The sequence below is a fragment of the Carassius gibelio genome, chromosome A17 (assembly GCF_023724105.1).
Source record: "Carassius gibelio isolate Cgi1373 ecotype wild population from Czech Republic chromosome A17, carGib1.2-hapl.c, whole genome shotgun sequence".
NCBI classification, from domain to species: Eukaryota; Metazoa; Chordata; class Actinopteri; order Cypriniformes; family Cyprinidae; genus Carassius; species Carassius gibelio.
This window is the reverse complement of record NC_068387.1, coordinates 18,255,185-18,327,273: the sequence shown is the minus strand read 5'-3', so window position 1 is coordinate 18,327,273 and position 72,089 is coordinate 18,255,185. Positions and strand designations below refer to the sequence as shown.

At 37.2% G+C, this 72,089-nt stretch overlaps 2 protein-coding genes across 2 annotated transcripts in view; one reads left to right on the top strand and one right to left on the bottom strand.

Annotated features, from left to right (window-relative positions):
• The first annotated feature begins 12,412 nt into the window (after nt 1-12,412).
• LOC128031654 (carbohydrate sulfotransferase 15) lies at nt 12,413-39,904 on the top strand. Its single transcript, XM_052619974.1, has 8 exons — nt 12,413-12,578; nt 32,930-33,795; nt 35,067-35,406; nt 35,669-35,812; nt 36,516-36,672; nt 36,811-36,967; nt 38,631-38,778; nt 38,939-39,904. Exons 2-8 carry the CDS (start codon nt 33,301-33,303, stop codon nt 39,121-39,123), a joined length of 1,626 nt encoding a protein of 541 aa, XP_052475934.1. The 5' UTR covers nt 12,413-12,578; nt 32,930-33,300; the 3' UTR covers nt 39,124-39,904.
• A 25,018-nt stretch (nt 39,905-64,922) lies between these two features.
• LOC128031568 (G-protein coupled receptor 26-like) overlaps nt 64,923-72,089 on the bottom strand; it is an 8,329-nt gene continuing 1,162 nt past the window's right edge. Inside the window, exons 1-3 of the mRNA XM_052619885.1 lie at nt 70,669-72,089; nt 67,546-67,659; nt 64,923-66,470 (exon numbers count right to left, since the gene is read on the bottom strand). The exon at nt 70,669-72,089 is cut by the window's right edge and continues 1,162 nt beyond it. Of these exons, the coding sequence (XP_052475845.1) occupies nt 66,206-66,470; nt 67,546-67,659; nt 70,669-71,339 (1,050 nt within the window). The 5' untranslated portion in view covers nt 71,340-72,089 and the 3' untranslated portion in view covers nt 64,923-66,205. The remainder of the gene's footprint in view (nt 66,471-67,545; nt 67,660-70,668) is intronic.

Sequence of the window (72,089 nt, the reverse complement as noted above, 5' to 3'; positions counted from 1 at the left end):
TTCTGGTGATATGGTCCTTGGATAATTCATCTCAAAGTGCACCACAATGCAGTATATGATTAAAGACAAAAACAAAGTGTATAAAGACATTTTACAACCTTTTTATAACTATATAGAACCTGTTATCTACTAAATGTATCATTTTGGGGCAAAAAAAATGTAAATAAAAATAGAGAGATTAAGAATCTTTATATTCCAGTTCATGTGTGTATTAAAAAACATTCAGCTTTCGCTTTATTAAAAAGGTTTTTTTTTTTTTTTTTTTTTTTTTTTTTTTTTTTTTTTTATGATTGAGCAAACGATTAGGAATGACACAGATCTCTGTCCATGATTCTGATAAAATGCGGTTACTTAAAACGACTTCCTTTTACACAGAAATGCTTTCCGTTTACACTGAAAATTCACGCACATCCACATATGAAATCACTTGTATATGTGTGTGTGCATGTTTTTCTCATCTGAACTGTATACGTTAGCAAATGTTATTTTTTTATTTATGCGCGAGTGTGTCATGGATGTGTATGAGCGCATCGAGTTTATATGTATGTGCTAGTGTTTAAGGCGTGTATGCATGGATCAAGTTTATATGTATGTGTGAGAGTCTGTAGGTGTACAGTATGTATTATTTCATATTAGTGTTCACGTGTACCTATTTAATGTATGTATTTTTGAACATCCAGTAGTATGCATGTATATGTGAGTAATTTATATGTGTATATGCAAGTGTTTTATGTATGTATTGAAATATATATACTTACTAACCCCAAACTTGAACAGTAGTGTAAGCTGATGTAGATGAACATTGAAGGTTCATGCTATGCTTGCTTACACTTTTGCCCTGCACTAGATGGACCTTATGTCTCAGACCTGGCTGTCTCCATTGGTTCACTTAAGACCAGCACTTCCTCCAATGTCAATGACTGTTGTGCTATTGCAAGCAGCCCCCCCCCCCCCTCCTGGTTTTAACACTCCTCTGTTTTCTTTGACTGGAATTATGAGAGTCTCTCAGGACATTGCCGTTATCTGTCACGATTTGCTCAAAAGGAGTGACATTGACACACAATATGGATAAAAAGACATGTTTTATTAATCACCAATGGGAAAAGCACCTCTGTGTGCTGTTTTGTTACATAAATTCCATAAATATAGACGTGAAATTTTTTTTTTGTACAAATATCAGTGAACTCTTGAAGTCTTGCCTCAGTTTGAACCGTAGACATTATATTGAATAAATACATTTAATATAAAATTTAACTTTTTATATTTCACTATTCATAAAGATTTTTAGGCTAAATTGTTCTCTTTGGAGTTGAAAAATGAGACCAAAAGCAACTGAAATTGTGCTCACAACAGGCAATGCACTTTCTCACACATCATTAGTATAAAGGTTTCAGGTTTCCATTACACATATTCTGACTCATGCTGAGATTCATTCTCTGACTCTGTGCATGTGTGTTGCTGCAACGCATTTTGCAAAAAAATAAGAATAAGAGAAAATAATTCTGACATCATATCAAGTCAGACTGATGATGCAGGGTGTAAATATGACTCTTCATCATTGTTTAACTCATACGGCTTTACACTCAGAGCTGAGATATTGTTTTTACATCTTTCATATAAACATCCACCACAGAAGAGTGTTGTGATATGTTTAATATTACACTTTCTAAACAAACACTAAAGCTGTGATCTAATTGAGCTATGAGACTAGTAAAATGTATTTTAATGCTAAAATAATTAAATTAAAGAAAAACAATACAAAAGGCAAAGTTTAAGCAAATAGCAGAGGACAAAAAACAACAACACTACAAAAAAAAAAAAAAAAAAGAAAGAAAAAAAAAAAACATTCTAAGCCATGAGATTTGTTTATTTATTTCCTGTGGGAAAATTATGATCACAAAGAAGCTTTGATTGAACAGATCTTGAAAATCTCACAGATGTCCAAGTTTGTTTTATGTTTCGATTAAAAGGAAATAGCAGACTATTTTCCCAAAAGCAATTTGTGATGATAAAAAACAAACAAACAAATAACTCTTCACTAGTTGATCAAAACAACTTTATCTAAATCAGAACCATGTGAGAACTGAATGGATTTGAATTTGAGTTGAAGCATCATCTGAGTTTTGTGTTTGGAAACAGCAGTGGTGTTGCTATAAATTGCAGCAATCCAGCTTCATTACAAAAAAAATATTTAGTTTAGTTTTCAGCATTTTTGCCTTGTATTTTAATAATATTCTCCCACTTTTAAAATGGCATAAGACATTAAAAATTGTTTTCAGAGAACATATCTTGAACTCTTAGTTTTTTAATTCACACGAGCAATGTTTTCTTTCTTCGTGACAAGACAAAACCAATAAAACCCATTACAAACGAGGCATTTTTTGGATCCAGTGGGGTCATAATTACTGATTATAATGACTTATACTGTCTTTTTATGCATTGTGTTGCGTATCGTGCCACATAAACATAAAATCATGTCTGCATTTGTGATCTGAGAAATTACAAACAAGATACTCTACACTCGAGGTTGAATCATCAGTGGCAAACTCATTAAATATATAAACGTACTTACAGACTGTACGTCAGAAGCGCCAGACTGTCCTTGCAAAGTTGGAATTGCCCCACTTTATAGAAACAGCCTTTGCACAGAAGTCTTGTAGGCTTCTGGTTCAGGAAACAGTGTTTTGAAAAGTGTTGTAAATACAATTTAGCCACTGATTTCTAGTTGTGTCCTCTTTTGGAAGGCCAAACAAAGTAGCTTTGCTTTCACAATGAAACACACAGCGTCTCCACGACATGACGGCGGCGGCAGCAACAATACTACAGCCAGAATCAAAGTTACTCCTCCTTTCTTTGCGTGAACATTTTGGGGGTGTTATGCAAATCCTTCCACATCGTGACATAGATGTGGGGGCGTGTCCAAACGAGCCATTTTAGGAGGGAATGGACGACTCTTAACTTTTATAAAGAATATCTCCTTGGATTTGAGACTTTAGTCTTTGCAACTTTACAGATATTCTTTATGGTCCAAAAGCTTGTAACACTCCGAAGAGACAGGACAAATTGAAATCACATTATATGAGCCCTTAAATTAAACTACTGGAAATTAATTTACTGGCAAACAAAGTGAACAAGCTGATTAAAATAATGACTGTTCCTTGCTGTTGACTTGCATGACAATAATGAACATCCATTCATGACTTCACTCAGGTTCCTGGATACATTATGGAAATGCATGCATGCATAATATTTTAAACAGCAGGGTTACCGTGCTCTGATAGTGATAATCAAGCATTTAATTGAATGTATAGGACCGAATAATTATACCATTATTAACCCATGACCCAGTTTTGTGGTTCCCTTTCAAGAGAGTTCAGAATTACACTGAGGTCAGTAAAGCTGATTTTTACATAAAAGGCGACAAAAAGAAAGAGTCTGAACAGAGGAAAGTATTGTGAAGTCATAAAATGCTGTGGATTTCTGACCCATGAACGGGGGTTCATTTTCTTTTCCACAACTCATCACTCTTCCACAGCGGTGGCGTTTTGTGTGGACAGGAAAAAGTGATTTTGGTTTGAGATGAGCATTTGGCCTCCTGGCCTTCTGGTTTGATGGAAAACTGCAGCAGTTCTGATGACTGGGGAAACGAAAGCTAAGTGTCATCTTAGGATGGAACTACAAAAATGAAGAAAGAATGGAAATTAAGACGAGACTAATGAGGTGGTGGATGTGGGGTTGGGTGAGAGAAATGAGGGTAGTGGGATGCTAAACAAGTATTTTTAAAAAAGGAAGATGGGAAAGGGAATGGAGGGTCAAAAGATAATTTAAAGCTTATCAGTTTCTGAACTGACAGTCAAAGTCAGAGGGGTTATTACTCTCTAGAACATAGACATCTCTGTGACCTTTCAACTTCTCATTGCTCATTGAACTGTTCTTTCATATTTTCCCCAAATATGGACATTTCATGCTTAGCAGAAATGTGGTATCTGACATCTCACAGATGGGATGCATCCTGGTATAGCCTGTGTTTATCAAAATGTGAGACTAAAAATCCAATTAGCTGTGTTAAAGACGATAGATTGTTTTGTGTTTTTACTAACTGATAATTTAATGTCCCCTCTCTGTCTTTCTCTGAAAGGAAATTATTGTTTACCTTTCTGAAACAAAAGGTTTTGTGCCAACTCTTTGCTCTTCCCATAGGCAAATATAAACATACATTACATTTCTAAATTGGCGTACGGTATGTAGGCTTGGGCGACATGAGGAAACACCCAAGGCTGCATCTTGCTGGTGGCGGCACAGAATTGTCCTCAAAATTGACTTTGCTGACTCTATCCACTTTAAACAGGTGTAGCACAGTCTTTTTTTGGTCGATTCCAACAAATCACACATCATTTAGAATTTTTCTTTTTCTTTTATTTTTATATAAAACTCATTTTTGGAAAATGTGCTCGTTGCGACTCATTTTGACAGCACAGGTCTCATATAAACATACAGATTTATTGTGTATATTGATAAATAATGTGCAAAGCAGTTTCTATTCTTGCTATTGCTGAGTGCATCTATTTTAGAAATCTTATTACGCTCATCCTTTATCCACTGCATACTTAAGATCTCCTTATAGATTCCCAATAATAGTGCCACTGTTATGATCTTTCATTTTGTGAGGTACTTCATTGGAGTATATGTTTTGGATTTTTGTCTTATTTCTTGCTTATCAGTCTCTGAATATGTTGATGGAGAATCCATTCATTCTTTCCTCCTCTCATATCCAGAAGCTACCATATAACTCCAAAGCATAACCAACCTTCCCCCATTCTTAGTTTATTGGCATTTGGTTTTCATCACATTCTTTTCCTTTTGATAAACCCCTAAACCTTCCAGCATATCCTTTGTATTGATGTGAGGATTACACAGTCCTGTTCTTGATAAGAATTTCTACTTCCTCTGCCATATTTTATGTGGACATGAAAACTTCCCTTTTAAAAAACCTTACTGTAATTACATTACAAACCGTAAAAGCTGCAGGCAGGAAGCATATAGATGGGCTTTCTCTGCTTTATACAAGTCTGTTTTTCTCATCCTCTGCCAGCTCCTTGGAGGAGCCCATGGTTGTAAAGCATATCCGAAACACCCGAAGGGACTCATACTTGCAGTATTCATTAAGCTCTGGAATTGTCATCAGCTGACTTAGATTAAGGACAAAAAAAAGTCAATTAAGTTCTGAGACCTTGCAAAAAAAAAAAAAAAAAAAAGAAAAGAAAAAGAATGGCCGACTTTTAACACATATATAATATAAATATACTGTTTACTGAATAATATAAAATGTATAAAGTTTTTATTTTAAGTTTGTCATTTGAAGAAGTTAACAGTTTCACCTAAAACACAAACACACACATATATATATATATATGTGTGTGTGTGTGTGTGTGTGTGATTCATTTCATATTAATTAACCACTGATGAAGTATAGTATGACTGAAGTTATATTCTTGCTTTATGTAGTGCTTATATAGTGTATTTGCCTGCATATTGGTCCTTGCAACATTTATAACCCTTACCTTTTCTTTACTCCTCCGTAGTGACAGCACACAGGAATGTTTTCTGGAATATCGATGAACTGTTCCACTCCAGCTGTGCATACATTCTCAGCTCTTTGTCTTCACCATGCCCTGAAAAATGAAGAGAGGATGGTGCAGGGTTATCTTTAAAAACACATTTTTGCTAATGTCCTATGGCATCTGTCACTGCTGTGACCAAAAAAAAACAAAACTATTTTCTCAAAAGGAAAGAAAGTATAATTGTTGTATGGAAGAACATATAATTTTTGCATTTTATTATATGGCTCTCTGGAATAGTTGACTCTGATTAATCAGATGCAGCATTGAGTGGTTAAATATTTCCTAATCTGTCATCCACAGCAAAGTATACAGACAATCAGTTACTAGAGAGAAGTGAAACAGTATTTTCAACACTAGACTGAGATTTTACGAAATGCTGTAATATGCTTTATAGTTTTTGAAACAAAGAGCTTTCTGCTTTTCAAGCCCCCAGACAAATCTCCCAGCTGACATTTGTAAGAGCTTGACAAGAGACTCACCAGAAACAATGGACGAATGATAAATAAAACACTTTTGTATATATAAACAGTGATTTGGTAAGGAAATGGTATGGTTAACTTAACTGAATGTACAGTATACAGTATATTGCAGTCTTTGAATGATGCAGGAAACATGTAGAATGCTAAAACAATATTATGGTCATGCATTTGCAGGAATAAAAATATAGGCTGGTTTGTTCAGGTAACATTTGCAAAGTGTGGGTTGCCTGCCTGATGAACAATTAGAGAGAGAAGACCTGAATGAAATATCAAAGTTAATTGACTTGATTAACATCATCAACTTCATCAAGGCATGCAGGTTTTCCCAGAGTAGAGTGGCGAGTTGATCAGCATTCAGATGAGATGTTTATATACACAACTCACCCATCCATGAAATTACACATGCCTCCGTCATAAATATGGATGAAGAGCATTTGGCTTATTTAAAGAACATTTTCAATCAAAAAAGAAAGAAAGAAAAAAAAATCTTCTTTCTTAGAGACAAGCGCTTTGGGAGTGATCCCATGATATATTTCAGACAAAAACGATTGCTTGCTTTAGATTTGTTGTGTTGCTTTCCCAGTGCTAAATCTCCCACAGGCCCTTAGGGTTTCAAGCATATCAAATGATTTAGACTGAATGTGGAAAGAATTTCATAGATATCAAGCCTTGGACAACAGCCCTCTTTTATCTTATCACTAAATTACCAAGAGCAATGTTTAAAAACAGTTAAAAACAGCTTTATTTAATCATTATCAAAATTTTGCAATTCTATCCTGTATTTTATTAACCATTTGAGGATGCTTGAAAGAATCTGCTCTTTTGTTCTTTGCTGAAACCCTGCAGTTTGTTTCAATGCGTCTTAAGGGATTTTACTCAGCATGTTTTCAGAAGAAAGGGAGAAAAGGGGAGAATCTATGTGAAAACATCTCCACAGGCTCTCAAACAGATGTCCATCAAGTGCATAGTGAGTATAAAGTCCACACTCTTAGAAATAATGGTCCTTTACTGGCATCTGTGCTTCTGTGAAGAGCCTTTAGCATCGATGGAAACTTTCCACTGAATTTTTTTATTATTATTATTATTAAAATGCTGTTCACATTATGAAAAAATATTGTTCTTGTCTATCTCCGTATGACAAATCATTTTATTTGCTTTGATCACCATTATCCAACACATACCCTGTAATCAATTTCATCTGTTTCTGCATCAAGACAAGACCCAGTAGTTCAGTCTCTGATTCTGAGTTGAGAGCAGACCATTGAACAAACATGCGGATGTGACAGTGTTAGTCAAATCCCATTTGTTACAGTGAATTCAATTTTGATTACCCAGAGGGCAGCTCTCTTTGAAGAGGTGGGCTGCTGGCACTGATGGTGACACGGAGAGATAGACAGAGAGCAAGAGAGAGAGCGATTAGCTTTGAGACATGGCATCGGAATCTAGAGCATCCTGCTGCAACAAACACACCAAGCGTGGCAAGTTTCTGAAATATGAGAAAGCTAAGCCTACAGAGCAGTGTTCAAATATATACAAATAATTCTGAGGTTCACAAAAAGTAGAAATTTTACGGAAATTATAGATAGTTGCATCACAGGAGTAATGGTCTGTTTTAGGATTTAAGTTTGAACTCCTGACTCATTTTCCAGTTTTTGTCACGGCACACTGTTGTGGTATTGCTACACATTCACTCTATTGCAAAATATCAGGGGACTGACGGAAAGAGAATCCTGTTCATGTCTATAAACATATTTGAAAATGATTGCTACATACATTATGTATCATGCTTTCATAGAATTTTAGAAAAAAATGACTTAATTTCTCTAGAATTTCTAGCATTGAGGGAATATATCGAGGGTGTTTTCTGACACAGCATTGTACCATTCCAGTGAAATAAGAAGTTTCCTGCAAAATAAGCAATGCGACAACTTACTGTATGTGTTGGTGAATTTGTCAATGATGAATTTGTTAATGAGTCAATATGACTCATAATCTCATGCTGCATACAGTCTCAGTAGATTTCCCCATAATCCAATGGTCCATCATTCAAACTCAACAGATTAATTGATTTTAAAATGATGTTTCTTGTCAAATTAATGTATTTGATTAGTAATTTAATATGCAGGATAACACTCTACTTCACAGTCATTATCAAACATCTGATCATTATCTACTCATATAAATAACTAAATAACTAAATAAACCCTGATAAAATTCTAATTGCCCTAATAGGGTTTATTTTGTGAGCTGAAACTTAGACTTTGGCTTTTTATGTAAATAATGTAAAATATTGTTTTTAACATCTTATTACAGACATTCATCCTATAAATACCACTCAAACCACTATAACCCATTTTTAACATCCTTCAAATTGAGTTTTATATAATTGTAAATACAATACAGCTAAATATATTTTGTAGAGACTGACTCTTGGTTAATGTCTTACCTGACAAACTGCCAAGCCTGCTGTCTGAGTGCTAGAAAACCAATTAATCAATTTTGAACCAATCAATAACAACTATGTAATGACTTCTGTTCAAACTGCTCTTGCTTCTTTTCACCATTGATTTACTCTGGCAGCTCTACTGCAGTGAATTCATCTTGTATAATCATTCAGTTTATCTCCCATTGGAAAAAAGTCTTTGGTCTGCCGATATGGTTTTACGTTTTTGGTTTTACCATGTGCACAACCACACACAGGCTATCAATCTCAAAGCTCATGGTCCTTTGTGAATCCATCAAAGGGAAGATGAGCAAGGGGATGTTTATTTTATGTGAATGCACACACACCATCTTGCAGATATATAAAAACAACTAGTGCAATGCAAAGCTGGTTTCCTTTGCTGAAAGCACTTTTCAGATTAACTAAGACTAAACATGACTATCAATTAGAACAAACATGAGGGAGTTTAGACATGATTACTGAAGGGTTTATGTTAAAACACATTAAGCATAAATACTAATGAGAGACAACTATGCCTATGTGGCGTGGCAACTTGAAGTTAATTAATTATGATATAACTACCGACTACGCCACCCCTCTAAAGTGAGGGGAACTAAATACTTGAATGAAATCAGTCTAACCAGGTGGCAAGAACAGCCTGAAAACCACAGCGAAGCCAGGAATAATGGGCTATTCAAGCTGCAAAAAGGCGACTCCAGCTTTGTTAGGCGGAAGCGCACACGTACCGGATGGGCGGGGCCAACAATGACGCATCCCAGGTAGCCTAATCACAGCCTTTATAAAGCAATGACTGAGCCCTGATAGGCCGTTTCTAAGTACCAGGGGAGGGAGATTACCTACTTTGCCACAATCTGCCCCAGCTATTTTATCGTCGCCCCGACGATAACCCCAAGACACTCACCTTCGCTATGGGAAGCTAGTAGAGCGAATACAGAGAGACCATTGGTACAAGTCCTCTGGCCTTGACGGCTACACAACAAGAAACACTAGAGACACTTGTTACAAGTGCTCTGCCACAACAGCTACACAACAGGAAACACTAGAGACCCTTGAAACAGGTCCTCTTGCCATGATGGCTACACCATGAGAAACACGAGATACTTCGTACAAGTCCTCTTGCCATGACGGCTACTCAACAAGAAACACGAGAAACTTGGTACAAGTCCTCTGGCCTTGACGGCTACACAACAAGAAACACTAGAGACCCTTGAAACAGGTCCTCTTGCCATGATGGCTACACCAGATTTCACTTCAGTTACCCTAGCAGGCAGACTTACCATACAAACACTATTTAGCACTCCCAAAACGGTTTTAGAATGCAGCATAACATCCGCAGTTCCCACATTTACCATAGGCAAGTAGGCAATGCCTCTTATGACCTGTACCAGCGCTGGAGAAGCCAACAAACCCGCGGGCAACCCAGACTCTGGGGGCTCAAACAGTACCACCCCCGCTGCACATTGTTCAGAACAAGTCGCTGCTACAAACTTCATCGTGCCAGCTGGGATGCGACATGACTCACGACCCCGTAACCTAACCGGACCAGGGTGCCTTACTGAACCCTGGTCTTCCAAACGGTGACAATATTGAAGTGCCTGCATGACAAAGCTAGGGGCCTCAACGGTTACAGCAGACTCAAAAAGAGCAGGGCCATGTTGTCCGAATAACTCCTGGTAACAACGGCTCAGGACATTCATCCCGAGTACCCCTGGGACTTGGTCACAAATCCCACCAGGAGGGTCCCGAACAACAAGCACTCCACACTCCGAAATCACTTGCCCACACAATTCGACATCCAGTTCCATGTAGCCAATATATGGAATCGAAAGACCGTTTGCAGCCCGAAGTTGTAGCCACTGGCACGACTTAAGTCGATCCGGACCCCATGGTTCAAAATATTTACGAAACCAACTTTCCGTTATTGTGGACACCATGGAGCCAGTATCGACCAAACATGAAATTTGGACCCCACCCATTCGAATAGCAAGGTGCGGGCATGAAGACATTAAATGAGACATACTTGAAACACTAGAGCCGGTCAATTCCCCAACCGCGCCTTGGCTCGGCGACACGGTGGGGACTAGTTTCCCGACAACGCAGATGGACCAGGCTGTATACCCTCAGATGACGACGCAGTGGGCAAAGGGGGTTGCGGACGAGGGGGAACACGCTCCCCATCGCACTCTCCAGCAAAGTGGCCAAGTCGTTGGCACCTCCTACATATAATGGGGCCGCGGTGAGGAGGCTGACTACGTGACTGAGGAAATCTACCCACCCGTGACTCACCTTGTACACCATACTGGATCCCATAGGCGGATGGAACGGAATTGCTTCGTCCTCTCGTACTCCCCAACATCCCCTCCCTTTCCCATCTAAGAGCTTCGCTTCGAACTTCCAACAATGTTAACATTGGCTGACGACGTATTAACTGTTTTAATTCTCGGCGAAGAGCCACGTCACAAACATGTTCAATGAACTGATCGCGTAGCAAAATTTGTGAATTTGGCATAACATACGGCGATCGCTGCGTCACACGTTCTAGGAGACCCATCAAAGCTAGGGAAAACTCCAACAATGATTCACCCTCCTGCTGCTTTCTAGAAAAAAATGCCTCCTGTAATGAGACATATGACTGTGAGCAACCATATAATTCCCGTAACACCAAAATAATTTTATCTGGATCATTTCGCTCAATCTCCGAACGGTACCTAATCTCTTCCCTTGCCTCCTCCTCCAAGTGGTCAAACAAGAAGAAAGCTTGATCAGAAACAGACAGGTGACGAGCCTGCATACAAGCTTTGGCCTCTTCAACCCACTCATCAATGCTCAGACCAACCCTGCCATTGAATTTTTGACATTTCCTGTCTCGAGGTACAAGAACGAATCGTTCTGGCAGGACTGCCTGTGCACTACTTAGCTGAGGGGGGGCAGCAACAGAAGGACCAGGAACAATAGAAGGTGCATCACTAGGGCCAGGAAGCGCAAGAAAGTGGTCTTGACGCAACCTCTCATTTTCTGCCCGCAACTGAGCTACTACTTCCCTCAGTTCCTGTAACTCTTCTTCCATAATTTTGACGGCCGTAACACTTACCAACAAGAGGGAGTAGACTCACAAAGAATCAGAATCCACCAGACGTGCGCTGCTGTTTTGCTGCTACTCTTTACCAATCTCACTGCAACAGAAAAATAAAAGAAAAAGAACAAACAAAAAAAATACAACCACTAATACCAGTGTCTCCGCCAAACACGGTACCCTGCCGACTACGCCAGAATGTGGCGTGGCAACTTGAAGTTAATTAATTATGATATAACTACCGACTACGCCACCCCTCTAAAGTGAGGGGAACTAAATACTTGAATGAAATCAGTCTAACCAGGTGGCAAGAACAGCCTGAAAACCACAGCGAAGCCAGGAATAATGGGCTATTCAAGCTGCAAAAAGGCGACTCCAGCTTTGTTAGGCGGAAGCGCACACGTACCGGATGGGCGGGGCCAACAATGACGCATCCCAGGTAGCCTAATCACAGCCTTTATAAAGCAATGACTGAGCCCTGATAGGCCGTTTCTAAGTACCAGGGGAGGGAGATTACCTACTTTGCCACACCTATATCAGCATTCTCAAGAAATTAAACAATTTTCAAATTTGCATATACTTCCGTCGTATGACGTTTCGCCGAATGACAGAGGTTACTCATTCATGTTTTATGTTTTAGACCAACATTTCGCTCTACTAGGCTATTCTGTTTTATTTTTAATCTCAAGAAGATCTAGTTCATAAACAGCTGCGATTGGTGGGAGCACATCACATCAGTAGCTATAGCTATATTCCCACCCCCTCCACTGACTGAACCCCTGCTGAACGAGGGAGAGAGAGAGAGACATTGTGATTGAAGAGACAGAAAGGCTTTCATTAACTCAGTCGCTCAAAGTTCTCCGTATCGCGGTCCTCTTTTACCGTTATCAAATCCCAACAGAAGCGTTCATTGGATTATTAAAACTGGACAAGTTGTGAAGGTAAGTTTTATACACGAGTAATTTGAATATTAATTTGATAAAATGTTCGAGGGTTTACACTGATCAGGTTATTAGATGTAGCACACATATGACAGAGGGGGTTTTATATAGCGACGCTCCGCCTGACACTGACTGGATGTCAAAGCGTCAAAAAGATGATTTCTAAAACTAGTGCACTGAGAAGCGCTTCATAAATAGCGGCTCTCATCAGGATATTCACACGCACAATGTTTCATTCAGATCGATGGGATGCTGCTGTGACAGAAGCTGTGTGCGACCTCGGGCAAGTTCAACGGCATTATTACCCTTACAAACATTTACCATGGTAACCACAGTTTACGCAGAGATAACCGTAGTCAAAAAAAGCATAAATCTGTTGGTACACTCACTCTTTGCTGAACATCTCTTGTGAAACAAACGGAACTTGCAAACAACATATACATTCATGTCAATATATTTAGGCTCTTAACTTTTGTTAATCAATGACCAAAGTTATGTTGTGCATTTATGACTCATCTCAACCATTTTCACAGTCTGTGAAAAAAGAAGCTTCTAAGCCTTACATTAAAATATAGCTAATCTCCATAACTTACATTCATATATTTTAAACATCTTTCTCCAAATTATTTAAAAAAAAAAATAATAATAATTTGGAGTGAAATGGGGGTGAAATGCTAGTTTTCACTCAATATCCTGTTAATCTTGAGTACCTATAGAGTAGTACTGCATCCTTCATAACTCCAAAAAGTCTTTAGTTTTATTATATTCATAAGAGAAAGATAGTCTGTATCGATTTTTCCCAGAAAAACACGACCGGCTGGAGGCGTGACGTGTGGGCGGAGCTAAAGAATCACGAGCGCCAGTAGGCTTTTGCGTTTAGAGCGTCTCAAAACCAACCAAAACAAACCATGGCTAACAGTCAGATTCAGCATATATTTATGATCCAGAATCAGATCCAGAGGCTGAAATTTAACAAGAGCAGCATCAGCAACGACGTCTCTATGTGGTATGTACTGAAACTGTATATATTTGCTTAGCGGTTTTGGAAAATTACTAAGTTCGACTTTGTCTTCTTTTTTTTTTTTTAAGCTGTACATGTGGAAAGTGAAGTTTGATGACAACATCGCATGTTGTTTACTTGATGTGCTTACGCGCTGATAGCAAAGTTAACAAAACAGAGATATTTGAAGCAATTTTACTCACCGCCTGCGGTTCCAACACACAATCGTGACCCTTTTTCGCTGGGACTGCATTATCCTTAAGAAATAAACGATGTGCAAATCTGGCGTCAAACTGGGCCTTGTTTGTAAAACAAGCATCTTCGAAATGCAGGGAACAAACACAAACACTTGCACAACTCCGTTGATGCTCTGTAAAAATAAACTCCATCCACTGGTCCCTTAATGCTGTTTCTCTTTTGGTAATCTGTGCAGGGTTGTCTTGCCCTGGCAACCAAAAACACACTCCTTTTGTGACATTTCGCGACGCTCTCGCTCTGATCAGTGAATGAATCTGTGCTCTCAGTCAGTGCTCTGCTATACTGGAGCGCGCACTCTTCCGGGAGAAGTGCCCTTAAGACCCATATAAGGAAATTCCGCTCCATTTAACGTCACACAGACCCATACTCGAAAAAAACTTTCCGAAACTTGTGACAAACCGGAAGGAGTATTTTTGGAACAGAAATACTCCTTCAAACGTACAACTTAATTTTTGAAACTTTGTCCATGTTTAGCATTGGAATCCAACTCTTTAACAGTGTAAAAAACTCAGTATGCATGAAATAGCATTTCACCCCCCCTTTAAATTAATATGAATATGTATGAAGAGCGCTAACATTTTGAGAAAGCATAAAATGGTCTAGAAATTAACCTTGATCAACCAAACCCTCTTTAATAATTTCGTTTTGTTTAATAGGCAAAAAAGGTTTCTTTTTTTTTTTTTTTTGTGGCTAACACCGAGTTACCACACACAAGCATATTTGTGATTGCTAGGGTTTCCATGGAAATTTTTTGCAAGGTTTGACTATTGCTCTTGAACTATTTTAGGTATCGTATCTGCAGTACAGCACACTAAACACAGTTGTGTTTTTATAATTAATCACAGAAAGTTTAATGCTATTTACCCATGTCATGACTAGGGGTGCCTTAAGATATCCAGAGGCCCCTGGGCTACAGCATTACAGTACGCCTTTGCATGTTTGCATGTTGACAATTATATGTCCAATTTAGTTTTTTCCCCTCATTGACATGCTAGTTAACATTTAAAACACTGTTCTGCATAAAATGTGAACATAAGTGAATATGCAAATTCACTCTTTGCCAGAAGGTGGCGCTTGTGGAACAGCACGATTATAGCCATTACATAAAGTAAACAATACGAAGAGAAAATGGCATCAAAACTTTCCTGGCTGAAATGTGAGTTTACAGGTATGATTTAAACACCATAAATTACACAAATTATTAATAATTCATCATCAGTAGATCGAAACAACACTTGGCAAGTTGGGAAACTATTTGGTGATTGCTGTTTTATTTTTAATTTTAAAACATGGCGTGTTCAATTAAATTACATTTATTATAGCCATTTATTTATTTATTTATTGTTCACAGTTAAGCAATGAGGTTGAAGCAGCACGTTTGATGGAACACAGTGACTAGGGTTGGGTATCTTTGAGTTTCTGTATAAGACTAAATCTGAAAGAAGTATATCATTTATGCAAACTCAGCATGGGAGTCAGCAGGGTCTCTCAAACCTCACACTATAGGGCTCAAAGCCTTTATTAACATTTCACTTCTTCTGGGATTCACAAAACCTGGCCTGACAGGTAGACAGATGCCCATTGGCTTCTGACACACAAGCACACACAAGCACAAGCACAAACACAGCTCCATGTCAGACTGACATGGAGCTGTGTTTGTGCTTGTGTGTGTTTGTATTTATGTGAATGTCTCCTTCATCATACCTAGGACTGTCTTTGCCCAGCCCCTGGCAAATCCCCTTTTCTTTTCTTTTTTCATCTAGAAAATGAAAGCTGCCTCCCACAACTTTTGAGGAAATTAAAAGAGGATGAAAGTGGGAAAAAAGCAAATGAGAGTTATTTATAACAGTTATTTATGGCTCATGTCATTTTTTTCACTGGCACGATTTATGCCCTATAAAGGCTCTCCATTCTCTCTTTTTGCAATTTCATACCCCAGCAAATCAGATATTACACAGCTTTGAATTTTTTAATATTGTGTGTTCTGTGCAAGACAGAAAGAGAGATCTTTTAAAAACTTTGACTGTAGTTTAATTCAAGCAACATAACTTTAATTTTACAAGAGAGAGAACAGGGCTAGTAGTCACAAGGGCTGGATATCTCAAGAACTATAAGGTTTTGAGTCAAAATTCCAAATGGTTGGTTCTAAACAGTTCAAAACCCTTTAAATTAGAATATATATATATATATATCTTTGGAACTGTCAGACTGGAGATGCACGTGAGCCGAGTCCCAGACCCTCTCGCTCTGTCGGAACCAGTGATCTACCGCTGGGACCTGCGAGGGCTCACCTGACCATGGGAAGAGCGGAGGTTGGTATCCAAGGACACATTGGAAGGGGGTGAGCCCGGTGGTAGATTGCTGGAGGGAGTTCTGAGCGTATTCGGCCCAGGGTAGGTACTGGCTCCAACAGTCCTGGTTATGGTGGCAGTAAATCCTCAGGAACCTCCCCAGTTCCTGAATCTTACGCTCCGTCTGGCCGTTGGTCTGAGGATGGTATCCCGAGGAGAGACTGACGGACACCCCTAGAAGACGGAAGAAAGCTGACCAGACTCTAGAGATGAATTGGGGGCCTCTGTCGGAGACGATATCTTCTGGGATGCCAAAGTGACGGAAGACTTTGTGGAATAGTGCCTCTGCCGCTTCGAACGCAGTGGGGAGTCCTTTGAGAGGGATGAGTTTACATGATTTTGAAAACCTGTCGACCACTACCAGTACACAGGTGTAGCCTTGAGAGAGAGGGAGGTCAGTCATGAAATCAATGCCGATATGGGTCCATGGACGTTCAGGAATGGGCAGAGGCACCAGTTTACCTTCCGGGAGTCTTCTAGGGGTGTCTGCTATGGCGCAGACGGAGCATCCTTTGAGGTAGCGGACCGTATCCAGAGCCATCGATGGCCACCAGTAACGCTGTTGTAGGAGCGAGAGGGTCCGCCTCCTGCCTGGGTGTCCAGAGCCCGGAGAGGTGTGAGCTAAGTCCAGGAGGGTAATCCGATGTTGAGGGGGGACGAAGAGTTTCCCTTCTGGACCTCCCGGCGGAGCAGGGTGTTGAAGGTTTTCCTGTGCAATCAGATGATCAATACTCCACTGGATAGGACTAACTATCATGGCTGGAGGGAGGATTGGTTCTGGAGATTCGGGTTCGGGATCTGCTTGATGAAGACGGGAGAGGGCGTCGGCTCTATTGTTCTGGGAGCCAGGGCGATAGGTGACCTTGAAGTTGAATCTCGTGAAGAACAAGGCCCATCTAGCTTGGCGATGATTCTTTTGAGTCTTTTGGCTTCACGGAGGTATTCCAGGTTCCGGTGGTTGGTTACCACCTCGAAAGGGAACTGGGCTCCCTCCAGCCAGTGACGCCATTCTTCCAGAGCCAGCTTAATGGCCAGTAGTTACCGATGTCATAATTCTGCTCCGCCGGGGATAGCTTCCTCGAGAAGAAGGTACATGGATGGAGTCGTGGTGGATTCCCCTGCCGCTGGGAGAGGACTGCTCCGACCCCGGTGGATGAGGCGTCCACTTCCACGATGAACTGGTGGCTGGGATCAGGGTGGATGAGGATTGGAGCGGTCTTGAAGGCTTGCTTGAGCAGGTGGAAAGCTTCAGTGGCCTCGGGTTCCAGGACAGAGACTTGGGCCGGTTCCGGAGGAGAGAAGTTAGAGGGGAGCTGAGTAAACTGTAGTCCTTGATGAATCTTCGATAAAAGTTGGCAAAGCCCAGGAAGCGTTGAAGTTCTTTTATGGAGCCGGGTTGAGGCCAGTGTGTGATGGCGTCCACCTTCCCCTGGTCCATCTTCACGCCACATGGGTCGATGATGTAACCTAGGAACTGGACTGAGGGCGTATGGAACTCACATTTTTCGGATTTGAGGTAAAGGTGGTGTTCCCGGAGTTTTCGGAGTACGAGGATGACATGATGGATATGTTCTTGCTTGGATGTGGAGTAGATGAGGATGTCGTCGACGTAGACAATTACGAACTTGTTAAGGTAATCTCTGAAGACTTCATTCATGTAGTTTTGGAAGACGGATGGACTGTTGGATAACCCATACGGCATGACCCGGTATTCATAGTGCCCGGAAGGAGTGATGAAAGCGGTCTTCCATTCGTCCCCCTTCCGGATACGGATTAGGTTGTAGGCGCTCCTCAAGTCCAGTTTCGTGAAGATCCTGGCTCCGCGTAGTTGTTCCAGCGCCGCTGGGACCAGGGGAAGAGGATAACTGAATTTGACGGTTTGTGAATTGAGGTGGCGATAATCGATGCACGGCCTCAAGCCTCCGTCCTTCTTGGCCACGAAGAAGAATCTGGAAGCGGCAGGGGAAGTAGATGGTCGGATGAACTCCTGAGCGAGGGCTTCCTGTATATACTCCTCCATGGCCTTCTGCTCCGGGATGGACAGGGGATAGATTCGTCCTTTAGGAAGGGTTGCTCCAGGCAGGAGGTCAATGGCGCAGTCCCATGGCCTATGAGGTGGTAGCTTCGTTGCCAACCGCTTACTGAACACATCCTGGAACGCCCGATATTCAGGAGGGATGATATGATCCATCTTCGTGTCGGGGCTCTCCACTGATGTGGACTGGACCGGTAGGGAAGACTTCCTTAAGGGAGGACTGACCTTGGGGATTTTAGCTGGAGGAGTGATGCAGGTATGATGGCAGGACATTCCCCATTTCAGGATCTCGCCAGTGGGCCAATGGATGTGAGGTTGGTGGAGGTTAAGCCAGGGGCGTCCCAGGATGATGTCTGCGGTGGATTCCTCCAGCACCATGAACGTGATGTCTTCTTCGTGCAGGAGTCCCACGCGGAGGATGATTGTGGGGGAGAAATAGTGGACACGACCCTTGCCCAGCGGCTTTCCCTGTATGGTGGTTACTTTGAGTTCGACAGGGCTTCGGTGATGTTTGGCGTTGAGACGAGTTAAGGTTTGCCGGTTGATGAAGTTCCCCGCCGAACCGGAGTCGATGAGGGCTTGTACTGAAACAGACGAGCAAAGGTGTCTTAGAGTAACCCAGGTCTTAGTTAGATGAGCAGTTTGAGGAGGTATATGGATGGTACTCACCGCTGGGCGTGGAGGTCGAACTGGACAGGATGGTAAGAGGTGTCCATCTCCCCCACAATAGAGACATAGCCCAGCGTTGATCCTCCGCTGACGTTCCGATGCGGACAGATGGTGAGAGTCCACTTGCATGGGTTCAGGTGCTGGAGGAGCGACAGATGGTATAGCGGGCGGAGGAAGTACTGCGGGAGTGAGCGGATGACAGGCAGTGAGTCTCTGGGCAACTCGAATGGATTTCTGAATGAGATTCTCTAGTCCTAGTGAGTCTTCGTACACAACTATCAAACTTTGTATCTTGTCATTCAATCCGTGGCGATATGCTGTAATTAAGGCAGTTTCATTCCAGCCACTTATGTAAGCGAGAGTACGGAAGCGTATGGCATAATCACTCACAGATTCATCTCTCTGTTGGTGAATGGTAAATAATTGGTCATGGACAGACAATGCAGAAGTTTGATGGCCAAAGACGGATTTTAACTGGGAACAGAAGTTAGTGACGGATCCAAGGGCAGGGGAGTTCGAGTCCCAGAGAGATTCAGCCCATTGGAGGGCCTTACCTGAGAGTAGGTTGATGATGAAGGCTACTCGACTGCATTCGGAGGTGAACAAATGAGAGTTGGATTCCATATAGAGGGAACACTGTAGCAGGAACCCGACACAGGAACAGACTCGCAGGGGCAACTGAAGAAGTGACCGGAGTTGTAGCGGTGTTTGAGTTGTTGACAGACGGAGAAGAAGGGGGAGTTTGTTGCATCAGTGAGGACCATACAGCGTGAACCAGTTGCGTGAAGGGATCCGCGGTGCGGTCCTCGCCCGTGTCCGAAGAGCTCTGCATGAGGTCTGGTCTTCTGTCAGACACAGACGAGGACACAGAGGATTCAGTGATAAGGTAGTTTAATGTGAATCAGAGGTTTCAGACACAGGTGAATCTTGACACGTGGATAGAACGGTGACAACACAACTTCCCTTATGGTGAACGGTGATCCAGATGGTGCTCAGATGAAGACGATGGGGACAGGAAGACTGACGAGGATGAAGAGGGTTCAAGAGTTCAGGTAGGTTTAATAATGGCGTTCAGGCAAGTGAGGAGATTGGTGCAAGACCAGACGATGAGTGATGGTGACTGATGGCTTTATATGTGGTTCTGGTGATGATGCACAGGAGTTCAGAATTCGGGTGATTGGGGATGAGTGGGTGTGGCGTAAGTGTCCGATTCCGGGAGTGTAGAAGGTGTGGCTGTGACATGAACATTCTATTAATCAAAAAAATGTGTCATGGTTTTCACACACAAAAGAAGAAAAGTTACAACTGTTTTATATAATTATAAATGTTTATTAATGCCAGTATATTAGAATGATTTCTAAAGTATCATGTGACAGTGAAGACTGAAGTAATGACTGATGAAAATGTAGCTTTGTCATCACTGGAGTACATTGCATTTTAAAACATATTGAAATAGTTATTTCAAACTATTACTGTAATTTTAGTCATTTATTAATTTTAGCTGCCACTTTTATCCAAAGCGACTTACAATTGCTATATATGTCAGAGGTCGCACGCCTCTGGAGCAACTAGGGGTTAAGTGTCTTGCTCAGGGACACATTAGTGTCTCACAGTAGATTTGAACCTGGGTCTCTCACGCCAATGGCACGTGACTTATCCACTGCGCCATCACCATCCTAGCAAATGACACATGAGAAAAACAAGAGACTTTGGACGGTAGTATGTATGGTAAATAAACATTTGTTTTAATGTAAATATATACAAAATATAAAAAGTAGAAAATATATGAAGAATTAAACACAAAAATATATTAATAAAAAAATGACAGCATTCAAATAATGTGGAAACCTCCATCCTGTGGACTTCATGTACACACTTCATCCAAATAACAAACTTGACCTTAAACTCTTAAACTTGTTTTGAATCATTCATTGCCCAGCTGGACTCACATCCACTGCAGAGTTAAAGTAAACAACGAAGATGCTACCCTAAAATATTTCACTCCAAACTTCACCAATTGTTAACATCAGCCAAGTCAATGATTTATTTGGCCATCTGTGGGAATATAAACCGACATTGCCTCATGCAATTTTGTGTATTTCAAAAATGTTAACAGAATATCCTACAAGTACAGAAGACAGTAAGTGCCGTTGTAGTCATTTGAATGCCACAGTTAGTTACATGAGTTCTTTTTGCTAGTCTTAATGGTGTTGGCCTGAGTGGAATTAATCTCGTGTTGTTTTAGCCAGTGTAAGCCTGTCTTAAATTGCCAAATAGGGAGATGTGTCTGCTTGCCATAGTGAGCTTATGTTAATGGTCTGATGAGTTCAGTCATAAAATATTTCTGGTGATTCTTAAGTGACCTTTTGACATTTACTATAATGGATGTGCTACTCACTCCATGCAATACTTGCTCCCTGTTTATTGCCGAATCGCTTAATTTGGGTTTTAAACTAACTGAATTCTTCAAACCTTTGATTATATGGATTCTCGCCAGAGAAACGAGAAGAAACAGAGTACGAGGGGGAGACAGAGTCAATTTAAGGATGATGGCCCACTCCACTAGGATGATTCGTCATGCGGGGCACCTCTAGGGTTATGTTGCTTTACTTTTTGAAAATATAAACACACATTTAGCCTAGTCTGATTTATGCTTTATATAAAAAATGAATGTACTGACTGTAAAATATGAACTTTAGAGAGTTGCTGTAATGTGATTACTGGCTGTATCACTCTATATCTACTGTATAAGATTAAATCTGAAAGAATTATATCATTTATGCATATTGTTGTCTAGTGTCTTGGCTCAGTAACTTAAATGCCCATCTTCATTTCATTCCAAGCAAAGAGAGAACTCAATTTTGCAGTTTGTTATCCTAAACATAGTCACAGCCAGATGGCACACCCACGGACCGCCCACAGTCCACTCACTGACCGTCTGATGCATATTGGACATAAAACTGAAATGTACTTTCACAACTTTGCAAGCTACTATCTAATTGGATGCCTTTGTGCAGCTTTAACTCAGTCCGCAAGCAAAATTATGTTTACAAGTTAATGGATTCAGCAAGTGCTTTAGTGATTAAAAAAAACAGTGGCAAGTTAAGTAACATTTATATGGCACTTACAGATTATGTAAAATCAGCTTCACAGTAATAAACAGGAAAATAACAATCTACCGGTATTTTGCAAAGTCCATTGAGTATGAAACAATTTCAGCTGTAAAACAGGTCTACAGAAGACCAGGGTAAGTTTAGTATAATTAATATTAAGAAACTAAAATAGTTACATTTAAATATTTAAGTTAAATGTGGAGTGTCACACAGGTAATTTGGGGGATATCAGTTTACAGTTTTTGACTGTAAATTATATGATTGAATTGTTCTTTGTACAGTTAACTGCTTTTTACTGTAAAGTTACATAAAATGTCTGGTTAGATATTTTACTTTTTCCTCCTGCATATAGTATGGGAGGGTACTAGTAATCTATAAAAACAAATTCTGTACTGTCTGTACAATATCTTACAGGTAAAATTACAGTGCAAGCATTAAATGATGGCAATGGTAAACTAAATGAAAAAATGTACATGATCATGTATTTACACATATTTACACAAATACACACACAAATACACACACACACACACACACACACACACACACACACACACACACACACACACACATACACACACATACATGTTTGTTTTTGTAAAAAGAGGGACATCCCATAGTCGTAATGGTTTTTATACTGTACAAACTGTATATTCTATGGCCCTACACCAACCCTACACCTAACCCTAACCCTCACAGGTTTATAAGCATTTTGAAAAATGGGGACATGGGTTATGTCCGCATAAGTCAACCTCTCCTTGTAATACCTGTGTCATACCCATGTCAATATACAAAGTTGTGTCCTGATATGTCACAAAAACATGCGCACACACACACACCAACACACACACACACACACACACTGGGAAACAGGGAAACATTCCCCTTCCCCCAATAAAGGGTATTTATAGCACCTGCTCTCGGCAGTGAATAGGTATTATTAACAGGCACAGAATTGGATCAGATTAAATCCTAATATGATTTTACTTGCAGCGTCAGACCCCCTGAAGCTCAGTTCTGCACTCAGTCTTTCATGTCTATTTGGAGCAGAAACATAAATATTGTGCAACAGTATTAATGGAGGGAGGACAGCCTCTGAGAGAGTTCACTTCTCCCCCTTCTCTCTTCTGGTCATCTGTGCCAGGAGCTTTGGTCTGCTGCCCTCTTTAATGATGCATGGAACATTAGCCAGTCACTATCCCAAGACAGGACGAGGCAGATGGCATTCTCTGGTCAAAGCGGTTGCATTGTTTGGGTTCAGAATAGCATGGCCTACTGAAAAAAGGGAGAACAAAGTGTGCTGTCTGTCGAGTTTGTTTTCTAAAATTGTTACTACAATCATAATTTGTGATTGCTGAAAATTTCATATTCAATTTTCATATTCAAGCACATTTCTGCTAAGCACAGAGCGTTTAATTACGTTACACTTCACTGTGAAAGATCAGATTCACTATTGTCTTCATTTTATCCAAGGGTTTTCCAGTTGGGGTCAAACTTTGTAATTATGGAAGCTTGTTTCTGCCATGTAATAAAAATATAAACTTTTTTGTTAGATATATAGTAAGAATTGCAAGATATAAACATATCCTTGATTGACTCCCCTGAAGAGGGACATTCTCTCCAATATGGGCACAATCTGGCACCCACGCCAAGATCTCTGGAACCTCTGTGTTTTGTCTGTCACCTGCAGTGGTGCATATCATTATGCAGGCTAGACCTGAAATGGCACATTTTCATGAATTGGTGTTCTTCCCATGGGGAGACTGTCTGCGTGTACACTCAATGTGTACATGGCCTCTATTGCAGCTAACTATGCCCGGAGGTCTACTCTACTGTCTGCTTCGGATGTGAGCAGAAGAGGAATGCTGTCTCCAAACAAAGGATGTCCCACTGGATTGTCGATGTGATCCTTACGGCCTATCAGACCAGAGGCATACCATGTCCACTGGAAGTGAGGGCACACTCAACCAGGGATGTTTCTGCTTCATCAGCTTTAGCCAAGTGTACCTCATTAGTGGACATTTGCAGAGCTGCAGGTTGGGCTACACCTAATGTATTTGCCAGATCCTTAATTCTGCAAATTGGACCAGTTTTATTCAGAGTTTTGACCACTAGCTCTTTAACTCCGGTGGTTTGTAGGGTGTATAGCTTGCATTTAGTGCCTTCCCCTTTCAGAGGTCATAATGTGGGCTTATTGAGTCCAGTCTAGTTCATTCTTAAGAACCCTTGACTACCTTTCCATCACTCAAGCTTTGTTTGAGCCCCTTCAGTCAGTTGGACTTATTACCCTCTCTATGAAGATGGCCTTTCTGACTGTGCTCACTTCTCTCTCCATTAACAAATCAAGCCTAGAATTTGGACCGGCAGACTCTCACATTGTCCTGGACTCTGGCCTGGATATGTGCCCAAGGTTCTCACCACTCCTTTTAGAGATCAGGTGGTAACCTTGCTAGCCATCCCCCCTCAGGAGGGGGACCCAGACCTTTCTCTGTTGTGGCTGGTTCAAGCCCTATACATCTATTTGGAACAGACACAGAGTTTCAGACTGTCTGAACAGCTCATTGTCTGCTTCGGAGGTCAGCACAAGGGGAATGTTGTCTCCAAACAAAGGATCTACCACAGGATTGTGGAAGCGATCCTTACGGTCTATCAGGCCAGAGGCTTACCATGCCCACTGAGAGTGAGGGCACACTCAACCAGGGGTGTTTCTACTTTGTCAGCTTTAGTAAATGGTACCTCATTAGGAGACATTTTTAGAGCTGCAGGTTGAGCTGCACCTAATGCATTTGCCAGATTCTCCATGCTGCAAATGGAACCAGTTTCATCCAGAGTTTTGGGCACTAGCTCTTTAACTCAGGTGGTTGGTAGGGCGTAGAGCTTGCATTTAGTGCCTTCTCCTCTCTCAGGTGATAATGTGTGTTTATTGAGTCAGTCCTTCTTATGAACCCTGGACTACCCTTTCATCATTCAAGCACAAAAACTGATCTCTCATAATGGATTGGTGCTCCAAACTGTATGTTGTGGCTCCTTTGGCAGCCCCATATGTGTATTAATCCACTTCTCTATTCCGAATAGGATTCAGTTTTTAACCCTAGGTAGACAGTTGATCTTGTTTATGTGTTTGGTATAGAAAACTTTGATATGTAGTACTCACTTTTAGTAAGTCCATAAGATGTATCTCGACATGTTACCTCCCATTTGGGTAGTCTGTGGTCTCTGTAGTGTTTTTCCCACTTGGCAAAATGAAACTTCCCCAACATTGCAACAAAGATTTTCAACCGCTATTTATTGTTTTATTAATCAGAATTTGAAAAGGCTTCAGCTGGAGGTGACCTCTGCTTTATTATGGATCTTGGAGAGTGAGATCATAAGTCTTGGACGTTGTGAGGTTATGAGGAGGTGTCCCTTATGACACAACTCTGAACTGCTTCTGAAGGTTCGGATGCTTCTCGAAACCTAAGAACAAAATGATTCAACAAATGCCATGCTGATCTATAAATAGAGGATGTCTGGATACCAGAATGTCTGGTGCGTGGCCAGCTAGGACAATTTTGCTCAGCAATTTCATTGGCCTTTTCTCAATAATGCCAGAGGTGCCTAGGCTCCCAAGTGTGACCCTTAATATCGGAACTTCAACTCAACATCTCCGTTCACTATATCAGGGAATGAAGGGTACTATAGAGTACCAAACCAAGATGTTCTTTGGAAAACAAAAGTTTTGAAGAACCCTGGTTTAATGAGTGACGTTCTGACTAAACTACAAAAATGCAAAGAGATTAGTAAAAACACAACAAAGAGAAGAAAAAACAACGTTAAAATATATTGTGAAATATTTTGTGATAGGTAAAACCTTTTTTTTTTTTTTACAGAAAATTAAAGCTGCCTTCCATAACCTGCATTCTGGGTGGAGAAACACAAAATTATAGAATGAGAGAGAGAAAAAATAAAGCAAATAAGAAAAGATTCTTAGAGTTATTTGTAGGTCACGCCTGTTCATTCACACAACAGATGCTCTATGATGAATCTCCCATCCCTTTGTTTTCAATTTGTATCTCAACTCTTTATATCTTAAGTCCTAGGTAGCAGATTTAATTAAGGACCCAGTCCAACACATTGTTTATTTATGAGATAAATTCAAGTGGCTGTTATCTGACATTATAGAATCTGCGTGACTTCACATTTTTATGCACTGCTGACATTTGCTACATATTGGATGGTAACAAAGAACAGGCTATTGATTAACTGGAAAGAGGTTCTTGGATCTATTGTTGTACTGTGTGCATATCTGGGACATAAAAGGTCTAGGAAGAGGTGTCCTGAGATTCCCATCAAGCACACAATAGTGTTTCAACATTGCACTGTCAGGAAACACATCGGTTGAACACATGACCACAGAGCTGTTATTTATAGCAAAGTTAAAATCTTATAAAAATGTAAAAATAAATATAAAGCAAAAAGCTAATTATAAAAAATGTATAAAACAATAAATAAAGTATAGGCTAATAGTTATTTAATATATATATACACACCCACACATATATACACATAACACATTATATATACATAAATAAAAAATATTGAATTAATTGTATTTGAATAAGAATGTGAAATATATCATTGTACTAGGTTGCAATCATCTTAATAAAGATGGTTCAATCTCTTTTTTTCCTTCATAACAGAGAAGTGTTTAGTCACATATAGGCTGCTGAATGAAGCACCTGAGGGAACGTTTCTTCTCTCATCTCTGTTGTTTAATTACACTTCTTTTCTTCTGCACTACTGATCTTTTCAGTGTGGATTACATGAACAGTTCTCCCCAGCTTCCCTGGTGCCACACACGCTGCACAGCATAACAAAATAAAGCCTTCCATCAACACGCTGACAGTCTGAAATCAACAGCAAACCACATGCCTCATGTTTCAAACGTTGAGACACAAACATCTTCTTCAAACTGCAAAACAAATCTACCAGACAGAACATGAGCCTGTCATCATACATATGCATGCTGGAGAATCAAAGTGAGGAATAAAGGGACATTTAAAAAGGCCTACTTCAGCAAAAGTTCACATAACATCACTCATAAGCGCACCTGTCTGCCAGATGGGTTCCAAATTACACAATATGTCACTAATAATAACAGCAGTATTATTTATGCCCTTGTATTTATCTGCTTAGGAAACCGCAAGTAACATTTTAATTAGAAAAGTTCAGGCTTTAATGACCTGCTGCAATAATAAATACCAAGTGTTATAATTTATAGTGTCACATGGCCTTGTAGTGACAAATAATAATAATTAATAATTAATTGATTTAGTAAAGTTTTGCATGTTAACTTAAAATTGTCTAATAGGATATCTTGTCAGTTATTGTGGAATTTGAAGATGTTTAAAAACCATAAAAGTGCACAATAAAGGGGAATGTCAATGCAGATAGATTACATTTCACCCACAAAGTGATTTGTCAAGCCTGAAAGTAATTTTGGAAACTGAAAATAAATTATGAATGAATGAAAAATGAATGACTGAATGGCAGGAATTAACCTGTTAACCTGTTGCAGGTGACAGACAAGTGTTCCACAGTGCCGCACACAGTACATTGCATGTTTTAACTCTTTGTTAACTTCGTGACATACAACTCAAAAAATAAATAAAAAGAAGCTAAACATGTCCTGTCTTTGGACAGCTCAGATTCTAGTGATTCAAATGTTGCAAACTCTTTTAAGATACAATCAACACAGCAGGTACAATCAGTGTCTTTGTCAGAGTGCCATTGTGCTTTCCAGCTAATAGGTCCCAGCAATAGTCATCTGAGGGCATCTGTTTACAAAAAAAGTAGGCTGAATGTTTTTTTTTATCTTTTTCAGTGTGTTCAAAGTTCTATTAATCAATACCAGTAATAGATTACTGTAATGTACTTGCAGTGATTCTGAGGTTTGAGGAGTGTCGTCTTTCAAAAGAGACCAAAAGCATGCATACTCCAAATGATTCAAGAACAACATGCAGTTTACTCTGGGTATGCCTATTTTAGGAATTTTGGGCACATTTTACAGCAAAGCTTAGGGGTTAATCTCATTCGGGCTGTGCACTGGCAGCTGAGAGAGCACATAGATGTATACTGCTTGATTGCAAATTAATTTCTTTTGAGATTCTGGTATGCAATTGTTTTATTAATAATTACATTCATCAGGAAAATAATAATAAAAAATTATTGCTGAATGGAATGCATTATATTCAGGACCCTATAACTTAATTTGTTTTTCCAGATTCCATACAGTACTTCCTACTGACCAGTCAGCCTTGTTTACTCAAACTTGTCAAATGTTTTCCAGCACTACAGTGATAGATGGTGTGGTATGCTGCGCACAGAACCAGTTTTTGCAAACCTTCTAGTGCATTGATATTAAAGGGATAGTTCACCCCAAAACAAAATACATATGAGGATATTTTGAACAACACTGTTTCAGCTGTTTTTACCCATACAGTCAGTTTTACTATATGTGCAAACAAAACAGCATTTTTCACAGTAGCTTCTTTTGTGCTAGGTTTGGAACAAGATCACTTTAGGATAAACTGTCTCTGTCATTAAGGATGAATGTAATTTATGTATCTTTGTCTATTTTACCATTCTCTTCATGGAGAGACATTTTCATATGCTCTCTAGTGTTGGGGAGGGAACTAGAGCATCTGAAGTTTTTCATATGAGATTAATTGAACTGTCATTCTCTAGGCTTTTTCTGGGTTGTGTTTGTCAGACGTCACATCACATCCTTCTACCCAGAGCCTTCAATCATAATGTCAGTCGTTTTCTTTTCAGTTCGTTTGCAGGACATTTAATCAGCACAGTCAGGAAACAAGAAAACAGAAAAAATGTATGCATTAACATTGAAGACATGCAACAGATGACACATGTCACAGATTTGAAATGATTATTTAGAAGTTTTTGCTATTCTCTAAAGGGGTTAAAGGGATACTGTAGTTCACCCAAAAATGTAACTTATTTACAACTGTTCAGACAACATATTTCTACAAGCAAAATAAATAAATGAAAAACAGGCAAACTAAATACTAAGACTAAATACTTTTCATATCAACTTTTTGCTCAGTTTGTTATGCTTATTAAATTTATTAAATATTTTATTTTTAAATAAAAGCATTTTGACCTCTGAGAGATGTCACAACACTTTGAATAGGTGACTTCAATGAATATATAACCAAGTGCATTAAGCAAAGATTATTCAGTTTTATCTAATAAGTATTTACTAATATAACTGACTGATGCCATTTCAGACTCGGCTCCACCAAGCTTCGTTATCCATCTCTATTGCCTGCTGCATTCGTTCATTTCCTCTCACTTGTACTGACTGTGGAATAGATTTTATCCCTGCGTGTTTTGCATCTATTGAGACTACACAAATGGTATGTGTACTTGTTAGTCTATATGTGTGTGTGTGTTTGAGCTTGTGTGTATTAGAGGAGAATTTAGATTAACTCGGAAAGAGATGATAGCGAGCGTTTTGCTTTCTGTGCTTTTTTTGAGCTGGAGAGCTGGATTGTAATTTCACAAACAGATTCATAAATAATTTTTTTAAATAAAATCCTCTGACCTCTGTCCATGGATGGATGGATAGATACTTAAATCAGACTTTAAATCAGAAATGTTAAATTCCATAGCCTTGTATACAATTATTAAACCATTTTGCATCTGGATGGATAGACTTATATTTATTGTAATTATACTAAAAACTCTATTCTTTCTTGAAAAATGTGATTGTGCTAAGAAAATGTCACATTTCTGGATACTTTATATTTACTGTACTGTAGTGACATCCATACTTTTTAAAGTGTTGCTTAATTGTCCAGATACTTTTACGGCCACTGTACTGTATATGCAAAGGCATCCACAATAATATTGTAACGTGCCCCTACTGCTACTTTGCTGTTCCTCCTGTGATTATCAGATTTTCTCTCTGTGGTATGTTTTGGGCTCCAACTTGAGCTACTACTTTATCCCCAAAATCCTTGGCATTCCCTTCCATCCACCTAGATCCATTACTGCATACCCTGATCAGTTAGTCATGGCATTGACTGGCAAAGACAGAGCAGCCACTGTGCTCGGTTCCTGACAGCCATGCAACCCTCTTTATATGACTATGGAAATGGTTGAGGGAGGTGGTATAGAGAGATGTATGGGAAAGATGTTCTGCAGCACTCTCATAAAGGAACATCATAGCATCCTGACATCAAAAAGTCCTTTAAGTGATAGTATCTTTGCGTTTTCCATCGACCAACCTTACACTGCAACATTGTCTCAGTCAGTGGTTAAAATTACATACTTATGGCTGTAAAATAAGGTAAACAAATAAATAAAAATAAACTGAAACTAGAACACTACAGCTGAACTAAAATTAACAATGATATAGTGACAAAGACTTGATCAGCTTTGAATAAACAACATCAGAAGCATCAATAGGCACATACTTTGTAGAGCTCCTCAGGTGTCATTTTGATTGACAGGTATAATGATGGAGCTTCTTAGTAACGAATCATTAAGCTGTGGACTGCTGTGGCATTCCCACAGTGTGTGCTCATTTCAACAACTAACGCGTCCTCTCTCTGCCCCGGACTCCTCCTCTACTTCAGTCAGATCTGTAATGAAAACACGCTCACAGATGCCTCACCTCTCCACACTTAAAGCTGGATTTTGTTAGTCTGAAATATAATTAAAGTGGCAGCACACATAAGCCCATCTCCGTGCTAAAGTCATCAGAAATTTAACGCTCATGATTAAAATAGACACCCACGCTAACAGCGATGGAGGTCCTCTTTGCTATGGTTTACCTCAAACTCATATTTTCGACAAAGGTAGCAAGACCTCACTTATTGCCGATCAATGTGACTCAGACTCACAATCTGTCACTGGAATGTCATTTAAGGTCAGCTTACAAATACAAACACTTCCAGAGTCTATTTTCCATAGCAACACTGATCAATGACACCTGCCTTCATCTCCATGGGAACACACATGTCCTCCTTTGACTACCTTCCCTCTCTTTTTCTTTCATCAATCTCTCCCTATTTCTCTGTCTCTCACTCTCTCTATTTGAGCATTATACAAACCATTTATTTTTCCTAAAAAATAGGAAGTTATCAATAATTTATTGACCCTCACATTTATTTATTAGTTCAGCATGGATTACTGTGGTACAGTATGTGTGGGCTAAACAAATAGATTTTTTAGGTTTTCAGAAGCCTTGCTCTAGAATTTCCGACCCTGCACATTCAGCAATAACAAGTCGTTAGGTCTGCATTGAGGAGCAATGTTTTGTTGTAAATGTTTGTGTTTTGTTTCCCAACTTGACAATTGTAGGAAGAGATAGGTAGGAAGCATCCTTGAGTTTAATATAAACACACCATTAAAAAGAAAATAATAATTAGAACGTACTGGTCCATTATTTATCAAAAATGAAGCCATTAGTTTTCTCCACTAGATACAGAAAACTACTACTACTACTACTACTACTACTATTATTTTAAGATAAATTAACATGAATATAGCATGATTTTTATTTTATAATTATAATTTTTGTCTAATTAATTTTATATATTTGTGATATGTAAACCAATATATATATATGCAATAACTGCAATAATATTTCCCAATATTCAAGATATTTTTTTTCAATTAAATTCAAGTTTTTGTATAGATACAAGTCTATTTGTATATTATAACACAAATCATTGCAAAACAACTTTGCAGAAAATGTTTCTACAATATCTAGTAGTAGCAGTTTATGTGCATATGGCAAAAATTTTCTGAAAAATCAATTAAAGATGTAGTCAAACTTTTACTTGGGCAATATAAAATTTTTTGCAATATTTCTGATTCAATAAATGCAGCTCTGGCAGCATAAGAAACTTATTTAATAACTACGTACTTATTTAGGCATTGATTAGTCCCCATAAATCTTCCCCACATTTCCATTTCCACATCAGTTGTTTTAATCATTGATCTTTGCTCTGATTTCTGCTTTAATAGTAAAGTTTTAATCTTGCATCATCGTCATCAACATCAACATTTATTGGCCAGCTATGCACAACATACAATGAATTTTCTGCCGGTATGAGGTGCCAACCCCCAACCCCCCACCATCACCCAATAGAAAAAAAAGCAATTATGAAATCTGGTAGTTCTTGTTTAACCAGACTATAACACCTTCCAGAAGATATAAGTCTGAAAAGATTGTAAAGGTATGTAAGTATGTAAAGGATCACGGACAATCCTCAGAGCCCATTTCTTAACCCGTGACAAATGCAGATCTTGAAGGGAAGGTAGATCAGTCCCAATAATGAATTCTTCCATTCTCACTACTCTCTGAAGCCTTAATTATTCCAGTAGCAGAGCTGTACCAAACAGTAAATGGAGAACACAGGACAGATTCAATCATAGTCCTGTAGAACATAGTTCCACTAGACAGATTTCCATTTACAAATGTATAATTTCAAAGAACAACAAAAAACAGTAAGTGAGAAACACAAAGAGAGATTAGGACAGAGAGGGAGAAAGAAGGAGTGGAGGTTGTCAAATAAAAAATGTATCTATTAGCTTGCAGCTGGTCTACTGTGTTCATAATTAGGCATGTCCTGAGGCTATCATGTCTGAATGGATTACGCCCTAAATTCTCCAAAACACACACAACACACAAATACATACTGTAAATACCCTCACACACCATATGCCACACTGTCTGTGGTCTGTGTGATCTTCCTGCCATCCTTTCTCTGATGCTTATCCAAACCCCATCACAGAGTTATTGGCATGTGTGAGAGACAGAAACAGAGTACTACCACCATCCTCTGCCTCCTAGACTCGAATAAATGTACCGTCTTTGAGTATTTACGGTTTATTACTATTTTTTTGTCTTGCAGGAATAGACCGTGTTGTTATCTAAGCTGCTGTTTGGGCGTTCGTGACCTTGACAACCAAATCTGCACTGTTTGTGCTGGTGCGCTGTCAACCCCGCTGCCGCTGTGTCATTTGTGGCAGCTAAATTGAAGGAATGCTCTAATCGTCTCCCACACGTCTTTCCCCTCGCCACGTGTGCGGGAAGCCCCGGGCGCCCAGCCCACTCAGTCTGTCTAACTGCCCACAAACATCCCATCATAAACAATGACCTGAAGCCACACGGCATCTGCTGCATGAAAGATGTTGATTTTTATTGGCAAAACACAGCGCTTTTGGGTTATTGTCCATTTCATGTGAGCAGTATGATGAAGACCACATGCTATAACTCACATCGATGGGATTCACTTCATATGTGAAGAAAACACAACTAACGCAACACACAAAAATGGGCCACAGGCATGGGATACTCAACGGCCTGGATGAAAAATTGGAGTACTCCAAAAACAAGCCAGCATTTTTACACCCTAGCAACAGGTGGACGAGTGTACTGACTGTCAAAGAGAACAACAGAGCACAACATCAAGCATGGAGCCTGTGGACACTCGGGTCTGTACGGAAGATCAAAATCTTATGCTTCCTTTTCGGACTTATGGTCACCGTTCTCATCATGGCATCCTACATCTTGACGAGGGAACAGAAAGGGCTCTATTTGACGGCTTCACCGTATCACCTTACTGTAGAGTCTCATCCGGCACAGCTGCCCCTTAATCTTTCCTTCACTACAGACTACACAGTTGTAAGAGAGGTGGTGAGGAGTATTGTGGCCAAAGTGGAGTTCAGTCAAAGAAAAGTGCCTGACCTGAGAGAAGTGAGAGAGAAAGAGCCAGACGTATGTGGATTTGAATTATATTGCTAACAACGCAAAACATATTGAATTTTTTTAACAATTAAAAACAATATATAAATAAAAAAATGGCATATTTGATTGTTTCCGTGAATTTCAAGATTAAGATCATTATCTAGAATTACATCTGATCAGTCATTACATTAGTCTGTAATGTTTTACATGTTTTACAGAATAGATCTTCAATATTGGTGACAGTGCCATATCATTTTTTTTTTTTTTTTTTTGTATAAAAATGGGTGGCTGAAATAATTTACATAAAGAGTATGTCAGTAATTCTACTCACCAGGGTTGTGCAAAATTCATAATAGAAGAATTTGCTACCTTTCGATTCATGAGTTGAACTGGAATGACAGGAAATTATAATGGATTTTACAGTTCAACAATTACAATAACTATACAACAGGTAAAGGCATTGTCAAAAATAAAGTGTTCTTTCACCCTGGTCCAAAACATTAATACAAAATAAATACAAAGAAGCACATACTCTTCCTTTAAAAGTTTGGGTGGGCAAGAATTTTAAATGCAAGAAATTTTGCAGTATGCTCACCACACTTGCATTTATTTGATAAAAATTCAAATTGTTAACATTTTGAAATCTTACTACAATTTAAATTTAAAACAATTTAAAACGGGTTTCTATTTTAATATATTTAAAATATATTTTATTCCTATAATGGCATAATGTTCTTCAAGTTCAGCATTTATTTAAAATAGGCTATACATATTTTGTAATAGAGGTGCTCCGATCACGATCGGCCGATCGTTAATGCGCATCTCCTCAGTAAAGCCGGTTTTCTAATCAGCGGTTAATTCCATCAGGTGCCTGATTTCACATAGAGCAGCTGTTACTACACAGAGCCGTTGTTAACTGAGAAGATGGGCCAATAAACGCTGAAAATTAACGTGATTTGCGCATCTTCTCTATTAACAACGGCTCTGTTTAGTAACAGCTGCTCTATGTGAAATCACGCACCTGATGGAATTAACCGCTGATTAGAAAACCGGCTTTACTGAGGAGATACGCATAACGATCGGCCGATCGTGATCGGAGCACCCCTATTTTGTAATATTATAAATCTTTGTCACTTTTAATCAATTTTACGCATCCTTTTTAAATACAATTATTAATTTCTAAAATAAATAATACATCTTACTGTCCCCCAAACTTTGTTCATAAATGTTGTACATACTACAAGCTACGCTCTGTCAAGTCTTAGTGTGCTAATAAGACTTCTGGTCTTTCTTATCCACAGATATTCTCTGCAATTCCTCACAAATATCTTCCCCATCTCAAGAACCCCTGCTGGTATGAAGAATTCTTTGGGAATATCACAGCTGATCCATATGGGAAAAACCTGTATGCTCTTTATTCAAAGCGCTTTCAAGCAATATACGACTACCTGTGCAGAGCATTTCCAGCTCACCTTCATCAGCATGCAGGTAGACTGTATCGCCTGCGCTGTCTGCCCTTCTTTTATATCATCGGCCAGCCCAAGTGTGGCACCACAGATCTCTACGACCGGTTACGACTGCATCCGGAGGTCCATTTCACCACTATGAAGGAACCACACTGGTGGACACGAAAGAGATTTGGTGAGTTCTGGGTAAGAGATAAATCACAGGGTTTAAAATGTGAATTCATGATGCTTGATGTTCTTCTTTTGAAAGTTGGCAAAATGTTCATTACTCCCATTTTTTTGTAATGCAAAGCATCTGCTTAATGTTAGACAGATCACTGAGTTTTATTACACTCAGTTTTATTCCACAAATTTAACAGCTACAGAACAGCTGCCATGCAATTCTGTTTGCTATTTTACAACTGAAATAAATGTACTCTGTTTTCCCCTGGTTTAAGGTATCATCAGGCTGAGTAATGGTTTTCATAAGCCCTATCCACTGAATGACTACCTGGATCTTTTTGATCAAGCAGCAAATCAGATTCGAGATCATTTGACAAGCAACTCCTCCAAAAGCCACAAAAAAGTTAACATCATAATCGGTAAGCTTTTTTTTTTTTCAGTTGAATTTATGAGTGGTTTTGTCAGCCAAACTTCTTTGACCTTAAATATTTATTTGAAATTCCCCCTGAGATTTTATAAATTCAAGTTAAGTTAATATTTCAATAATTTAACACATTCACATTTTCACGGTTCTCTGTCATCAGTTAACAAGGCAAGGAACAACAACAAAAAAAAATCATTGTTTTTTAATCATTTAAGTTAGTGTTTGATTTTGATTTGTTTATTTTTTTTTTATTATTTTACATTTATTGTTAATATACTATTTTATAATATTATCAATTATTACCTTTTCATAAAGTCAAACCCCCCATAGTTCCTTCTCGAAACCCAGTTTGAAAAACCCTTTGTGAAGGAAATGTAAAAAATTTTATGATGATGAAAGAGCTCAAATTAAATACACATCATCTAGACTTTCTAATTAGATGTGCCAGATGCTGTGGTCAAGGTCTGTCCTCTTGCTATGACTCATAACAATAAATAATATTAGAAATTCCAGTCTTTGTCTACTGAGGCCTAAGAAATTAAATCAACTAAATCAAAAACAAAACAACCCAACCATAAATAATCACTAATGTCATTCATCCGATTAACACTATCTTCAATTAAAATATTAAATTGGTTAGAATCAAGCATGATTGTAAACTTTAACTGATAATCTAATACACATTTTATGATTGACAGGTGAGGCAAGTGCATCTACAATGTGGGACAATAATGCTTGGATCCATTTCTACGACAACGGAACGGACGTGGAACCTCCTTTCCTGGTCCAAGACTTCATTCATGCTGTCCAACCAGATGCCAGATTCATTGTGATGCTCAGAGACCCAGTAGAGAGGTACTACTCAAATAAGATTCAAATAAGATATAATGATGATTTATATTATGGTTCGGATATCATGTGAGAGATGCTTTTTAGATTGTCCTCTTACCTCTTGTACTGTGTATGTGTGTGTATTTGCGTGTGAGAGAGCAGGCTTTACTCAGACTACCTGTACTTTGGCATGGCTAATAAATCTGTGGAGGATTTTCACGAGCGAGTATCAGAGTCGTTGCACCTGTTTGAGGGCTGCTTAGCTGAGAGGTCCATCCGGTCCTGCATTTACAATACCACCCTCAACAACCTGATGCCTGTGAGTGCAGTATGAATCATGATCATATCAAATGTGAATATTTAATTTGCTGTTGCTATCTTAAAGGAAAAGTACACCCAAAAAAGAAAATTCCATTATCATTTATTCAAATCGTATGTCATTCCGAGCCTGTGTGATTTAAAAACAGATGTTAGGTGATCTAGTAATGATGCACTGAAAGTGAATGGGGACCAAGTGCTGTCAAGTTGCAAAAACGATTCTTTCAATTCATTAAAATGTTATCAGATCTTCTAAACGATAGATGGATATGTCTAACCAAAGCATCTCAGTTGGTAATTCTGATTAGGGCCAGGCACCAGTGGTGGTTAGTATGAGTCAGAGTCAGATTTTGTTCAGTCTGATATGATGTAATTGGTTCAGCCACCAGGTGCAGCCATGTAGATAAGATATAGCCACCAGAGTATGAACTGTTCTGGCTGGTTCCCAAAGCCGTGCAGCTAGTAGATGATCTTCACCTCTAGAGAAAGCTCTTGGAAGCTAAAATGAAAGCAATTTTACAGAAATCTAAATGTGTTGTGAAGTATACATTGTTTTGCTGCTCTGACCTGGAGATTAAAGTCATGAAAGTTTGATTTATGGCTTTGAAGCTGATTAATCTTTTTGATGAACCAGTAAAAGTCTTAGCCTGGTAAACTGAATGTAATATAATAAAAATAGAGGCTTTTTTACCATCCAGAAACGAACTGAGGATGTCTATTTTTTTATTTTTATTAAATTAACTGAATTTGAACTGAGGTACTGTAACAGAATGCAGAATTGTTATTTTGATATAATTAAATCAAATGTCATTTTGTGAACCATAGTATGCCATTTAGCATACATACCTGTACCATAATTCTCTGATTTTATCTAGCCTATACTCTTCAAAATGGAGCCAAACATCAACTATAATCAATAAATGTAAATATTTATTGGTTCAAAGTTTTCTGAGAACAATGTGGTGGACATTTTTTTAAAATTTGATGGTTGTTAAAATGTTATCTACATTTCAGTAAATAAATACAATTTGTCAAAATGATTTATGTACATATATTATAATAAATCAGGGATTGATAAAATCGGGCATTGATACACTGCTAAATGTTATATTGATCCTTTGGATCCCTCTGTTGGTGAACACATGAAATGAATGCATTATTTTAAGATGTTCTGTGCTTCTCAACCAGGGAATCAAGAGCAACTTCCAGGAGGCCAAAGTACGGTGGCCGCGACAGCTCAACAAGCTGCAACTTAAGAAAACACATGCAAATTGAAAAAACACCAGCAAATGAAGAAAACATCTTCATCAGTTTGACAACACAAGTGTTGCAAATCATCACAACATGATGGGGTTTTTTTTCAATTTGCATGTGTTTTCTTAAGTTGCAGCGTGTTGAGCGGTCTCGGCCACCGTACCAAAAGAGTTGTTTATTTATTTATTATTATTATAGTTTATTTATATATAAAATACATTTTTAAAAGTTTTCACAATTTCATCAGAAATACCAGAAAAAGCTTAGCCAATACTGAATACTGATGCTATTCTGGGTACTTTCTGAATCTCTTTAGAATGAGTTTGCTTGTCAATGACCAGCTTGTGCTGTTTAAAAATGTCTGTCATTAATGACAAAGAGGGTGACACTGCGGTTCTCTGTTTTTATAGGTGAGGCTTCAGGTGGGTCTATATGTAATATACCTACTGGACTGGCTGAGTGTTTTCAGTAGAGAGCAGATACTCATCCTTCGACTCGAGGATCACGCTGCCAACCGGAAAATCACTATGCGAAGAGTCTTTGAATTCCTACAGTTGGGTAAGTTAGTTTCATGCTTCCACATACATGTTACAATAATGTGTGTCTGTTTGTTTAACCAATTTAACTCTCAACTCTTGAAAAAATGTGTTATTATGTGAAAATAAGTGCACAAATCTGTTATATTACTGATCAAGTTTGTGCTCCATCAACTCTGCAGGACCTCTTACTCTGCAGAAGGAAGCAGACATCACAAAGAGCCCTGCCTCCAATACCAGGCGACCAGCCAATCGAAATCTTGGCCCAATGCTGTCCATAACAAATGAGATCCTGCAGAGTTTCTATGAGCCTTTTAACCAGCGGCTGGCCCAAGTGCTAAGGGACCCTGCCTTTTTGTGGACGTAGCCCTAAGGAAGAGGGAATAAACAGACATGTATTATTGAAATAGATAAAAGTTACACAAATTAAACTTAGATTTAAATCCAGATTAGATTTGTTAGGCCAATTTTGGGTGACTGGTATCACCTTTGGCCAGAATTCAAATTTAAGAAAATATTTTCAGTTATAGTCAATCATATAGTGATACCACTGACTTTATTTTTATTGTTTTTTCGTTGGTTATTTGGTGCTGGACATGTTCATTATTGCACTTTGATACTGTGGGAGTATTTGGTCATAATGACCACTGAGAAATTAATAAACAATTTATTTATTTGTTATAAGGACCTGGAAGCCAAGGTGTTTCAACAAAATGAAAGGATAAAGAAACAGAAAAGATGGCAGTAAAAAAAAAAAAAACATACATTCAAAAAAACAAATAATGTAAAAATGTTTTGGATTTTAGCTCTAAGAATGTGAAAGGGCCCAGTGTTGCCTGCAAATTAGACATGGACATATAATACAAAGGACAATATAATGGGTTGTGTAAAAAGAGCACAAAAGCCATCCTGGACACTGAAGCGAGTGAATGAATCCTGATGTCAATATAATCTACTTGTAATGATTTCATCTGTTATTCTGACTGTACAGATATACGGGCAAGAGTAGATTCATTCCAACTTAATACAACTTTGATATCTTCTGACAAGATTGTAATAAATATATATTTTTCTCTCTCTAAAACTCAATAATTTGACGGGAGAACTGGTGATGGTAAGTTAAAAATAAACAGATAAATACATTTTAACTATTATTTGAGTATTTGAATAAGTATCTCAATAAGTCACTGATAATATACATGTATAATCATATTTTGACTAATAATTATTTTTTTCTAAGGCTGTCAAGTTAATAATTACAATATTTTATCACTCATATGCTATATTCTTTTTAGTATAATATAGTATTTACTTTCGAATTGCAACAAACCAAAAGAAAAACATGAAGTTTTCCACCTTCCTTACAGTGCATTTAAAGAACTAATATGTCCTTCATGAACGAAGCTTTTGTTGGTTTGGAACGAGATAGGGGAAAGTGATTAATGACAAAATTTTCATTTTGGGGTGGAGTAACCCTTTAAGGTTTATAAAGTTGTAAATATGGATATTGTTCTTGCACAAGCACATTGTGTCGCTTCAGAAGGCCTTTACTATGACTATATCTCTTGGCTGGCCTGGGAATGACTCCGTATCACCCCGGAAGAGCTGGAGGAAGTGTCTAGGGAGAGTGAAGTCTGGGCCTCTCTGCTTAGACTACTGCCCCCACGACCGGGCCCGGATAAGCGGAAGAAGATGGATGGATAGATTTTCATTTTCTGGTGAACTATCCCTTCAAGCCCTGTCCCAAATATCCCATCTTGCCGTCCTTTTTCTAAATCCAAACCCGCATAGACTGTCGGGTATCGCGACAAAGGCAAAAGTGACATCGCGCGTGAAAACAGAATTCCGTGACTATGATAACAAGAAAACTGTATTCGCAAGTACCTATTACTCAGACTTACTACTCATTTGACCTTTAGCTTTTAGCATATCTTACAGTAGTAAACATATGTTTTCACGCGCCAAATATGCACGAGTAAGATTAGATTTCTCAAGATTTTAATTTAACAATTTAAATTACAGTCAGTTGCTCACACGTGGCTTTAGAAGTTTTGGAATAGTTTATAAATCACATGGATTACTCCTAAGGACGGCGAACTTTCTGCTCCATCGCCTAAGAAGAAACTGACAGGTGAGCATTTTTTCTCCTTTCACTTAAATTGAAGTTTTACACTTTATAGCTAGTTTTAAAAACGGTAGGCTTATTCTAGGTTGTATATTTATTAGTATGTCTGTTTTTCTTTTCTTCCTTTTTTTTTTTCTTTTTTCTTTTTTATTTCTCAGTATTTTTTCACCCAGAATCCTATTCGGACCCCAATCTGTGGATTTTTTCTGGTGGGATTTTACGGTTAAAGTGTAACTTTAGTTATGCAATATCTTCACTAGAGGGCAGAAAAGGCCGATTAAAAAATTGTGAGGTCTCTGCAACAGAACTTGAAAACAAACGAGTTCACTCCAAGAATCATATTCGCAATCAAACACGGACAGAAGACGGCATGGCATGATAAATAATACATTAATGAAAATGTAAAAATGAAGACTGATGTGAGTATTAGCTTTAGAGTTAAGAGACAATATCATATTAGCTCAGTATAAAAACAATGTAAGTCAATGGGAAGTCCCCATAATAGAAATACAGTAAACATGTACTATGTCAGTGTACAGTATTGCTTTTGACAATAACAGAATACAATCATAAGTTCATTAATCAAAGAGCTAGCATGACAAACTGTGTTAAATCCACCGTTTATGTAGCCTAATAAATCAATATAAATGACACGAGTTAGAAGGTTGAATTGTTTTTGGAAATAAGATTTTCTTGAGTTATTCGTATGTTGTTTTTGTTTGTGGCAAAGAGCTGAAAAACAAAGCAGACTTTGATCACTGTAATAAGCTTATTTAAAGCATCTGTATCCTTTTGTCTCTTCCTTTTTTGCTCTTTTATGACCCTTGCCCCAGGTCACATTGTCCACTCCAATTGGTGATTATATTTTTTGCAGCCGTTTTCCCCACAGTCTAACCATTATTGATAACATTGAGCATTGGTAACCAACAGATTTGTAGCTTTGTGAACCATTTACAAAATGAACTCTTAAATATCACTGTGTAAGACAGGAATCATTATACATGTAATTACTGAGATGGAGAAACAAATATATATTTGAGTGCAGTAAGGTGTTTGTGCAAGCAATTTTATGTTCATAATAAAGCAAACATTTACACAACACAGCAATATCTGAGGATCAGATAAGGCTGTTTATGAATTATATTGTTGATAGTGAACAATTCAACTGACACAGATACTGTGGTTCAGTATAGACAAAGAACAATATCAAATCAAATCTTAACATCTTTACTGGGTCAGAAGCATTGTAAGCTTACACGTTCTTCTGCAATAATGCAGCCCAGCACCTTGTAAATTCACAATTGCTATGCTGAGGCTTTTAATGTTCAGTCAGTTGACCTAAAAATGTCAGGCAATTCTTACATGGAGCTCATTTCTCCTTTTGGTTTTTGTATGCCTAGGAAATTAGGACACCTGAAGATACACATAAGATGTGTTCACACCTTACCAAGATGTTTTTTGACCGCTTCTTGCTATATTGTAGGAGAGGTTTAATCCAAACAGCACAAAACCTTCTCAATTTGTTACTGAAAAATGACTATATATATATAGGACACGAGTGTTTTGGTGAAGCATAAACCTTTCTTTATATGACATGTCATCAGTATACCTCACAGAGATTTGACTCACGATGAGCTGGCTACACTGATGGAGTATGACAATGCAGACACACACACATTATTCATGGCTCTCTGCTCCATTTCCTCAAACACATTTCTCACTGTCTGCCTCCTTTTCACCTGCTCTTCGTAGAATCCTCAGAGAAATACAGGGGTGCCATATTTCTGTGGGTGGATGGAGAGACAAGCGTGCACATGACTCATCTGTTGTTTGTCTTTAGCTGGAATCTCTCTGAGGGAAAAACATATTGTTTTAGGGAGATGGATTTCAGGTCTGGGCTTATATCTGGCTGACCAAAGTAATGTAGATAAAAGTGACGTTTGATTGGCTGCCTGGTGCTGTTATGGGGTTTTGTGTTGCAGATAAGAACATATTTTCTCTGTATTCTGTTTTTGGTGATAAAAGAAGCTCAAAATGTGGCATTTTGGGGATTTTGACATCTTGCGGTGCCTGTATGTGGCATTTGGCTTTGGAGTGGCATGTGGATATACACTCTCAGGACAAAAGGTACAAAACTGTCACATTGGGTAGTATACTTTCCAAAAACTACTAATATGTACGTCTTTACGTAATAATATGTAGGGGTAAATAAGGTACAAAGATGTAAAATTTCGACAAAATAGTGTATGACTTTAAATAAATAATACATAATTAGTTTCAATACATGTTAAATATTTGCATGGGTTAGAGATTCACAGTTTATTTATTTAAATGTATCAATAATGACCAATTAATTTAATTGTGCATGCTTGTTTCCCTATTTTCACTTTTAAATTACCCTACCTTTGCTGTCATCTAACACTCACTTAATCTTTAAAAGGCTAATAATTTAATAACTCCGTCTCTGTTTAATTTTTCATTCCTAAATGCAAATCTCAAAATTATTATCCATTTTTTTCATACTGTTGTTTCTTAATAATGTTGCGATGGTTAAATCTCAGTTTATTTTGACAAATTAGTATTTTAATGTATTCCAAAATTTAGAATGTTAATTAATAATAAATGGTTTGCATGTTTATATTATTATTTGCTTTTAAAGTTCAACATGTACCTTTAAGGTACAATTTTTTGTACCACTTAGGGGGAAAGATGTACCTTTTAGCCTTTGTACTGCCCCAGTGATAGCTTTGTACCTTTTTTTTTTCTAAGAGTGTACTCCCATTTTAAAAACATAATTTTATCTTGTACACATTCCTAAATTCAGAGTTAAATGGGGCTGAAAAGGCTTGTGAAGTTTTCAGCACCTCTTTCCTGATTTCAATGTGCTAGCATGCATCGAAAAGCACACAGACACTCACACATCGACACATACATAAATACCACTTTCACACTGCCCACAGTGGTAATTTAGGCTTGATAGAGAGGGCTTCAGGCGGCAGGGCATCCTCAGAAGAATGATTGTGTGATCCATTCAGACAATGAGTATGAATTTGCTGCTTTGGCCACTGTGGGGGAGAGAAGACCGCTGCAGATGAGTTTGATTGGTTCAAATTCACTCTTTGACTTTATGATCTTTTTCAAGCCTGTTCAATTTACTAAAGGACACCTATTCCCAAAGATGCTATTGACTTAAAGGCTTTCTACCATTAAATAATGATTAAAGATATGAAAATGTAGACGTGAGAAGCATGCAAATAAATTGATATATAAAATGCTGAAAATCCTGGAAATGCTTCTTTAGCATTGGTTATAATGCATTTCTGGCAGGTGTATTCCCTGTGTATGTTCACTGGCCATGACCTGTTATTGAGACTTTTGCATTTTATTGGTAAATGCTGCTTGAGGCTCTATATTTTGAAAGTGTGGTCTTGTATATTGCCTCGTAGCATGAAGCAGTAAGTGATAAGAAGCTAGAGAGGGAGCTGGTGTTATCTATATGTTTCCATTGCAACTTAATTAAGTGGTTTTCACTAATTTAAAGAGTACATGTATTAAGATCCTTAAATTAAAGCTCTGCCAATGTAGATTAGCATTTGTTTCTTTAAAGACCAACCCTGGTGATGTCATGACACATTAATTTTTTTAATGACACTTTTATTTTCATCTGAATCTCTTTTTTCTAATTATTCAAATGTGCTCCAAGAAGTTAAAGTTGATGATTGAAAAATTATGTTTAAAAATTGCATAGGAATTTTATTAATTATTCGTGGAATTGTTCAGCCTAAGAGGGAAGAAAGAAAAAAAACTGTTGACAGAGTTTGTAGCTCACATGAAAGATATCTGAAGGCTTGCTGTTTACACTGGGTTATACAGAAACATCTTGGAACCATAGTAATTTCACTTTGGAAAATCTTAATGTCTGTTAAGGGTGTGTTTACACTTGGTTCTTTTGGTCCAGACCGAAAAAGTATATTGATTTAGTCCTGATTCGCTTAATTCAGATTGGCTATATTTACATGCAGCCAAATAATCTGTTAGTAGTCGGACTGATGGCTCCATGAGACTGAAGGGGTGGTGTAGACCTTTTCTAATCTGATCGAGAGGACATCTTAACACTTGATTTGATTGAAAACTGAAACGGGAAAGTACTGCACTTGTGCAATGACACAGAAATGGTAATAATAACGTAATAATAATAACAGTATGTGTGGAACAAGCTGTTGTTTGTTTTTGTAAAATGAAGTGTCTTAAATGACTGTCATGTTATTTAAAAATTCGCCTTCCACTTAATCGTCGAGCAGGACAGCTCTCCATCAGTCCTCACTTTATACTCTCAACAACAGACAGCTTGTTTTGGCCACGGGAATGGGAGGCTTTACTGCTTGATAAAAATAAGCAGCACAACACAAAACTTATTTGCTTGTCATCTCCTATTTAGGACCCAAAATAGATACATTTTTAAATCTGCTATTTAAAAAAAAAAAAAGAAAAGAAGCAATATTAGGAGAAGGGAAACTCTGTATGTGCAGCGTGTGATGCAAGGAGATGCCTGTACTGAACTGTAATGGGCAACATAGCTTGAGTGTTCTGTCTTTTAGGGTCACATCTTGTATAGACACAGTATAGACAAAACCAATACAATATGTGCACTTTTTCCACATTTGTTATTTTTTTGTACACTGCTAATATGTTAAATCTCTCAGGAAATAAATGGATCTCATCTAAGCTGCACTTTAAAAAAGGAGAGCATTGGTGAAGTTTCATCTCTGAGTAATTAGAATCCACATTGATTATTAAAACTGCACCATGACCAACTACTTCGGACAGACCCTTTTGATGTATGAAGAAGAGCTGTTCTTTGCATTGCTGTAAGTTTTATACAGCAGATCTTGATGTCATAAAATGATTGGGGAGCCTTAAGGGCATCGCCGTTTGAATTGAAAGCAGTCATTATGAATAACTAAAAAATTATTTTGTAAAAAAAATTTGTATTACAAAGTAAATCTGAGATTTTGTGAAAGCACATGTGGAAATGGTACATTATTGAGCAGTGACTCTAGTTGTGAGAGACATATTTGTGAAAGTCCATTTGAACCATAAGATGAGATAAGATTGAGATAATAAGATGTTTTTTTTTTTTTGAAGATATGTCAGAAGAACGAGACACTCCCTCATTATTTGTCATCTTGATAGATAGCGACCTTTAGTCTTTAAAATGTCATCGCAAAACTTTAATGATGCTAACTGTCCAGTGAGACCATTATGTAGCTGGGAAATGAACCAAAATGACAATTCATAGCAGGAAGCAATAGGAAGCATTCTATGACGTCAATAGATTAAATATATAATTTGATTTGTTATTCGCAGCTGATAAGTTTTTTTAAGCATTTACGAAATAATCCAGGCTGGTCAGACATTTGGTACATTTTCCTGTTTTGACATTTGTGGTTTTTAAATAACTGGAGTCTTCCAGATGATCATGCACCTGCAGATGGTCTCTACTCATCTGTGCTGGGTTTCCTGAGGAGGTTTGCAAAGAGAGAAAGAGAGACACATAAGAAACGAACATCTGTATGAGAAATATTTGTCATCGTCATATATTACAAAGTAGATCCTTTGCCCCTCTCCAAACATCTTTTTTTTATTCTCATTGAAATCTAATCCTTATATATGAATTTAGTTAAGAAAACTTTGTTTCCTTGGAAAATATTTTATTTTTCACTACTGTGACTGTTTTATAAAATATATAGCTTGAAATAATTCAAATACTTCAAATTAGTGAAACAGCTTTAATATTTAGCTATAAAGAAACAAGAAAAATGATTTTTTTGTAGCTAGTTTTAGGGTCCTTGAAATATTAATGCATGATGATATTGCAGCTGCTCCCTCTGCCAAATAAAGGCCTCAGCCCATTTGCATTCATTTCTTCTTGTTTTTGCCCTTGTTCTACTAAATCTTTTTTAAATTGCATCAACATTTTAAGAGAGCATTTCTATTTCTATAACAGGTCAATGCAGTTACTGAGTGTGTTTTATTAGCCTTTTTATTTCACATGATTGTGACATTATATCTCACAAATAATCTTTTTTTTCAGAATTGTCAATTGTTGGATAAATCTGAATCAAGTTAGATTTATCACACACGTTTTTTTTTTTTTCTCAAAAATTCAGCTTTATGTCTTATAATTGCAACTTTCTTGTAACTTTTTTCTCATAATTGTAACTTTATATCTCACAACTAAATGTTTTTTTTACTATGTTTTGGTACTGTAGCTGCAAATCTTACCTTGCAATTTGTGTCTTAACTTTATTCAGAATTCAAGGGTACAACATCATGTAATATATATTGTGGAAAGAAAAATAGTTACTACTTTTAAAGGGGGGGTGAAATGCTATTTCATGCATACTGAGTTTTTTACACTGTTAAAGAGTTGGATTCCCATGCTAAACATGGACAAAGTTTCAAAAATTAAGTTGTACGTTTGAAGGAGTATTTCTGTTCCAAAAATACTTCTTCCGGTTTGTCACAAGTTTCGGAAAGTTTTTTTCGAGTATGGCTCTGTGTGACATTAGATGGAGCGGAATTTCCTTATATGGGTCTTAAGGCACTTCTGCCAGAAGAGCGCACGCTCCCGTATAGCAGAGCACTTAGAGCACAACAGACTTCACTGATCAGAGCGAGAGCGTCGTGAAATGTCACAAAAGGAGTGTGTTTTTGGTTGCCAGGGCAAGACAACCCTGCACAGATTACCAAAGAAAAAACAGCATTAAGGGACCAGTGGATGGAGTTTCTTTTTACAGAGCATCAACGGAGTTGTGCAAGTGTTTGTGTTTGTTCCCTGCATTTCGAAAATGCTTGTTTTACAAACAAGGCCCAATTTGACGATGGATTTGCATATCGTTTATTTCTTAAGGATGATGCAATCCCAACGAAAAAGGGTCACGATCGTGTGTTGGAACCGCAGGCGGTGAGTAAAACTGCTTAAAATATCTCTGCCTTCTTGTTAGTGCGTCCGCCTCCCATGCCAAGACCCGGGTTCGAGCCCCGCTCGTTGCTGCTGCTGCTCTCGTTCAGTTTCAGCCTCAGGATCTAATTCTGGATCATAAATAAACGGCTGAATCTGACTGTTAGCCATGGTTTGTTTTGGATGATGGTTTTTTCCTCAAGGTAATGTCAGCTTCCACATGCTCTCAACGCAAAAGCCTATTCGCGCTCGTGATTCTTTAGCTCCGCCCACACGTCACGCCTCCAGTCGGTCGTGTTTTTCCGGGAAAAATCGGTACAGACTATCTTTCTCTTATGAATATAATAAAACTTAAGACTTTTTGGAGTTATGAAGGATGCAGTACTACTCTATAGGTACTCAAGATTAACAGGATATTGAGTGAAAACGAGCATTTCACCCCCCCTTTAAAGTAATATTAGATATTATTTTACTCATATATCTGTTACTCATCTCTTCTGGTTTCAGGACTACAAACTGAACCACTAACTGAGCTTTACTCATTTAATGAGAGCTGGTGAAATAGAGATGGAGGAAGCCAAGAATATGTTTCTGATGCTTGCACACACGCTTGTAATGATGCCTGGCCTTTAGCATGTCTACCTACACATGTGGCCTGTGATAAAACTATGAGTCATTCATCACTGTCTTCTTGGAATTTAATCTCTGTCGTAACCCCTGTATTCCCTCTTCAGGGTGACGGGAGCTGAAAGGATAAAAACAGAGGGATATTTTAACCTCTCAGTAATAGACTGTTGTGTGGAGTCCTTGACATTAACGTCCATAACATAAATGTCTGACAGCAATTGAAAATGACACATTAAGGCTTTATCAAAGCTAATGCACTTCTGAAAACAGAAGTTATTTTATTTTTTATTGCAGAATATTTATAGTTTTGTTAAATGCTCTTAGGAGCACATTTTATCAATATCCACATGCGGAAGTGTACTGTACAACTGTATATTTTTTTCTGAAATACCTCTGTAAAATAGTCAGTACTTTTGAATGAGAAAATCTGATCACACATTTTCTACTATTTTTCATATCACTGTTGAAACACATTTTTCACATTGCTCTGTTAGTGTGGTTAAAGGAATAGTTAACCCAAAGTGAATGGGTGCTATCAAACTGAGAGTCCAAACAGCTCATAAATCAGAATAACATTAACATCTTGTAAAATGAAAAGATGTGTTTGAAATTCATCAAGCTGTTTTAAACTTCAAGTTATTGCTCCCAGTAAAATTAAGCACAATTTTGCTTTAGTAAAAAAGTAATATGATCTAAATCAGCAGAGAAATATGTACAGATCAAGCATCATTTACAATCATAAACAGTTCAAAACATGTTGGTGGATTTTGATGTGAGAGTAAAACAGGGGACGGACTTTTTCTTGGGATTATTGAGGATTATTAATCCATATTTTTCCCAGAAGTGTAGGATTGATGTTAAAATGCCTTAATGATTTTCACTTCACAATGAATGAATTGATGGACAGGAGTTGTATGGATCATTTATTTGTGAATTTTTTGTTTTGGGTAAGGAAGTAAATATTTCTCCAAATTTGTTCAGATGACAAATCAAACCCATCTACATCTTGGATGGACTGAGGGTGAGTAGGTTTTCAGCAAATTTTCATTTTTGGGTGAACTATTCCTTTAATCTATTTCAGATAAAGCATCCTTTTTACTCTCACAGCAAACAGCAGTCTGCAAACTAGTAAAGTTTCTGCAGCAGAGTCGCCTTCTAGAAACCAACATCATCTCAACACTGAAGTGAATTGCTACACTGACAACAAAAAATGTAAAAGTAAATTTAAGTGAACAGAATAAATCAATTTAACTTGGCCAGCTAATTTGAATAATTTCTACCTTATCTATTCAAGTACATTTTAGTCAATCATTGTTTTACTCTAACAGTGTAGCAGTGAAAAAAGCCATGCTATTAAAGCTTATGGTTCACTTAGTAACATGATAAAGTTAATACACAAATGAACAAGGTCCCTAAATATTTGCTACACAATGACAGTGGATAGCTTTTGAGTATGAATAGCTAATTTATGAACCCCAGATGTCACAAAAAAAGCAAGTTACTACATCTAACAACAAAAGATGAAATGAACCTCAAAAACAGTGAAAAATTCAACCTTATATTAATTATTCATGCCACACTGCATGATGGGAACACTAAAAGTTCAAACTTTAATTTCTATAAGCTTTAATTGAGTACTTATATAAAATTCACTATTTTTGAATTCTTGTCTGAACTAAATTATTTAATTTAAAAATGAGTTTTATTTTTTCATAGTATTTACCACAGAATCATTTTAATTAGTGTAATAATTTTTATTAGTGTAGGGTTCATAGAGCTTCAGTTGGCATCAGTTTTTTTACCAATGTGGAAAAGACTTTTTGCCATTTAGCTAAAGATGTGACTATATGAGACAGCAAAAGAAGTGAAGACACAATAACTAACCTTCATTAGAGTTTGAGCAAATGCAATCTGTTGAAGTTGAGCTGAGGTACAACTTCATTTCTGAGTTCATTCCCACAGCGTCACTTTAATTAACCTGTTCCATTCTCATTTTCTGAGAGGCTTTGCAAAATTAAAATTAACCTCTCTGGAAATAATAGACTGTGCACATATTAATTAACTAATAACTAATGTGACATCATCAGGCATCTGTTTAGAAAGCATGGGACGGAGACGTTGCACTTCTCGTAACCTGACACTAATATTTAAAGCTGTAATTTAGTTTGTATGGCAGTGTCATTAAATGTTTAATTAATTTTGTGTTACTTCTTACATTTAATGTGATTAAAAGTAGATTCATTTGTGCAATATCAAAAAAAGAAAAAAAAAGCACTATAAAAAATATTATTACCATAGCAACTGTCAGGATATACCCACATCCAGCTCTTTTGTCTATCTTTCGCTTTGATTTCTCACCAAGCTCTAACTTTTAATGGTAACTGAACCAGATGACTGTAGTTAGTTATTTACTAAAACCACACAACCATTATTTTTTGTTAACAATCTGAATGCCAAAGAGAGCCTTTAAACTAAAAAAAAAGCCCACCCATTTTTAATTCACTCCATTTATTTTTTATTTTTGTTGTATTTAGAAGCACCTGTCTAATAACCCATTATTCAGTGTATTTATGGTTTTAGCTCTGAGGAATAGTACCATGAGTAATGCAATGCAGGGGTTGGCTGTTGTCTTTCCAAGGCCAAGTGAAAGCATTTAAAGATGCGTTGTACAGAGGAAACTAAGAAATAGATATTGTTTTCTGGCTTCTTTAACTTACACCTTGTCATCGCTGACTTTACAAACTGCAAAAACTAGTCAGTTGTCATAATGATTGAATTCAGGGTTAAAGCCCATTCACACCAAGAACGATAACCACAAAGATAACTATATTAGTATTTACACCAGCGGACGATGTTGTCTGTTTATTCTATAGCTGTGGTGTGGACTGTATACTTTAAAAAAATTATATATTTAAAACAATATCTTTATCGTTATCTTTATAATTATCGTTCTTGGTGTGAATAGGCCTATACTTATTCCTATTTCTTCCTGTGGAGTTCAGTTCTGTGCTGCAAAATAACTGGCAGCTAATTTCAAGTAAACCTTTTCTGTTCAGGTGCGTTTAATTAGTGGAACTAAACTCTGCAGAAAAGTCACTCTCCTAGAGCAACCCTGATTTAATCCGGTTCTCAATTACGGTCCTGGGGTCCGTTCTTTGTACCTCGGTCAATACGTATGATATGATTTGACAGATGCCTGATATTTTAATCATGATAATTGATCTCTGGCTAATTTGTTTCTTCAAACAAGTTTGCCAATTTGATTAAAATATCTGGATTAAGTTGTCTAAGATTACTGCATGTTCTTATGTTCATTATTTGTACAATTGAATCCATGATCAGCAATGCAGCGATTGGCTGGTGGCAAGATAGCAATGTGATGACATCATATAATTAAGCTCGAGAAAGCAAAATGACATTCAAGTCCTAGCTTACACATAAATCTAATGCGTAACTGTTTGTTACATGATGTCTTTATACTTTTCAGTGTCAAAAGTATTGTAATTATCAATTCATTTAATTTTGCCTTTGAAGTGGATTTGCTACACGACATCATTAAATCATTTAGTTTTTTTTATCCCGTAAGACATAAATGACTATTCATATTAATTTCATATCATTAAAGCATTTTGAGATTTGAGAAGTCCTCTGCATCTCCTGCACTGCATCAAGCCACCCGCATAATAACTGTCACCATTCAAATTAATGCACATCTCAGACAAATTGTACGTGATGTATGTATGACTCCAAAACAATTATGAGGTAATTATTCCTTCATGGATAAATTCCTCAATGAATAAAACTGTCCATGTCTACTATTACAGATTACACAATATTTTAATTGTTCTAAAAATTAATTTGAATCTTTTTTTTTATTATTATTTTTATTATTATTTTATAGTAGGGGTACACTTGTCAATAAATAGCAGTGACTGGGAAAGAATTTCAGCATCAACTTCACTTATAATGATACAATATAATCCTGGTTTTGTGAAATATATTATGGACAAATCATCAACAATAAATCCAACTGAGTAATCCATGTACGAGGAATGCCCCCCTGGAGACTTTTTGCATATGTCCCTTATTTAACACACCTGATTCAGATCATCAGCTCATTAAGAGAGCAATCCATGAACTCCATGGACAATCCATGAGACATACAAAATGTACCCAGGACTGGAATTGGGAACCACTTAAATGTGTTTTATTTTATTTTATAAAAATTATTTGAGCAGATAACTTGTCTTGTCTACATTTTTCCTTGAATTATTTTTTTTATCAGTTAGCAGACTCTTTATCCAAAATACACCTATTATATGGACACATTTGATAATTTGCAGTTTGAAAGCCTCAGATTTATTTATTGACCTGAGAAAAAAATTACTGTCTGAATGGTGTTAACGTCTGCAGGGTTTGACAGAGCACATTCTTATCTGAAGAACTGCCTCGATCATTTTTATGCTAAAGGTCACAAACACATAACCACAAGTTCCATTCTCCTAAGGGAGCCTTGTTGAGACATTTATAAAAATGATCAGCAGACTGTTATTCAGAAAACAGAGAGAACATTTTTATCCTCAGCAATGCAACAGTTCTTCATAAATTGATGTGTCTTTAATTGATGCGCAAGCATTCATCTGAGAATGATGGGAATTGCACCTGGGCAGGATGAGGGGACTGGGGTTAATTGATTTTAGGGGGCAGTTAGATAATTCCTGGCTTCTCTCGTTGGCTGACATTCAAGAGTCGTGAATTTCAGCTTTGAATGATTCAGAGTGAGTGATTCAGTATGGAAGCATATGGGTAGCATTATTCAATTTGGGATGTAATATGAAAAATGACAATGCAATATGTAAAATGGCAATGCATTTCTGTATTTACATTTACATTTTCCAATACATTTGTGCAACGTTTGGTGCAAAATGAAAATGAAAATTAAATTACATAATTTTCATTTGCCATTTACTACACCAGTTTTAAAATGTAAAATGAATATTAATTTTAACGCTTTATAAGTTGCAAAATTAAAATGAAAATGTATTACAGAAATGATTAGATATGTCTAACATGTTAAAGCAAAAACTGTGGCAAAATGATCATTTAAATGCTATTTTTCTTAATTGCATTAACACTCACAGTCAAGACACTTACGATTGCATTTTCATTCGGTGTCCCGCAATGAATGTAGCAAAATTCAATGTGCACATTGAAAATGCATTCCGAGCCGATCACGTGTCCCCGCCCTCGCGCCACGTCAATCATTGTGTGAACAAGGCGGAGCTTACAGAAGGTCAGAGACTCAAGTCTCAAGAAGAGGATTCAATCAAGTGAGACAACATGGACAAGACAGTTGGTCCGTGTATGTTTTGATCATTTCGGTTTATGGCTTCAATATTTCATTCGGATTTGTGGGCGGAGCTGAAACGCTGCTTTCATCTGATTGGTCGAATCGGATCGGTTTTCATCTGACAGCCTTCAGCTCGGTCTTGTCATTCTTTCAGACAGAATAAGAGTCAGTGCGAGTGAAGCACTGAAATGTCTGAAACTACGCTCAATGTTAATTAGCATAATATTTCAATCAGATGTAGCTGGGCAAATTCGTGCTGCTGAGACCTGCAAATTATTTCGTTGTAGTATTGTATGAATATTGTCCCACTGATAAATACAGTGCAAATAGTTCTGTCCCTTTGGATAACAGTGAAGTGGAAATTAAAATCAATAATAGACTGAACAGTTCCATGTCTGTAACATTTACCACTCTCATCTTTTAAGTCATAAGGCACTAGGTATGTGTGTGTGTGACATTAATAAATAATTGTAAAAATGAATATAGTTACATTTCTAAATAAAAATAGTAAAATTAGCTCCATGCTGCTCAGTGCTCCTGTAGCCTACCCCAGAGCTCCCTCTCGCGGCTGTAGTCGGTAATGTTTTCTCTTGGTCTTGAATAAATGTGACATGTAGTCCAGTGCGACTTATATATGTTTTTTTCCTCATGACGTATTTTTGGACTGATGCAACTTATACCGAGAAATACAGTTAACATTATTATGATTATTTATAATGAGAGTAATTGACACAGACTAGAACTTTAATGTTTCACCCAATTCAGCTCATATCTTTAGACTCGTCCGACTCGTGTTGCTTGTATAACTGGCCAGACTTACCTTCCCAAAAAATCCTATTTAATTTTATTTAATAAATTTAACTATATTTATTTCCACTTTACTGTTATCCAAAGAGACAGAACTATTTGCACTGTTTTTTATCAGTGGGACAATATTCATACAATACTACAACCTAGAAATAATTTGCAGGTCTCAGCAGCACGATATATATTATGCTGTGAGTGTAGTTTCAGACATTTCAGCTGAAGGCTGACAGATGAAAACAGATCCGATTCGACCAATCAGATGAAAGCAGCGTTTCAGCTCCGCCCACAAGTCCGAATGAAATATTGAAGCCATAAACCGAAATGATCAAAACATACACGGACCAACTGTCTTGTCCATGTTGTCTCACTTGATTGAATCCTCTTCTTGAGACTTGAGTCTCTGACCTTCTGTAAGCCCCGCATTGTTCACACAATGATTGACGTGGCGCGAGGGCGGGGACACGTGATCGGCTCGGAATGCATTTTCAATGTGCACATTGAGTTTTGCTACATTCATTGCGGGACACCGAATGAAAATGCAATCGTAAGTGTCTTGACTGTGAGTGTTAATGCAATTAAGAAAAATAGCATTTAAATGATCATTTTGCCACAGTTTTTGCTTTAACATGTTAGACATATCTAATCATTTCTGTAATACATTTTCATTTTAATTTTGCAACTTATAAAGCGTTAAAATTAATATTCATTTTACATATTAAAACTGGTGTAGTAAATGGCAAATGAAAATTATGTAATTTCATTTTCATTTTCATTTTGCCCCAAACGTTGCACAGATGTATTGGAAAATGTAAATGTAAATATAGAAATGCATTGCCATTTTACATATTGCATTGTCATTTTGCATATTACATCCCAAATTGAATAATGCTACCCATATGCTTCCATAATATAGAGCCTTTGTTTGAACTCAGCATACAGATCTGAATAAGACTGTAACAAAAGCCAAACGGATCGTATACAAAATAATGAAATTGTGATGGGTCACAATGTGAGCAATGTTTAAGTACATACTTATGGTACGGTCTTGATTAGTAGAATTTAGCCAATATATTTAATTACTTATTAAGTTACTGAAATGAGTGGTAAAACATTCTTCAACAATCCAGTTGCTATATGGAAGCCTGTTTCTGACAGTAAACTCAATCAGTTTAAAGCTGTTTGCCTGTTTGGCTATGTTCACACTGCAGGCAAATGTGGCCCAAAAAATCTTTTTGCTCGCATGTGATGTGACTCGGATCTGTTTTTCTCATGACAGTGTGAACAGCACAAAACACGTGGAATGTGATCTTTTTAATTTCCGATTTGTGCCACTTCCATGTGTGGTACTAAATCCGATACAGGTCAGATGTTTTGAAATGAGACCGAAGTGTGAACACAGTGACTTTTACGTCACTATAGATCAATTTTTGTCACGATTCTGTGCTCATGGGAGTCACTTAAAAGATTTTACATAGCCTTAAAGTTATCAAGACAGCTGCGAAAGTACTCATAAGTATTGCAGTGACAACTCTATATACAAGCAAAACATAAGGGATCGTGTCATAAAAGTCTCAAAAATCTGCTCACTTCCTTGTCTTTATTTTTCATATTGCCTGCAGATCACACTATAAATAAACACATAATCACTTACTTTATGTCCTTTGTGTTTTCTTCTTCCGTATGACAGCGAGCTGCGCAAGTGTTGTCAAGTCCACAGAGTTTTCACACCGAATTGGGCTATTTTTTTATCGTTGTTGGGGGTTGTTTTTTCAACTCTTTGGGTTAAAGCAACCAAACTAACGCGATATATAACCTCCAGAATGGGATTGGGCTAGTTTTGGACTAGTTTTGCAGTGGACAATGGAAATCTGATATTGGCCACATTTAAAACGACAATATGAAAAGAAAAAAAAAATCGGATCTGACCAAAAACTGAGCACTAAGGCTCGCAATGTGAATATAAACAATTGTGTCTTGGTCGATCTATAGAGAAGAGTCAAAGAATGATTTAAAGCATATTTTAATAAATTGCTGTTAGTTAAATTCTATCAATCGGTTCTAACAAACAAATAAAGAGAAAATACTCATGCATATAGAGTACTAGGAAATATGAAGTAATTGCTACTGTTAAACGATAAATTTAGTTTTTAGTGTCCATTTACAGCTGTACACACAGTTTAATTATTTAAAGCTTGATGTCTTTGATACAACTCCAAATGTGGTTTCTCCAAAGAAACAAATTATATTTTCACATGTAAATCATGCAGGTTCCTGCTGCAAGTGAAAATGTCATTAGTCACCTTTATGGTATCTTGGCAGCTTATGACAGGAATGTTAAACAAGTCAATTATGCACAGATTTCCATTACTGCAGACCCTAAATGGCACTTTCCAACACTTGTCTGTCGGAATATCTGCATATATGACAGATTCTTTTTGATTTGTAATCAGCAGTTTCCTCTTTTGTTCTCTCTCACAGACCTGGTTCAATCATACCATCTGAGTCACTGGCCATATCTTAGATTAAATCTTCTGATGAGAGCTATTTCATTCAAAACTATGAAAATACTTTGTTCTTTGAGTGATGGTTATTTTATCAAGAGAGCTACATCAGCGGGTGTGCATGGTTCAGATGTAGTGGCTTCATCTAGTCTATACTGTCATGAAAATCAGCGAGTGCATGTCATTGCTTGAAACGTCATTGCTGACATGCTGCAGCAGATACAATTATTTGCAAATTGGGATTCAAATTTTCCTGTTTGATTAAGTGATTAAAGTGAGTGTTAATTAACATAGGCGCTCACACACATCCACATTCACTTTCACACACACACGCCCGGGCACACAATTTTTTCTTTTTCTTTCCTTTATATATCATTTAACTAATTGCATATTTTTTACATTGGCTCTTTATGTTTCTTCTCTGATTTCTGTCACCTTTTATCCTAAGTGTAAAACCCTTTTTGAGTTTTTAAATAAATTAATATATGCTGAAAGATTAAGGGTTTCTGTCATGAGTTGTCTTATAAGCATTGAAAGTTATGGCTTTTATTGCTCAACCAATGATTTTGCTTTGTTAAACCTAAAAACACTTTTTCTCTATCTACAGTACTTGGTAAGTCTGTTATTCACCCACAATACTTAGTTTAAAAGTGATTCTCATTTTATTTTAATGGTTGCAAGGGTATGTAAACATTTAGACTGCTTACCATTGCTGTAGGCAATTCTCAATGCATTGTTTTCCTTGATATATATTTTAAAACTTATCTGAACAGTTGGACATCGGAGAATAAAGCCAACATTTGTACAGTATGTGAGATATTTTGAAGAGATCATTTTTTCAGACCTCAAAATGTTTTGTGCTCAAACATTTATTACTATCAATATTCAAATTAGTCTTTGCTGCTTAATATTGTTGTGGAAACCTTGTTACATTTTGTTTTCAGTATTATTAAAGTCCAGTAGTATTAAAAGTCCAGGCTTACTGTAAAATGTAAAATCCTAACAAATCTAACAAATGACTTAAAGGTGAAGTGTGTAATTTATTTTTGGATGCTACTATCTCCTCTCTTTGCTTAATATGAGACTGCTATACTGTATGTAGGTCTTTTTAATTTGATAGCCCCATAAAGTGCAAATTTTTATAAAAGACATTAAAAACCCTAAAATATCTACATTAATAAAATATTTGCCATTTTAAATTGTTTGCAACATTCAAAGAAAATTCTGCACTAATTGATACTCACAAATAGAGAAAGATGTTTTCTGAAGCCTGATTCTGAGGATATGGTAAGCTCAATGCTACTTACTCAACTAAACTTTGTGCCCTAAATGCCATCTGGCATTAGATTTACTGTATCCCAAATCATATGTTGAAATGGGAATTTCAAGGTACTTGGTCAGCTCTTTTTGAAGGGTGGATCTGTGCATGTTTTTTGATTTAATTAAATGTTATTGCCCAACCAGCCCTAATGACAAAGGCTTTTCAGTTCCTATATTTCATTTACATTCTGTATTCAGTAATACAACCACTTGTAGTACTGAAGCTGAACAAAAACTCTGTAGAAAGATCGTCGGAGTCTGTGTCTCCTTGGTGATGGCCATGTGGACTTGACCCAGTCAGACAGTCATGTGAATCTGAAGAGCGCAAGAGTGACCCTGCCTCAAACGACTCCTTAACCTCCATCATATCAAATTTCACCTCCCACGGGACTGTCAGGAAAATAATGGCTATGTGTATGTGTGTGTGTCTGCAGATAATGAAAACAGGTCTTATGTGTTTTCAGAGCGTGTGTCACTGCAAGGCCGATAAACCAAGCGGGTTGTGGGTGTGTGAGTGTGTTGTGATACTTCCCTCAAGCTTCCTTCCAAGATTTAGGTGCTATTTTTAGAGATTTTGACCGTATTTTTGTTTTGACCAAACATGGCAATCAAACACAATCATGCAAACAGCATCGCCACTATCACTTCCCTGCATCCATTATGTAATTCCCTCAGTCAGTGTGGATCATGGGGTTCATAAACTCCTCACTGCTGACCTCTGGACTCTGACCATTTGGTGAGTCAATTATAAAACCATTCCTGTATATGTGTTTGTTAAATGCAAAGTGATGAACAGAATGACAGATGTTTCTATAACGACTCGTTCGAATAGATCATTAAAAGACTGATCAGATGTGTTTGTTGATGTGGTGTGACTTTCTAAGATTTGATCTAGTGGATGAACAAACTCCTGTTCATCCTCATAGCTGAAATGTGGTGTTTGAGCTGCGTAAGTTAACTTATTTCTCATATATTTGCCTTAGGCATTACTTTCTTTTATAGTACACTTAAATATTCTAGTACACTTAGTATACTTAAATATTTAGACTTAATAGGCTATTTATTTTCAAACTTTTTTACAATTTAATCTAGACCACAGCATACACTAGATATTGTTTGAAAGTGTTTTGTTTCTTTATTGTTCGTTCACACTTTACATTACCACTTTGTTTACTTAACATTAGTTAATTCATTAGTTAACAAACTGCCAATGAAAATTTCTTCCGAACATTCATAAACCTTAGGTATTCCAATATATAACACATTGTTAAAATTGAAAGTTGCAACTGTGTCATTTAATGAACTAAGAGTTGTATTTTTTTTTTTTTTAACAAAGATTAATTACTTCTGTAGCAAATGTAAATATTGTGAATGTTAATGCATTAATTAACTAATGAGATTGTATTGTAATGTGATACCTAGCGGTCTTCATAGTTCTTTTGCACTTTAATCAGTGTTAAACTTTTAATTTTAAAGATTTTTCTGTATTGCTTTATTGCATAGTTATTTTTGTTATAAGAAAAAAGTTCTTAAACCTGTTATACTGTATTATGTAGCCTGTATTAAATTTCAATATTGTGATAATACCATATACTGTGATAAAAGCATTAGCAATTAATCACAACATGAACATTTGATACCGGCATATCCCTGTATACACAGAATTGTGTGAACTCTAATTGCTAGTTAGCTGTGAGTAAATTACTAAAGGCAATCATTAAATCTCAATTATCTGATTGGTCTTGTGGAAATGTGGTCTTTTTAAAGCATCTATAGATGCAAGCCAATACTATGTAGCCTGGTCCTACCCCAGGACATTTAAATTCATATGGTTAAGGTCCTTTTTCAGTCAAACATATAAAATGGCTAATCATGGTCCTTGGTTTCACTTGAACAACTCAGCGGGAAGATATTGGCGACTTGCATATCATTTCATAATGCGTACTAGTGAGGGAATGTACAGGGGAGGAAGGGAAAATTGCAATTATGGACCAAGTTTTGGCTCCTTCCTACTGGTCTTTTGGGTTGCTATGGAAACGATGAGCACTAATTGCTTGGATGCTGGGGATGTCTTTTGAACAACCTATCAAGTTTCTGCGTAGGGGTGTGTGCGCGTTTGTGAACACTAAACTCCTGACAATTTGACACCACTTGCCAGAGCTATTTTAAACTAAAAGCACAGTTGAGTAATGTTGGAAGAAGGTGATTTTGGTCATTTGTAATGTATAGTGCATCTGATTGCAGCTTTAAATGTCGTGAGTAAATTACTTTCCTCAGATGACAAAACAAGTTCCTGGCGAAGTGGAACGAGGACCATGTGTTCATTTGCATGGACTGTACCTTTATACTTGACTCAAAATCCACACTATTGCTATGAAAACATCTCCTTAAAGGATGTACAGGCTTGGAAACTATGTGGGAAGAAAACTTAATAAAACAGACAACAAATATGTAAAAGGCTATTATGAGCACACACAAACAGTCTGTCTGTTTTGCAGAGTGTTTTCTCCCTGTGAGGAATTGGTATTTTTAGTCTCTTTTCTTCTGTCTGGATCTGTACTGTCCTTGGAGTGAATTGAGAGCAGCTTCTTTAAAAGACTGTTGCATTGTCTGTGCAGCAGACACTGATATAAGCTACAGTAGTACAAGAACATGTACTATGCAAGCTTTATTAAAATCTCTGTTTTCTTTGTTTCTAACGAACATAACATTACATTAATAAACATAACATTTTTAACAAAAACAGCTACAAACTTTAACTGAAAAAAAGGGATGCATAGTGTATCAGTGTCTTATTGGGCTATTTATTTATTTTAATCGGTACAGGTTAGATTGACCAGTATTTAATTGTTAATTCTCATTTTCTCCTAATTTTACATTTAGATCGTCATACCCTAATTATGTTTAAAAACACAAATGATTACGTTATCTTAAATCTGTTAAGTATAATCTTAAGCAAACCTCAAAATGCTGTACATTATTCTACAGTATGTACTGTATGTGTAATGTAATAACTTTATAGAATTTAAAATGATTAATTATAATTTTTAATGTTTTGTTTTTAAGTTTATTTGGACACTTTATTATTGAATTCAAATTTCAGCCATACGATAAAAATAATTATGAACTCAGACATTTAATATCAGTGAATCCATATTAAAGTACTAAATTCTAGTATTAAGTATGCAATTACAACTTGGTAATGTATTTTATCTGCATACATTCTGATATAATTATAAATCTGTTAATTGTAATATTTAGCAAGTCTCAAAATGAATTCATTTATATAAATACTGTACATTACTGTTATGTATAATGTAATAAATTCATTTATAGTATTTATTTATTTTAGTTCTGAGGTGTTTTGTTTTTAACTTTTAGACAAACTATTATAGAATGTTAGGGTGTATTCACACCTGTCTTGTTTGGTTTGATTAAATTGAACTCAAGTTCTTTACCCTCTTGGTGTGCATCTTTTAGCCAGGTGTGAATACAGCAATCGCACTCGGCCGAAGCTGAAGAGGTGGTCTCAGCCCAGTTCAAAATGAACTCTGGTATGCTTGAGAATTTCTGTCCAATGAATGGATGACCTTAGCACACATGGTTTTGTTTACAAATTTCTGGTTTGCTTGCAAAAAGGACAGTGTGAAAACGAACTGTCCACTTTGTATTTGGTCTGGACCAAAGCAAGTGAACTAGTGGGCTTTCCTGGTGTGAAATACACCCTTAATTTCAGCCATATGATGAAAATAATTATAACCTTATCTGTATCGGACAGAATTAAATATCAGTGCAACCCAAAACAGAAGCGCCATTGTTCATGTTATTGCCCTAATTCAGATTTTCCTTTCATTTGTCCCGCTGTCTACTGTTATCTCTTGCAGACTCTTCACATTGGTTATTTCTCCAGGGATTTAGCTGTATTAGCTCAAAAAAAACTTTAGCTCTGTTCATTTATAATGGAGCCCACAGCTGTCATTCTCAATATACCATAAGTTGGTGTATTTGTGTCTGCATTGATCACTCTAAATGCCCTTCTCACGTGGATGTTTCATGTTTCAGAGCCTTAAAAGATCCCAATTTCAGGTCCCAAATTCACATTTTGCAATTACAGCTATAAGAAGATTGGTGGTCTGAGAACAAAGCATCACTGCATGATCTCCTGCTATCTCCAGACAGGGATTTGAAGTAGTCAGTAAGCAGAAACACAACATCATCTTTAAAAGATCTTGTTAACCCCAAAGAAATCAATCTTTAAATTGATTCCTTTTTGTTCTTTGAAGAACCATTATTGTGATGTCAGAGGAGATGCATGTCATTTCAGCTCGACCTTGTGAAGCTGTGCAGTTCATGAGTGGAAATAAGACCACAAACTGACGGTGCTCTGTGTTTTCCTTCTCTTTTTTACCCCCCTCTGTCTGTCTGTCCGCTTGCTCAGTTTTTAATTGGGCTCACTGCGTGTGTCCCTAGACTAGAGAGTTCTGTGCTGTTTTTGTGTGGATGAGTCTAGGAGCAAATTATAGTAATTTAGGAATTTCGACTTGTGTAAAAGTTAAATGTTTGTACATGTATGTCCTTGAATTACTGTTTATAGTTTCTGTTTGTGTGAATGTATGTGTAGAATTGTGTGGTTTATTATTTCATCAAAGCTATCTATAGCCCACATATACTGTTCATCAAAAGCTAATGGTGGGATTGAGGGTATTTTAGATGTATAACAGCAGGAACCTTTATGAAACAAGGAAACATGTAAGAACATGATGCTAAAGAGCCTTACAAATGAGGAACATCACATGCAATTTATCTTACTAGAGCAAACAACACTCAGTATGAGACTCTAAGCTGGAGCACAGAAACTAGAGAAGTGGTAAGTAATAGAGAATTTTTTTTTTCATATACAGAATTTATTTATTCCAAATGCTTTTGTTATGGTTTGTAATCTTGCGTTTAGTCATTATCATTTTCATGATAATATGTTGAACAATCTTTCAATTAAGCAGTGAAGAAACAAGTTTTTTTTTATTATTATATTTTTGCCCAGTAAACTGTTAGAGACAACAGATTAGGTTTTTTCTTTTGTGCCACTGGTTATCTTCGAATTAGACTACTCAAGTATTGTCAGTCTACTAAAGCTATAACTAGAGTATTGGCTGTTTATTAGTACTTATAAGAACATATTAATGCCTTATTCTGCATGACCATATTCTAGATCTCTTAACTCTATACAGCTACCTTAGTTTATATCAATAAGCAATAATTAGCAGTTTATTGAAGGAAAGCTCTTGTTAAACTCTTGTGATAGTGAATATGTGCTCCCTAATCTGAAGTGTTACTGAATATTAATATGTAATTCACACACAATATTTTAATGTTTTTTTATACTTACTAAGGCTGCATTTAATCAAAACATTTTTTTGTTTTGTCTGACATTTTAAATTATTTGCTAAAATTGAACTAAATGTTACTTTATATGTCCTATAAGTGACCTACAATATACTGTATATATAAATATATGCACTATACAGTACATAAAAACTGTGATATTCTGAAATCTCCTTTTATATTTGAATTATGTTTCAAATGTAATACACTGTGATGGCAAAGCAGAAGTCATTACTCCAATCTTCAGGTTGACACCATAGACTGTATAAGGTTGACATGTTCTTCAGAAATCATTCTAATATGCTGAATTGGTGGTCATTAAACGTTATTATTATCCATGTTGAAAACAGTTGTGCTGCTTAATATTTTTATAAAAACTGATAACCCCCCAGTTTCAGTGTTGGTGTGACTACCGTCTTTTTACTTTTTAGGCCATTATTGAAGGATCAGTGATAAATGACATACTCAGCAGTGAAAAACCCATAAAGTTAACACAATAGAAGAGTTGGGTAGGACCTGACTAAGGACTGTTTTTATAATCTGGGGGTTGTCGAGGCTGGATTCTGATGTAATTTTCATCAGAGAGTGGGTGGTGATGAGGGGGCGGTAATAATTACCCAGAATTCTTTAGTGGTCTCATTTCTTGATGTTCTAAAACATCTTCCTTCACGCTCTCTACTTCTCTTTTTTTATGGTTCCTTCTTTTCTTTCTCTTCTGAACATGCAATTAGAGACTTCTCTCTCTATTGTATGCTTTCTGAGCTGGAGCATTAGTGCAAAGTGCAAAGCTTTCTTCATTTCTGTTGAAAAGAGGAGACATGAAATCTGTTTTAAACCATTTCAGAAAGTTATTGTCTCTCCCATATTACTATCATTCTCTCTTTCCTTCTCCTGCTTTGGAATTTAACTTTCCATTCATTTCTCTTCCTTTTCTCACACTGAAGGAAACTTAGAAGGCAAGAACTCTGACAAACACCAAATACAGCAGATATGCAGAGTGTAAATTTGACTTCTTTGCTTGCATTTCATTTCTTCTGTGCTTTGTGCTCTGCAAAAATCTGTCAAACAAATAACAAAAAACACTGTGCTCTTTTCAAACGCACTGTTTATTGTCATCAAAGTCACAAAGATATTTACGTAGCAAAGTTTAAAATGATGTTATTTCCTGTTTAACAAAAATAGTCGTTTCTTCCTAAGGCTTTACATTTGCACGAAAGAAAAACATATAAGTGTGATAATGTTCCCACTTCCAAATGTCATATATTCCCACACATATTCATACACACACACTACAAAAAATAAAACAATACATATTTACTATAGAGTGACATTCAGATATAAATTACCCTGTAAAAATGATTTACTCTTTAAAAATACAAATATGTATATGCATATATACAGTACATAGAAAAAAAACTCAACAAAACGAATATGGAAAGAAAAATTTTGACTTTTTTTCATTTTGCTCTTTTGCAAGTGTTTTTTTTTTTTGTATCTTGTGACCAGTGCTCCCACACAGAGAACATTAATTAAGTAAACCCATATGACAGTACTTCAGGCACTTGCACAATATTTTCACGGATAATTTTCAGAGGCAAGTACATCCAACGTTTTATTTTTTTTTAAGCTGTATTGTTACACTCTCAATAAATACGTTTTTTATACCCTTTGGTTTACACAACACAATTTCTCTACAGTTTTCTGCTGAAATGAGCTTGTTCAGCCTATGCAGATTTGGTTTTAAATAAACTAAATAAATAAAAGGCACCATAAGACCCAAGGTCCACCACCCATTGCTTTTTAGCTTCATATCTAAACCCTGAAGATACAATACATGCTACAAAAAAGATCAAAACCCCATGCCGTTGAGTTCCACTAATACATCATCTAGAAAATATTGTTTCTTATTCTGTTTTGAAAAACTCACAATGCGATCTTGTTTTCTCACATTTGACCATGTTTTACAGTAAGTCAAAGCAGTCACCGATTCAAGTCTAAACCTATCTAAGTCTAAACAGCACTTTATCACTATAACAAGAGACAAATCAGACCAATATATATAAAAGTTCCTACAGATTCTCTTTGAATATTGGCTAACTAGCAGCTTTTGTGGATTGCAGCTTTATAGAAGTTTGATTTAAGAATCAAAGAAAGAAAGAAAGAGAAAAAAAGAAAGTAAATGAATAAATACTTTTATAAAAAGAATCTCTTTTCTACTAAATCTCTTGCTACAGTTACATCTTATATTATTTTTGAGTTGAGAAATGTCCCGCTGTTTCCTCTGTCTTCACTGATCTCTCTCTCTCTCTCTCTCTCTCTCCAGAGTCAGAGCTCTACCTTTGTGATCATTCATCTCTATAGCAACAGGAGTCCTCAGTTTGTAGGTCTGGCTTCGACTTTCCCATCTTTTATGATTTCCTTGGCCCTCCCAATCTTTCCATTTACCTGCTGGTGCCTGGAGCCATTCGGGGAACTGCGTTTCAAGAGTCGATTGATGATGTCACTGCAGGTCTTCCTGTACTGGTGTCGCAGAAGAGAGTAGACGAAGGGGTCACATGCAGCTTTGCTGTATGCCAGACTCTTACACAGCACGCCCCAATATGGATTAAATGGCTCCGTCACAAATAGCTCCACAATCCTAAATGCATGACACACACATGGGCAAGATATGGAAGGTTATACATTTGTTTAGCAGAGGTAGGGGTGGGGGTGGGGGGACACTTAACAGAATGGGATACTAACAATCGATCATAAAAATGGCTTTTGACAGGGGCATTGAGTAAGAAAAGCTGCAGCAAGAGTCATCTTCTCTGAGTTTATCCAGGTTATGTAACATGCCTGGTCAGAAGGCCCTTCTTCATTTTGGATTATGAGTCAGGTGGACATTCATGACCAGAGACATTAGTACGAGAACTACAGGCTTCACATTTCATAACTTGTAGGATACTGAAGAGGAGACCAGGTTTTGAGAAATGTTTACAAAAAGAAAGTATTTGTAATCAGATTATATCACATTTTAAAATCCTTTATATATTTTTTATGTTCACATTTTTATGATTTTAGTTGATTTGCTTTTGATCAAACACCGTAGTTCCTTCACAAACCCCAGTTTGGGAAACCATGACTTTTGTCGTTGATAATAGAATAGAAGAATAGAATATATATTTTTATTTTTAAGACTTTAAGATTTTATTCAAATCTATGTGATAAACCAGTTAGGTCAAAAGAAATCTAAAAGTAATGAATAAGTAGACACATTATATTACCTAAAATGTGTAAACTAATAGATTTACATTATAGACTACAACTTTCATTAGGTACTTTGTAATCTATCATGGTCGGCATTACTTATTATTTCAATCATTTAAATTATTACTATGTGTTTGATTGTATTTAATTTTATCTGTATTACTGAATAATTTTTCTTTAAACACACATTGTTCATTATAGCTAAAATAATTAGTACCATAAAAAGGTTTTAATTAAAAAAAACTATTCACTAATGTTCCATAACAAAATGTAAAATATGTTCTGAATGCCCCTGGTCTTTTTAAACAATACACAGTATCCTCCAGCTTATTAGTATTACATCAAGCATGCAGCTAATAACATCCAGGCATCTCAACCTGGCCAACAAATTAAAACTTTAATAACGGCATGACTGCACAGATGCTGAGTCTTCAGGAGCCCAGGGGAGAAAGCAGATGGCTCACCTGGTAATGACATAAGGGGTGAAACAGACAACGAAGGTTCCAATGAAGGTACTAATTTTGCGGGTGGCTCTCTGTCTTCTCCTTTTCTGCTCCTCCAGATAGCGCTGACGAACACTGGACAAAAGTTATGACCTCAGTATTATGATATTATGCATATCAGACAAGCTCACTGGACTGAATTTTATCTGGCTTGAAACAGATGTTAAATAAAACTTTATCCATGCACCAGACTTACATACTTCACCAATGACAACATTAGGAACCTTTTAAATATTCTGACAAAACATTCAAGAGCCCTAACAGCTGTTCCCACAGAGTGAGGATGTTTGCCCAGGCTGTTTCAGTGAATCGTTGAAATGTCAGATTAACTTCATCACACCTGCAGTGGATTATTTAACACTTGCTCACATGGTCACATCAAACAGAAGTATGGTGTGATTGGTTGATTGCCACATCATTCTATAAAAAGCTTTTTGTTTATTTATTTACAAGGATAGCAACAGCTGCCAGTCATTTTCCTTTCTCTTTGCATGTGTGGAGTGCTCTGATACATCCCCTGCCTGAACACCAGATGTGCTCATTACATGTGGTGTGTAGGGCTATTGTGATTTGTCATTGTTGGTTAATAAGTTATTGTAGACAACATGTTGCTATTGAAAGTCATCCAGAGCTCTGGGCAATGAGATGCTGATGTTAACTCTGACAAATAGGGATATGGCGGTACCAAATTTCCATATTGCGATGAATTGCTAATTCTTTTATCACAGTATTTACATTTAGTATAACATAATAGTATATTATGTTAATATAGTAGTATAACACATGGTCATAATACAGTATAACAGGTTTAATAACTTTTTTCTTATAACAAAAATAACTATGCAGTTAAGTAATACAGAAAAATATATTAAGTTAAAAGTTTTACACCGATTAAAGTGCAAAAGAACTATGAAGACCAATAGGTATCACTTTACAATAAGATCTCATTAGTTAAACTTAGTTAATGCATTAACATTTACAAAGAGAAATAGTTACTCTTAGTTCAAATACTCTTAGTTCATGTTAGCTCATTAAATGACACGGTTGCAACTTTCGATTTCAGCAATTTGTTATATATTGGAATACCTAAGATTAATGAATGTTCAGAGGAATTTTTCATTGGCAGATTATGTTAACTAATGAATTAGCTAATGAAGCCCTAATTTCAAACAACATCTAGGGTATGTTGTAGTCCAGATTAAAATGTAAAAAAAAAAAAAAAAGTTAAAAAATAAATAGCCTATTAAGTCTAAATATTTAAGTATTTGGTGCTGTGATGAACAACACAGAAAATCCACAAATCTAAAATTTTAGAAAGTAGAGAAGCTACTTTATTTATGGGGTTTCCAGGGTGAGGGCTGCATTCTCTGCAGTTTAGCGCCATCTGCTGTCAGAGAGTGAATGTGCTTTCATTCTCTCACGTTTTCCCCCATGTGCTTCTCATGCATGTTTGTTTACATCGTCTTTTAAGCAGCATACAGCAGTGTTGTGCAGTTTTACCCGTTGATTGGGAAAAGTATTCTTAAAATGCATTCCAAATTCGGAATAATTTGTAATATAGAATTATTCACGGTATTTAGAAGTGCCAACGATAACAATATTGTGAATATTGATATTCACAATCAATGAATGTGAATTATTATGTGAATTATTATTATTATTATGTGAATTATTACCTTGATATATCGCATTAACGAATACCGGCACATGTTTACATATGTCTCTTGACTGTTGGCAAGTGAGAGGGGTGTTTAACCACAATATATTACAGAATACAAATGTCACATTTTATTATTTAAGGTCATCATTGATTGATTTTAAAGTAGGAATTGTTTATCACAGTCCTATTTGTTCTGTGTCATTTTTCCAGTTACATTTGTGACAGTAATTTAGTTTGAGGGGTTCAGTTTGAGTTGTTGATGTATTTTTTCAGTCCGTCTTGATTTCATGTTGACATTTTTACATGGAAACTGTGAAAAGTCACATGACCCGAGCTGTTCAATTCTAGTTTGATCCATTAAAATATGATGCCTTTGTCAATGATCAGTCCTGTCTCTAAATCAAAGGACATGTAAAGTAATTGCAACATTTTTTTCAGCTCTGTCTGCCACTATATGTTAAAGTCATTAATTTATTTTGAATATGTAGTTTGTTTCTGTCATATATTCACAGAATAAAATACATGTTTACTTAGTTAAGAATTTAGGATTCAGTAGGTTAAAATCCCTGTCAGATCAAGTAGTTTCTGTAGCTTAGTGGTAGAGCATTGCGTTAGCAAAGCAAAAGGTTCTGGGTTGAATTCCCAGGGAACACACACACACTGGTAAAAAATAAATAAATAAATAAATGCATAACCTGAATGCACTGTTAGTCGCTTTGGATAAATGTAAATGTACTCGGAGTAGAGGGCTGTGGACCAAAACTGTGGTGCTGAAACCCAGCAGCTCTAGAGTTTCCCTGGCCTCTTGCATAATCGAGTGCTTATTATGTGATATAGTATTTACTGATTCATACACTTAAAATGAAAAGCAAAATTTGAAGGGAATATTGGAAAGTTCAACAATTAAAAAAAAGTTAATTATAATATATAAAGAAAAAGCATAAAGGGTAATTAGGGAAATGGGCAGTTTCCTGTACAAACATTACTGGTGTTGTTGGTTATGTACATTTGTTTGGGTTTTGTTGCATTTTAATGTTATTTTATTTAGAGCTTACGTTTGTTAACATGATGTTTGTTGCAACATTTAAATTACTGACTACAGCTGTTGCATTTGACAATTTTGATGAACTTATTATCAGCATATGGTCTATGCATACGTGTTGTTACCAGTGCTTTGTTAATATATATCCTATTTAATTAGATAGGGTATTGACAGTTAACGTAGCCTATGTAAAACAGGCCGTAGCCAATATCCTTGTCATCGTCACTGTATTTCTAAGATAGTTATTAACTCTATAACTGCTGCCAATATTAACTTTTTTCTTTCTTTCTTTCTTTCTTTCTTTCTTTCTTTCTTTCTTTCTTTCTTTCTTTCTTTCTTTGTCTTTAACCGTAAAAATCGGAATATTTTCACTCATTCTTACCTCGGGTGAATGTCCACTATCAGTACGAGCGTTTGCATGGTTATCACGTCTATGCGCTTACAGTGAAAGCGCGCGACTTTGAGCACTTTTAGATACGTGAAGCAGAGCACCACCGACACCAACAGGAACGTGAGCGAGTGCAGCACCATGGTGTAAATCGCAAACTGCGTCTTGGCATTGACCGCCCTGCCGTTACAGAGCGTGCACGAAGCATACAGCTGATGGTAGCCCACCCAGGAGAGGCCCGCGGCAACCACGGAGAAGGACAGCGAGTGCACCCACGTGTAAACCAGAGCGATTACAGCGTCCCGGTGACGGATCCTGGAATGGTAACTGAGAGGGAACACCACTGCAACCCAGCGGTCGATGCTTAGCGCTGCCATACTCAGCATTGAGTTGGTGGTCAGGAAAGTGTCAAGAAACCCGACAACCTGACAGAAAATTTGTCCTCCGGGATGTGCTTTGCTCAACACTCCGAAAAGAGTCAACGGCATGCTGGAGGCGGACAGAAGCAGGTTGCAGAACGTCAGGTTGAGTATAAACAAACCGGGAACCTGCTTGCGAATTTCTGCATTGTACAAGAAGCAGATCAGCACTAGCACGTTGGACAGCAGCGACACACCGATGATCACGACAATTAGAAGAGAGAGCGCGAGCTCCGCTGTGTGCATGATGTTCCCCGCTCTTAAAGCCCCCAACTTTGAACTGCAGCTCCAGGACAGTTCATGACGGGGAACAAAATCGCATCAATAGAACTTGTAGATCCCCCAATGCGATATCCACTGCACGGCTTTCCATGACTCCGACCTCCGTCCAGTCAGCGAAGTGTTGGGGAAATCCATCTAAACGTTCTTGGAATGCGAAATCTCAAGAGAGGACGAATAATCCGCTCTTCTTCTCAACCCTAAAGTAGTGCCTCGCGCAGGGTTTTGCGTGCACTGGTAATGCAGAATTCGCCCTTGAAACAGCTTTATATGTCAAAATGTCACCCCCCCCCCCACATACACTCACGAAATGCGCACACGTGACTAGCGTCAAAGGAATCGTCAGGGAATTAATTGTGTGGAGAGGACTAATTTTAGAAAGTGTTTATATTTATCGAAGGGAACTCTTTCACGTCACGATGAGGCGAAAGCCCTGGGTCTCGTGGTACAATTTTGTGACTCGCTCGCGCGAACAGCTTTAGTTTCAGAAGATCTGGACGAGCAGTAGGTGCTTTCATGCCTTTAGAAACGCTGTGGTTTGTATAATTATGCTTCTCAAAGTATTATATAATCCACATTTCCCTGCTGCGAATGAAAGAAGTTTAGAAATCTACTGCTTATTGTTAAACAGTAAATGTCAAGTACAAAGTCCCCAGTAGTGTACACACATTAAAAACATGGAGATTTTAAATAAGCATCCATGAATTTATTGTGGTA

What these genes read in the sequence shown, in the direction of transcription:
- LOC128031654 (XM_052619974.1), top strand. Translation starts at nt 33,301, where the DNA reads ATGGGATTCACTTCATATGTGAAGAAAACACAACTAACGCAACACACA. An exon ending in AAAAGTTAACATCATAATCG is followed by an intron (nt 35,813 to 36,515) that starts GTAAGCTTTTTT and finishes TATGATTGACAG; the next exon opens with GTGAGGCAAGTGCATCTACA. An exon ending in CTTTGAATTCCTACAGTTGG is followed by an intron (nt 38,779 to 38,938) that starts GTAAGTTAGTTT and finishes TCAACTCTGCAG; the next exon opens with GACCTCTTACTCTGCAGAAG.